Source organism: Gigantopelta aegis, chromosome 7, assembly GCF_016097555.1.
Source record: "Gigantopelta aegis isolate Gae_Host chromosome 7, Gae_host_genome, whole genome shotgun sequence".
NCBI classification, from domain to species: domain Eukaryota; kingdom Metazoa; phylum Mollusca; class Gastropoda; order Neomphalida; family Peltospiridae; genus Gigantopelta; species Gigantopelta aegis.
The window spans coordinates 28,943,246-29,009,276 of NC_054705.1; the positions used below are offsets into that span (position 1 = coordinate 28,943,246).

The 66,031-nt window shown below is 36.9% G+C and overlaps 4 protein-coding genes across 6 annotated transcripts in view; 2 read left to right on the forward strand and 2 right to left on the reverse strand.

The window, feature by feature from the left end:
• The window catches only part of LOC121377521 (coiled-coil domain-containing protein 60-like), a 42,589-nt gene extending 23,552 nt beyond the window's left edge, over positions 1-19,037 (reverse strand). For 2 of the 3 annotated variants that reach the window (XM_041505547.1, XM_041505545.1), the window contains exons 1-11: positions 18,957-19,037; positions 16,608-16,875; positions 16,106-16,186; positions 14,167-14,240; positions 10,726-10,795; positions 8,382-8,512; positions 6,648-6,749; positions 5,684-5,803; positions 5,204-5,308; positions 4,231-4,339; positions 1,440-1,478 (exon numbers count right to left, since the gene is read on the reverse strand). In XM_041505547.1, the coding sequence (XP_041361481.1) occupies positions 1,440-1,478; positions 4,231-4,339; positions 5,204-5,308; positions 5,684-5,803; positions 6,648-6,749; positions 8,382-8,512; positions 10,726-10,795; positions 14,167-14,240; positions 16,106-16,186; positions 16,608-16,841 (1,065 nt within the window). In that variant the 5' untranslated portion in view covers positions 16,842-16,875; positions 18,957-19,037. The remainder of the gene's footprint in view (positions 1-1,439; positions 1,479-4,230; positions 4,340-5,203; positions 5,309-5,683; positions 5,804-6,647; positions 6,750-8,381; positions 8,513-10,725; positions 10,796-14,166; positions 14,241-16,105; positions 16,187-16,607; positions 16,876-18,956) is intronic. The other variant, XM_041505546.1, reaches the window with a different exon arrangement.
• A 229-nt stretch (positions 19,038-19,266) lies between these two features.
• On the forward strand, positions 19,267-30,931 carry LOC121377686 (U11/U12 small nuclear ribonucleoprotein 25 kDa protein-like). The gene is made up of 6 exons (XM_041505766.1): positions 19,267-19,314; positions 24,092-24,318; positions 26,261-26,384; positions 27,183-27,288; positions 27,726-27,800; positions 30,120-30,931. The coding sequence occupies exons 2-6, from the start codon at positions 24,136-24,138 to the stop codon at positions 30,178-30,180; spliced, it is 549 nt and encodes a 182-aa protein (XP_041361700.1). The 5' UTR covers positions 19,267-19,314; positions 24,092-24,135; the 3' UTR covers positions 30,181-30,931.
• Positions 30,932-33,076: 2,145 nt separating this feature from the next.
• LOC121376981 (DDB1- and CUL4-associated factor 13-like) lies at positions 33,077-49,805 on the reverse strand. Its single transcript, XM_041504797.1, has 12 exons — positions 49,658-49,805; positions 47,357-47,556; positions 45,628-45,735; positions 45,087-45,173; positions 43,543-43,698; positions 42,027-42,104; positions 40,578-40,660; positions 39,747-39,814; positions 38,868-38,964; positions 37,760-37,895; positions 36,448-36,611; positions 33,077-34,647 (listed from the first exon to the last, which is right to left on the reverse strand). The coding sequence occupies exons 1-12, from the start codon at positions 49,725-49,727 to the stop codon at positions 34,560-34,562; spliced, it is 1,335 nt and encodes a 444-aa protein (XP_041360731.1). The 5' UTR covers positions 49,728-49,805; the 3' UTR covers positions 33,077-34,559.
• A 1,793-nt stretch (positions 49,806-51,598) lies between these two features.
• On the forward strand, positions 51,599-58,758 carry LOC121377264 (activator of basal transcription 1-like). The gene is made up of 2 exons (XM_041505191.1): positions 51,599-51,804; positions 58,232-58,758. Exons 1-2 carry the CDS (start codon positions 51,651-51,653, stop codon positions 58,738-58,740), a joined length of 663 nt encoding a protein of 220 aa, XP_041361125.1. The 5' UTR covers positions 51,599-51,650; the 3' UTR covers positions 58,741-58,758.
• Positions 58,759-66,031: the final 7,273 nt, after the last annotated feature.

Genomic DNA, 66,031 nt, shown 5'->3' on the forward strand with positions numbered 1-66,031 from the left:
ACACAGGAACTATACAGACAGACTTTATTTATTAACTTCACATCTTGAGCACTTTCCATGTGATTAACTCACTTTATTTATTAACTTCACATCTTGAGCACTTTCCATGTGATTAACTCAGACTTTATTTATTAACTTCACATCTTGAGCACTTTCCATGTGATTAACTCTGACTTTATTTATTAACTTCACATCTTGAGCACTTTCCATGTGATTAAGTCTGACTTTATTTATTAACTTCACATCTTGAGCACTTTCCATGTGATTAACTCAGACTTTATTTATTAACTTCACATCTTGAGCACTTTCCAAGTGATTAAGTCTGACTTTATTTATTAACTTCACATCTTGAGCACTTTCCAAGTGATTAAGTCTGACTTTATTTATTAACTTCACATCTTGAGCACTTTCCATGTGATTAACTCAGACTTTATTTATTAACTTCACATCTTGAGCACTTTCCATGTGATTAAGTCTGACTTTATTTATTAACTTCACATCTTGAGCACTTTCCATGTGATTAAGTCTGACTTTATTTATTAACTTCACATCTTGAGCACTTTCCATGTGATTAACTCAGACTTTATTTATTAACTTCACATCTTGAGCACTTTCCATGTGATTAAGTCTGACTTTATTTATTAACTTCACATCTTGAGCACTTTCCATGTGATTAACTCAGACTTTATTTATTAACTTCACATCTTGAGCACTTTCCATGTGATTAAGTCAGACTTTATTTATTAACTTCACATCTTGAGCACTTTCCATGTGATTAACTCTGACTTTATTTATTAACTTCACATCTTGAGCACTTTCCATATGATTAACTCTGGATTACATTCATGAAGAAGGCTAATGAAAACATTTAAGTGTATGATGGCCAGTTTATTGTTAAACTTAAAATATGCAGGAATTTAATACATTTTGAGAGTATTGCTACAGCAATACATGTCCCCTACCAATCCCAACAAATTTTCGTATCTCCTAAATTCAAGGGCCATAATTTTATGAAAAATGTGTACGTCCTCTTACAAGTTAAACTTTATCTATAACAGTACATAATAAAGTTATATTCAAAATTTCATCTCAGTATCTTTAGGCATTGCAAAAAGAAGTCCAGGAAAACAAATTTAATATCTCCTAAGTCAAGGCCCAAAAATGGGTAAATCAGTATGAAAGTGAAACTTGATCTGTAGCAGACGGACAGACAGAAGGACGGAGATGAAAACTAGTGTCCTCCAGCTGGACCGGCAGGGGACTAACAAGCAGGATGAAACCATGGCCCTGACTTGCTCTGCAATGCTGGCATATATAATATATACTGATGCAAGTTGAAGTCTTCATCATTTATGAACTATGAACCACACCAACGTACATGCAAGTTATTCTGTTAGTAGTAACTTCTTTGATGGAGCGCACTCCTTGAACCTACCTACCACAGATAAAAACTTAGACATGTTCGGCATTGCCTGAAACTGAAAAGTATAAAATCTACAATTTAGTAAGCACAGAAGAAAGCATAAAGATAGAGACAGATGATTCTGAAAGTAACTCATAACACAGCCCTATAGTGTATTGCTGTGACAGATATTTTGGGAGACTGTGGCAATAAACCAAAACTTACCAAGTTAACATAATTCAGGGAATATCCCCTAACAGGTCAAAGTATTATCATGTTTCCTGTTTATACTGATTACTTACCAGTCAAAGTATTGTCATGTTTCCTGTTTATACTGCTTACTTACAAGGTCAAGGTATTATCATGTTTTCTCTTTATACTGTTTACTTAACAAGTTGAGGTATTATCATGTTTCCTGTTTATACTGCTTATTTAACAGGTCAAAGTATACTCTTCAAAAAAAGAAACGCAAAAGGGTACAAATGGGTTATAACTCCGATTTTATGTTTCCTACCGGTTCATGCTTTGTGAATATAAGGTCATTGCATGTCCCAAACACATTCCCACAGTTACATTCGATAAAACGCAGCTACTGTACAATAAAGTTCCAAAATGTGAATATTCGCAAAAATGCAGCCATGTGCAAACCATGTCACCACTGCACGTGCATTGTCTGCACGTGCATTGTCTGCACGTGCAACATGAACACCGACAGTATAAAAGTGCAGGGTGTTCACTTGCCTGGCCTCTGTATCTGGCCGACAGTTGACAATCCAGGACATGCCACGTCTCAGTGAACCGCAGAGAAACAATGCCATCGGCCGACTAGACGCAGGCGAATCCAGAACGGCCGTTGCCAGGGCATTCCATGTGTCCCCAAGCACCATCTCCAAACTGTGGGACCGTTACCAGCAACATGGATCAACACGTGACCTCCCTAGATCCGGTCGACCACGGGTCACTACCCCCGGGCAGGACCGCTACATCCGGGTACGCCACCTTCGGGAACGATTGACTACTGCCACCTCCACAGCTGCAGCAATACCAGGTTTGCGCAGGATATCCGACCAGACCGTACGGAACCGCCTACGTGAGGTAGGAATTCGTGCCAGACGTCCAGTTCGAGGTGTCATCTTAACACCACAACACCGTCGACTCCGACTGCAGTGGTGCCAGATTCATCGACAATGGCCTCAACTGCGATGGAGACAGGTGTGGTTCAGTGACGAGTCCCGATTTCTGCTCCGACGTCATGATGGAAGATGTCGCGTGTATAGGCATCGTGGTGAACGTTATGCGGCAAACTGCGTGCAGGAAGTGGACAGATTCGGCAGGGGTAGTGTCATGGTGTGGGCAGCCATCTCACACACTGGCAGAACTGACCTGGTCCACGTGCAGGGCAACCTGAATGCACAGGGCTACATTGACCAGATCCTCCGGCCACACATCGTTCCAGTTATGGCCAACGCCAATGCAGTGTTCCAACTTGACAACGCCAGGCCTCACACAGCACGTCTCACAACGGCTTTCCTACAGAACAACAACATTAATGTCCTTCCTTGGCCATCGATATCACCGGATTTGAACCCAATTGAGCATCTATGGACGAGTTGGACCGACGCCTCCGACAGCGACAACCACAGCCCCAGACCCTGCCCGAGCTGGCAGCAGCCTTGCAGGCCGAGTGGGCCACCATCCCCCGGGACGTCATCCGTACTCTGGTTGCTTCAATGGGCAGGCGGTGCCAGGCAGTTGTCAACACACGCGGAGGCCACACCCGGTATTGACTCCAGATGACCTTGACCTTGGTGGTGTGTCCTATCACTTACTCACAATGGACTAGAGTGAATTGTGAACAATCCTGCAACATTTGGTAATTATCGGACTCACCATTCAATAATTAAATCAATTCTCCAAATGTTACGACAATGTGGTTTTGCGTTTCTTCTTTTGAAGAGTATATTATCACTGGCAAACTATAATAGCCTATACGATATCATAAAAACAAAGGCATAGTGAGGTTTGCTATCACTTTAGGATGTTGTATTAATTATCGGCAATTAGATGTCCAAGACATAGTAATGGTGATGTAACACACACACTGTGGCCAATACGAAGTTGAATATATATGGTTTTAGACAAGGTGCCATCAACATCTATACAAAAATGATGTAATTAAATGTTATTTTGAAATGGATTATAATCACTGATATTATACAAATATGACGTAAATATTTATTGCATTGGGAAAGTATTGTCTTCAAGTTCAACTGGATTAATAAAAAGAACTACAGAACCCACATAAAACTGTGATGAAAGACAAGGAAAGGAAACCGGTTGTTTTAATGACAGCTTAGCACATTTTCCGCTCAGACTATTGTGTGACTAACATAACGTGTAGGGTTATCTTCACACATGGTCTAGAGAATGAGAGGAAACCCACTCTCAATGGTACTTCTACCAAATTGAAGCAAGTGATCTGTTATATGCACTTTCCCATTGACAGGACAGCACATACCACAACCTTTGGTATACAAGTCAGACATATAATTTCACCTGGAGCCAAAACTTTTTAGCAGTTTGCTTAATTTAATCAGAAAATCTGCAGCCATGTTCAAGTTTTAATTAGCCCAAATAGCCAGAATGACTGTAACATGATTAAAATCAGTTCTATATTTCATGAATAAAACAGCCATCTTTTCACTGGAATAATGAGTGCTGAATGTACTGCTACATATTAGGGATTGGTCGTGACATTATAGTGTGCCACGTCCAGCACATTAGTTAAAAGAACATCAGAAGACCTGTCACTGTGTGCCTTTGTTTACCTTCATCGAGGGGTTACTGGACATCATTTGTTCCCACTTCAGTTTATCTGGTCTGTCAGTTTGCTTGACTTTTGGTGGCAGCTGTCTGTATCCACCAATTTCGATCTCTCTATAAAGTAAACAAAATGAGTAGGAAATACAGTTCCTTCTCAATATTTAATAAATAAAATATGAGTAATATATATGATAAATAATAATTAATTTAACATGCCTCTACAAAAGATAGTGTCGGAGGAATTCAAGGACTTCACTATCTTAGTTTGTACAGTCATATATTTAAAGTAATATACTATTATCTATTTCCAATAATACCTTTATTTAGTGTACAATTATTATGCAATAGTCTAATGTGAAATTCATGTTCTGAAATTGTACTACACAATCCACAATTTTGCAATTTACCAAAATGTTACCTGCAAATCCATGACTCTTTAATGCATACAGAAACTCTACCTGCAAATCAGTAACTGTGTAATGCACAGAAACTCTATCTGCAAATCCATGATTGTGTAATGTATGGAAAATCTATCTGCAAAATCTACAACTGTGTAATGAATGGAAACACTACTGCAAAATTCACAACTGTGTAATGTATAGAAACTCTACTGCAAAATCCACAAATGTGTAATGTATGGAAACTCTACTGCAAAATCCACAACTGTGTAATGTATGGAAACTCTACTGCAAAATCCACAACCGTGTAATGCATGGAAGCTCTACCTGTAAATCCATGTAATGAATGGAAACTCTATTGCAAATCCATCACTGTGTAATGTACAGTATAATGTACCGAAATGCATGCAAAATCCACAACAGCTCTAATTGCAAATACATTACTGAGAAGTGTACAGATACTTTACCTTTGAATCCATGACTGTGTAATCCATGAAAACTCTACTGCAAAATCCAAAACTTTGTATTGTACAGAAACTGTACCTGCAAATCCATACTAGGTAATGTGAGAAAGATTTACCTGCGAATCCACGACTGTGTGATAGGACTCATTTCAGAACTATGTTCTGTGTTCATCGCTTCAAGAATCCAGTTGAGAACACAAAGCTGACGGAAAAGTGCATCCCTGCAACAAAATAATAGATATTAATTTGAATTGGATGTCATTATAAACAAAGTACATAACAAAATAACTGATTTGAATTTGAATTGGATGTCATTACAAAGTGCATCTCTGTAACAAAATAACAGATTTTATTTTGAATTGGATGTCATTACAAACGAAGTGTATCCCTGTAAGAAAATAACTGATTTTAATTTGAATTGGATGTCATTATAAACAAAGTGCATAACAAAATAACCAATTTTAATTTGAATTGGATGTCATTATAAAGTGCATCGCTTTAACAAAATAAATGATTTAACTTAGAATGGAATGAAATAACAATGCAAATATACTGCTTGTTGTCAGTAAAAAGAAAAAAGAAAAAAACATTCTTACTTTTCGACATCGTCAGAGCTTACATCTGACAGGTTGGTGTGTTGGGGGGTGTATGGGCGTGGGGGAGCCACCTTGTTCCGTCTGCTTCCTACGCTGGCCGATCTACTCCTGGCGCTCATCCTAGGAGGTCAGAAAAACAACATCACATAAATAACAAGCATTTATAGTACTGCTACAACAAATTTTCTTATCTCCTAAGTTCAAGGGCCATAACTCTGTCAAAAATGGGTAAATTTCCATGAAAGACAAGCAGACCCTAATTTCAACGCCTTAAAAATGGATACTAAGTTTATTTAATCTATAAAGTTGGATAAAATTACAACAGACTCGACGTCATGTTGTAACTCGAAACTCGACGTCATAACCATTACTTCTCATACTCCCATGCACTTTTAAAAATAGGAAAAAATGCATTTTGTGATATTAAAAAAACCAGGATACCAGAAACACTTCAAATGTAGGAAAATGGATAATCTAAACAATAAAATCTAAGTAATGTCTCATTTTAGTTGTGAAAAATGGCTCTGATAGTGAAAAATATGCCTTAGTGTTTAAAAACTGGGGTCCGTCACTTTAATATATATTGACTTTTCAGTTACCCCGGTAATTAGGGTACATGTGTTTATTCTTATAAAAAATGTCTAAAAAATATTTCTTATAATCCTACTTGGTTAGTATTAATGTACCAGAATACCATTCAGGTAAACAATATAAGCTCGTATTTAAGCAGAATTTTCACATGTCCATTAAAGATATTATAATGTATTGTGTTCAGATAAAGATCTTAAGCCCAAATCAATTTCTGAATCAAACAACATGGGAAGATATTTTATAAATTGCTTACAACACAAAGATGTTTGCATTGCAATTGCATCCATACTGAGCGAAATGTTTTGAAGAAGAATTCTTATAACAGTTACTATGTCATTTTGAGAATGAACACATGTAAGTAAATGACACAAACCCGCTGAATGTGACTCTTCCTTTGACATCAGAGTCGAGAATACTGGAAGGAACGTTTCTCATCTGGTCACAGGTTTCATCTTCACTACTGGATTCCAGGAATCTTTAAAATCAAAAACACTTGGTCATGCATTGCAATGTGGTAAGCACATTCAGGACATGTGCAGGAGATTGTTTTGGGGGTTAAAACCCCTCCTTGTTCAAGCAAACTTCTTCTTTTTTCAATATATTTTCCCAGGGAGCATGTCTCAACCCCCCTATAAACTTTGCTCACCACAGCACACATGTCTGACATTCCACTACTGCCAAATGGAATGACACTAAAATCTTTGACATGGCCCATCTGGTAACCCCTTTGACATGTCTCACCCTATGACCAATTCCACCTCTTTGGCATGTCTCACTCTATGACCAATTCCACCCCTTTGGCATGTCTCACTCTATGACCAATTCCACCCCTTTGGCATGTCTCACCATATGACCAATTCCACCCCTTTGGCATGTCTCACCCTACGACCAATTCCACCCCTTTGGCATGTCTCACCCTATGACCAATTCCACCCCTTTGGCATGTCTCTTCTACCTCCATTAATCTATACTGCCACCCAAATTAACTGTAACTGACATCCATCTTGTATGTATAAAAGTTTAGTTTTTGAAAATGATCTGTGAATGTCAATAATATACAAAGTGTATAAAGTGGTTTACATAATTTGTGACCGGTCTGCGATTGACGATCAATCTTATGACCCAGCACTTGTCAGACGAGTGCTCTACCAATGAGCTACACCCTGGCCCTCCCTCTATTCACTACACACTCCAGGGCCATAGCAGAAAAATTATACAAACTTAGAGAAAATTCTCTTCTTAACCGTTTAAGGAGTTTCAGACTATTAACTACTCAGTTGCCCCCCCCCCCCCCCCCCCTCCCCAACAAAAAATCTTAGCTATGGCCCTGCATTCAGGGTTCATAGCCTTAAAGACCAAACAAATTCAAAGACTTTTACCTGCCATTTTCAAAGACTTTCAAAGACTTTTACATAGCGGTCAATGACAATAGAATGAGATAAAAATACCAAATCAGTTTGTTTACATTGCAGTCCATGGCAAAACATTGAGCTTTTTTACATGAATCATGACAGATTAAACCTTGTAACTAGAAAATATCAAGTGTATGCAGCTGTAAAGATATCATTATTGCTTTGGCTAAAATTTGTGAGAATTTAAAGACTTTTAAAGACTTTCATTACAATTCAAAGACTTTCAAAGAGCTAAAAATAATGTTTTTAATTTCAAAGACTTTCAATGAATTTAATTACCACTACGAACCCTGACACTAATGTTTCTTTCTTTAATTATTTGTCAAGGCGTGTAAGCAGGAGAGGGCTTCAGGGGCTAAAACTACTCTCTACTAAAGCAAATTTCTTCTTTTTTTTAAATATATTTTCCAGGAGAGCATGACTCGACCATCTCTATAAACTTTGGTTGCCACAATAGGAGAATCACATTTTAATGGCAATAACTTTTAAGTAGAAGTGGGCATAAATAAAACGTATTTCATCATTCAAACATTAGCTGTTCTACATATTGTAAAAGATTAAGCAATTCATTTAGTACCACAAAAAGACATTTTATAACAAGAAAAACTTTTTGTATTATCATTTAGGAGCAAGCATCAAATAGCCCAACTGTTCCTTCTTAAACAATAATAATGTAACAGTATATGTGAGCAAACCTGGCAATGTTAACATCTGGATCGAGTTCTTCATCAAAGTCACTCTCGCTGTCACTGTCAGATTTCGGGGGTTGCCACTCTCTCCGGGCAGCTTCCAGCTTCTTCCGCTTTTCTGCTATTGCTGCTGCATTCTGGGTACAATAAAAAGTTTGTTTTGTTTAACGACACCACTGGAGCACACCTATTAATTAATCATCGGCTACAGGATGTCATAGATTTGCTAACTCTGACACGTAGTCATCAGAGGAAACCTGCTACATTTTTCCTAATGCAGCAAGGGATATTTTATATGCACCATCACACAGACAGAATAGCACATACCACGATCTTTGATATAAAACTTGTGCACTGGCTGGAACCAAAAATAGCCCAAGGGGCCCACTGACGGGAATCGATTTCACACCGACCATGTATCACGTGTGCACTTTACCACTGGGCTATATCCTGCCTCCTCTGGGTTCAACAAAACATCATTATATTATGTTTAATTAATATTCATTATTATTATTAGAGCTCTGAAATGGTGGAGTAGTGGTGGAGCTCTATTGTTGTTGTTCAAATAAAAACATTTATTACTATTTATATTATGTTTAATTAATATTCATTATTATTATTAGAGCTCTGAAATGGTGGAGTAGTGGTGGAGCTCTATTGTTTTTGTTCAAATAAAAACATTTATTACTATTTATATTATGTTTAATTAATATTCATTATTATTATTAGAGCTCTGAAATGGTGGAGTAGTGGAGTTTTTGTTCAAATAAAAACATTTATTACTATTCCTCACTTTTTATTCTGAACAATTTCTCAAAATTGGAGATCTAAAACTTTGGAAGGTGGCAGGGCATCAACTGAAGATGTGCAAGAAATAAAGAAAGAAATTGTAGCTCAAAGAAATTGATTTTTTTAAAAACCTATTTCCTCTGAAAGTGCTGAGTCAAATGCAATGAAACTTAATGAACTGGAGGGGCCAATTGTAGATGAAAAACGGCTAGTTATAGGGGCCATCTTGGATTTATGTTGGCTTTTGAATTTCACTTAAACAAGCATATCTGGAAAAAGATGAGTCAATCAAAGTGACACTTGGTGGAAATAATAACAAAAGAGAGCGCATCTGAATGCACTAAAGACTTTTGGGATTGGTGAAACAGGGTGGCCGCCTTCGACCAATCAAAATCAATTACATGGAAAACTGGATTTCTGCTGCAATAGTGTGTACTCATATGTTTTTTGGTATGTCCAGTTCATTAATGCCATTTGTGACTGTATAGAAGCAAGCATGCTGAATTTATATTTGGCAGCCATCTTGGATTTAAAATATTTAAAAAGTTTTTGAAAATCTTTTTTTCTTTCTAAAAATGCTGAATTACTGAAAAGAAACTAGGTATATCTAATGAGCTTGAGATGCAAATCACATTTTTTCAAACAGTAACTTTCATAAGGTCGACTTTTTTTGGGGGGGGGGGGGCATGTTTGATTTCACTTTTGAACAAGCGTATTTCCCACACTAATTAAGCATTCAAAGCAAAACTTGGTGGAAATGATAAGAATGTATAGCACATTTGAATGCACTAAACACTGTTGACATATCTGAAACAAGATGGTTCATTAACGAAGTAACCACTGGACTAGAGTCAGTCCCGAAACAAGATGGATGCCATTGACCAAGCAAAATGGTGTGCATGCAACAATTCGGATTTCTGTGGCAAAAATGTGTGCCTATATGCTTTTATGTATTCCAAGTTCATTTACACCATTTGTAAATGAACAAAATCAAGCGTATGGCCCTGGCCATCTTGAATTTTTAAGTATTTAAAACATTTTTTTGAAATTATTTACTCTAAAAATGCTGAGTTAACTGAAACAAAACTTTGCATGTTTAATGGGTTTGAGGGGTCAATCATATTTCTTCAAAATGTAACTTACTTAATTATAATGGCCATATTTGATTCAACTTGAACAAGCATATCTCCAAAATTATTAAAATGATCAAAGCAAACTTGGTGCAAATTATAAGGTATGAGAGGTCCATTAAATACACAAAAGACTTGTTGGATATCTAAAACAAGATGGCCGCTTTTGGCCACTCAAAATTAATCATATGGAACAAATATTTATTTGTGTAAAAGTCATATCAGACTGAGTCTTCACAATTTAGACAATGCATCATTGTAATGAAACTGTACACAATTATATCTATTCCCCCACAACAAATACACACCTTAAGGTTGATGATCTAGAGTTTAGGTGAAATGAGGCAGTTTCGTTTTTTGTCACAACTGAACTCTGTGGTTACTACTACTACTGTTAGTACTATGTTTATTATTAAACATCTTTTGCTAACCTTTGCCTGCTGCTGTTGTTTAATCAAATCGAAGAAGCCATAACCAAGTCGAACATTCCGAATCAAATTTCTGCAGAAAGAAAAAAACACCATCATTTAAGTAGTGACCTTTAATAAACAGTTGCTATGAAAATGCAGATACAATCTACTTCAAGTTTGTAACATTAAATAATATTATCTTATCTTGCAATAATCAAACTTTCTTATCACTGACACAGACCAACTGAAATTGACTAATAATTAGCATGTCCGTATATCTACTTATGGTTCATCCACGTCTATCCTGGGTACAGATTCTGTCACTGTTATTGATTCTACCCATGACAAAAGAGGTTAGTAATATTTACCGTATTTGACTGGGAATAAGCCCAGGAGTCCAAAACAACATATTATTAACAAGGCATGCGGTGACATATTATTGGGAGATGAAGTGGGAGGGGGCAGACATGAATTTGTCTTTTAATGTGAGTGGGGATAGGGAACACACAGCCACCTAAGTTTTATAGTTAAGGAAGGGGAGGGTGCATTACTATGAAATATAACTGACCATGTTGTAGTGATCACACGGATGTTTTGATGGGTATGTGGTACTGATTACCTGTATAATTTCTGTTTTTAGCTACAGATTCTTTTTGAAACCACTACCAGCATATTACCATTTTAAAAAGATCAAATTAGTTATGCATAAAATATGTATGGGATCGATTAATGTGTAACCTATATACTAGGCGGCAATAAAAACGCAATCTCGGAAATGATCATGGTTTATTTTATTATGCGAGATCCCACAAAAATGAAACTGATACCACCAGTGAGACCAACCACTGGCCCATCTGACTGGCACTGTCAGCCGCCAACAGTGAATCGCGCATAACGTCTCTGGTGATGTCAACGTCATGGGGGTCAGTATTTCGTGTGACCTCCATGTGCTGCGATGCACGCCTGCAGTTTCCTAGGCATGGACATGCACAGGCGCCTCACCACACGTTGTTGGATGGCTGCCCAGTGATGCTGCAATGTCTGCTGCAGCTCAGCGAAGTTCTGTGGTGGATTCGGTTGGTTTTGAACACAACGTCCCAGCTCGTCCCACATGTGCTCTATTGGGTTCATGTCCGGGGAAACTGCTGGCCAGTCCAACACAGTGACATGGTGGGCACGAAGAAACGCCTGTGTACGCCTGGCAGTGTGCGGCCGAGCGTTGTCTTGCTGGAAGACGAGCCTGTTTCCGCCATGCCGTCTCATCAATGGGAGGAGGACCGGCCGCAGGATGTTGTCGACGTAGTGTTGCGCATTAAGGTTTCCCTGTACCACCACGAGTTCGGACCGGAAGTCAGCATTGATGGCGCCCCAAACCATGACTCCGCCGCCCCCGTAGCGGTCCCTCTCCAGAACACAGGCCTGCGCGACACGTTCTCCACGATGGCGGTAAATGCAACGACGTCTGTCCGTGACACTCACGTTAAATCTCGATTCATCCGAGAAGATGACATCTCGCCATCTCCTGGGTCGCAAATGCCCACCATTCCTGGCCCATAAGAGTCTTGCTTGACGATGTCTGTGCAGGAGGATAAGGCCACGGTAGGGTCGGTGGCAATGCAGTCGTGCTGTGGCAAGACATCTCCGGACAGTTCGGGCGCTGATGAGTCGTCCCCTGGTTCCCACTTCAGTCCTGGCAGTGCTTGCGGCTGTCAAAAACCGATTGCACAGGTGCCGCAACCGTATGTTCCGGTCCTGTCTATTGGTCGTTACGTGTGGTGTGCCCGAACGACGGCGGTCATTGACGGTCCCTGTCGTCTGATATCGGTTGAGGAGCCGATTAATGGTTGACGGGTGCACGTGGAACCGTTGTGCTACCCGCAATTGCGAGTTTCTGGCATTCAACAAGCCAATGGCTTGATTCCGATCGGCGTTGTTCAACGGAGGCATCGTGTAGAAGTGAGATACTCATTGCCACCCGCATGTTCTGAGTGTGCCCGGGTATCAGGAAATGCACGTGCAAAGTGTTATTTCGCTAAGTGGTTGCGTGTGCGCGATTTACCGGATAATGCGTTTTTAGCGTTGTTCCCCTTATGTTGGGAACAGGCCGGAAGTCGACCTTTATATGCTGCTGAAATAATGTGTACCACTGTACCATGTACATTGACGAATAGCGTCAACGAAGTCCAACCGGAACGTATATTATTTTGACAAAAGGAAATTGCGTTATTAATGACGGCTAGTATATTTTTCCAATCACTAATAAATGCAAAAATAGAGAAATATGACATTTAATACTTTTAAAATATGCCATTATAAAATTCTTCCATTTTTAACCTCCATACTTGCTGTTAGTTGGGCTATTTCGGTATTATCTTAACCCACGGTTCATGTAACATTAAAGTGAACTATGGGTTGGAATCAGTACTGCAAAGAAAAATGCCCCTTTATCTCAAGTGGAACACGAACCCTGTATCTATTATCACTGAGTCTCATAACAAGTACTCTGCATTATTTTAACAAAGTTTGTTTTGTTTAACAAAACCACTAGAGCACACTGATTAAATAATCATCGGCTATTGGATGTCAAACATTTGGTAATTCTGACCTGTAGTCATCAGAGGAAACCTGCAACATTTTTCCTAATGCAGAAAGGGATCTTTTATATGCACTTTCCTACAGACACAAAAGCACATACCACAGCCTTAGACACTGGTTGGAATGAGAAAAAATCAAATTAGTTGAATGGATCCACTGAGGTGGTTTGATCCTAAGACGCAAGCTCCTTAAGCGAGCACTCAACAGACTGAGCCAAATCACACCTACCACCATCTTAACAAGTTTGTACAAATGTGCCAAGTTTACCTGCTGTTTGCCACATCTTTATGGAGTCTTAACAAGTTTGTACAAATGTGCCAAGTTTACCTGCTGTTTGCCACATCTTTATGGAGTCTTAACAAGTTTGTACAAATGTGCCAAGTTTACCTGCTGTTTGCCACATCTTTATGGAGTCTTAACAAGTTTGTACAAATGTGCCAAGTTTACCTGCTGTTTGCCACATCTTTATGGAGTCTTAACAAGTTTGTACAAATGTGCCAAGTTTACCTGCTGTTTGCCACATCTTTATGGAGTCTTAACAAGTTTGTACAAATGTGCCAAGTTTACCTGCTGTTTGCCACATCTTTATGGAGTCTTAACAAGTTTGTACAAATGTGCCAAGTTTACCTGCTGTTTGCCACATCTTTATGGAGTCTTAACAAGTTTGTACAAATGTGCCAAGTTTACCTGCTGTTTGCCACATCTTTATGGAGTCTTAACAAGTTTGTACAAATGTGCCAAGTTTACCTGCTGTTTGCCACATCTTTATGGAGTCTTAACAAGTTTGTACAAATGTGCCAAGTTTACCTGCTGTTTGCCACATCTTTATGGAGTCTTAACAAGTTTGTACAAATGTGCCAAGTTTACCTGCTGTTTGCCACATCTTTATGGAGAGTGTTGAGATCTGTTCTTGTTCGTCTTAAAACAAATTTAGCAGCTGTCTGCAAAGTAGAAATAAACCACTCAAAAATAGCATAATTGAAATCTACACAAACAGCTGTTAGTTGAACTTGATTTGAAATTTTCATACTGTCTGCAGCTTACCTACAGTAAAACTAATTCACAAATTTTATTCAAATACAGATATCAGTGAGTAATTATTTTTTTAAAAACACCAACCCCCACCCCCACCCCCCAACAAACACAATGGCATGTGTTATTGATGGTTTTTGTGTAACTTATTCTTTATAAAATTTGACAAGTAACTAGAATAATGAAAGATTTTGATAGATCAACTGTGGATCACTGACTTGAATGGGAAATAACTCAGGGGACTGGTTTGAAATCTGCTACAACTAAGATAAAATAAGCAACAAGATACATGCGCTATGAAGAGGACACACAAAACAACCATTCTTATAGTACTGCTAACATAATACAATGTTTTACATGCCTCCAAATTTTCATATCTCCTAAGTTTAAGAGCCATAATTCCGTGAAAAATGGTAAATTGCTATAAAATCACATCTGATCTGTAACGGTACATGATGAAGCCATAAAAAAAAATTCCGTTCTATATCTTTAGGTATTGCAAAAAAAGTCCAGTATTCTATATGTGGGACAGACAGACAGTTAGAAAGACGGAGACAAAACCAGTCCCCTAGTGTTGGAATGGTATAGGGGACTAATAAAATAACTCAACATAGATATCCTTCAGATGCCCTTTCCACAAACAGGACAATACATATCACAGGGTTTTGTTATTCAGTGGGATCAAGGAAACTGTCCGGTTCTGAGGGAATTCCGATGATGTGATGTTAAGTTATGTATTGATTATTAAAAAGGGACTGGGAAAATGTCTGGTTTTGAGGGAATTCCAGTTTACAGACAGTCCGGTTTTGAGGGAATTCCAGTTTACAGACAGTCCGGTTTTGAGGGAATTCCAGTTTACAGACAGCCCAGTTTTGAGGGAATTCCAGTTTACAGACAGTCCAGTTTTGAGGGAATTCCAGTTTACAGACAGCTCAGTTTTGAGGGAATTCCAGTTTACAGACAGTCCGGTTTTGAGGGAATTCCAGTTTCCAGACAGCCCAGTTTTGAGGGAATTCCAGTTTACAGACAGTCCGGTTTTGAGGGAATTCCAGTTTACAGACAGTCCGGTTTTGAGGGAATTCCAGTTTACAGACAGTCCAGTTTTTGAGGGAATTCCAGTTTACAGACAGTCCGGTTTTGAGGGAATTCCAGGGAATTCCAGTTTACAGACAGTCCGGTTTTGAGGGAATTCCAGTTTACAGACAGTCCGGTTTTGAGGGAATTCCAGTTTACAGACGGCCCAGTTTTGAGGGGTTTCACTGTACTAGTCATGAAGCACTTGTTAGAATGAAAACATAGTTCAATGGATCTATAGAGGAATTGACCTTATGACCCATCACAGTGGTGTAGGGAGGGGAGGCCACAGGGATCATCCCCCCCCCCCCCCAATCAAACAATTTTTTTTATCCCACTGCCCTCTCCTTTTACTCCTTTGAATTCCATCTCGTTTCTTCCCGATCTGACAACTCCTTCTATCTTTCAACTTCTTTCCCTGTCCACCGCCACACCCCAGTCCTTGTCTCTCCAACCGTGACAGGTGTTTGTCTCTTGTCTCTTTTTTTTTAAACTGTATTAAATTTTACAAAATCATACATACATAGTGTTGATTTCCCCCCTCTAATATGGATTCCACCTCACCACCACCACCCTATAAAACCGTGGCTATACCAGTGCACTCTACCACTGGTCGTTATCCCAGTACAAGCAAGGAAAACCAAAGAAGGATGTGAAACAGGAATAAAGGCTCAGTGTATTCAGTTAAAAAGAGCTATACCATTGGTCGGGCCTGACTGGTAGTTTTTGATGGTTGCATGTCATCATCTTCTGAACTACTTGACCGATCCACGTCTTCATTCTGAAATCAGGCAATAAATACCTATAAGATATATGAATGTATAAAGATGTTCAAAAATAAGATCCGAAAAAACTAAAGTTTTGGAGTATCTAATGTTTCTTTAACATGATACAAGAAAAAACAAATGACAGAACAAATTATCGGTTTCTGTAACTTGGTAGGTTTACAAAAATATTAAAGATTCAGAAACATGTTCAACCACTACTGTTTCAAATATATCTTGTGAGTAGTTGATTTATTTATATTTATTGGGGAAATTCTGCTGTAATCTATATTGTGCTAATCTCATATTCGAACCCACTGATAAATTTCCAATGCCCTTTTCATGGTGATGGGCATGTATCTAAAAATGTACTTCTTCAAACATACCATTAAGATAAGGGAATGTTTTAAAATATATATTAGAAAATTAAATTCTTACTTCATCCCACTGTCCAAGTGAGTGAAGTATGAGTTTCTTCTCGTCTAGGTAAAAGGGGTCGCCAATTCCGCGATACGGTTTGTGATTGACGGACCAAAATCCCTGTGAACTGATCTGCTCCTGTCGCCGCTGGTAGTTGGTTTTTGAAGATGCATGGCTTGGTGCCTGAAACTTGTCGCTTGGTGCTGGCAGTGGCAACACACGGACATAGCTGCGTGGATCTCTGCTTGGCATCTTGTAACATACATAAGACACCACTTCTAACCAGCTAAAGAAAAACAGAAGAAAAAAACAAACATGTATCACTGGCTTAGGAAGCAGGGGGCACTTTTCTTGATCCAGTAGCAGCAGCAATGGTTTATGTTGAGTTTATACATATATATATATATAAACCACACTTTTTTGGCACCTTTATATACCACTGTGTATGGTTATGCTTATGCTTAATCAGGGTTTCTGACAAAAAATAATTTGATGGTACGTAATAAAAACAAAACAGATTATAAGTGCCCCTATTAGGGGATTATGGGCTTGAAATCTATTGGAACTGGATACAATATTTCATGTACTCTGACAAATTTTAAACAGCAGTTCTCTTACTATAATATTTTTTTAAACTGTGAAAATATATTCATTAATCAAGTAATTTTATTCTCCATACCCTGTCAGAAACCTTGTTAACGTGAATAAAGCTGTGATCTATTATGAAGCCTAGAAAAGTTACAACGGGTTTCATAATGTACATTATACACTGGTACCGTAGTAATTACATTGAATGATAAATATTCTGTAAATAAACACTGGGCTGGTGACAGTCTAATGTTTTAGGGTGCATGCCATGAAATCAGTGGCAGTTTTCTGGCCCTTCTCAAAGCAAAAATTATTTTCTTTTCTTCTTTTAAATATATTTTTTCCAAGGGAGTGGAAATCCCGTAAAAACTTTGATCACCACAATTTGGAACTTCACCCCACCCCCTGCATAATTTCCTGCACATGCGCCTGCCTGGACCTGAAAAGGTATCTGCAACCCCTGGACTCCAGCTTTCAGATAAATCACATACCTGGAAACATTTATGGGTGGACAGGTCCCCTCAATTTTACACATATTGTGCACAGTAATTTTATGAGCTTGACTATTGAATCACAGGGCTCGAACTTAAGAATTTGTCTCCCACAGCACTTTAAAAACAAAATTGACGTGAGTGAAATGGCCAACCAATGGCAATTTAATGCCTGCCCACAGTAATTTTAAAAATAAAAGACTTTTGTAGCAAATAAATAACAATTGAAAGATTATTTTGCTGTATGTAGACATATTTTAAATGTGGTAATGTTATATACTGGCAGGTAATGTGCACAAGGGTCCATGCTTATAAAACTTAGTCTAGACTTTAAGGTTTATAAGCACAGGGCCAGGTGTAAACATTTTGCCATCATTGAGGAGTTTACCAATGGCACTTTTATGCCGTCGGTGATCCTCTCGACCTGCAGCAATTTATATCTCAACAATGGCAATTGTTGTCTGTGCCATTGTTAAGTTTGAGCCCTGGAATCATAGGTACATGTCTCTCAGTTTTGTAAAGGTGACTGGAGGATGGGGGTGGACAGGCCGATTTTTTAATACACAATTTATTCATATTAATATAATTACTGCCAAACAGCTGTGTAGAGTTACAAATGAACCACGGTATAATATCCGCCCGGTCCCCTCCATTATTATTTTGGGTTAGGGGTTAGGGTTAGGGTTAGGGTTGGGGTTGGGGTTGGGGTTGGGGTTGGGGTTGGGGTTGGGGTTGGGGTTAAGGTTAGGGTTAGGGTTAGGGGAGGGAGGCGGGGGGGGACCGGGCGGATATTTTTCCTGAACCACTACACATGTTTACAAGGATTACAACTAATATATATTGTGGGTAGAGTGGTGGAAATACATGCTGAAAAAGATTTCAGGCCAGCTCATTTTGTCTCATACCCTAAGGGCCTAATCGTTTTTCATCGTTTACCTGGATCAGTTCATAACTGACAATGAATAACTGATTGATCCATGTTTGTTATTATTAACATTATAATACCCAGTTTACCAATGACCCATACTACAAATAAATTAATGTTTTAACAATGGCTATTGGTTACATAACTATACTATAGGAAGTAATGTAAACAATGTTGAATGTAACATAGTACATACTACTGTCAGACTCATACGCATGGTATTTGACACTTGTAATTATGTCTTCCGCGATGTCATGGATATAAGTTAATAAGAGAAGGTAAAATTCCCAGTATTTTGTATATTTTCATTTCAATACTAGGTAGCTGCTGACATGTTTGTTCAGCTATACTCATGTAACTTACATTTATGCATGTATCCACGGTAAACTATCGATGTCGCATAGCTACTGTCAACTATGGAAAAGTAGCTCCAACAGGTGCTTGGTCTATTTTGTGTTAAAATGTAAACTATTTCATTTTACGAAAGCAGATTATGATTGTTTTAAATCTGTACTGTAGTAAAATGCAATAACATTATCAATATATGTATAATATGAACACAAACATCTAAAATATGATTTTTTTTCAATAAAAAATATTATATCTAATTTACTAAATTAGTTGTTTGTATTCTCATTCCGCTAAAATTAATAATCTAAAATATAAAAATACCCAACAACATGGCGGGTTTCAAAGAAAAACAAACGTAAAAACTATGAAAGTATGAAACTTTTCACGTACTGGAGTGTATAATATATTGTATATCCTAATTATTAGTCCCCTACCGGTCCAACCAGAGGGGGCTATAGGTTTCGTCTCCGTCCGTCCGTCCGTCCGTCCGTTTGTCTGTCCGTCCGTCCTTCTGTCTATCCGTCCCACATAGTTTTCCGGATTGTTTTTTTGTTCAATTTTTTTTTTTTTTTTAAAGAATGCCTTCAGCCTTGACTCGCCTTATGATATGACCTGAAATTTTTTGTATAGCTTTATCATGTTACTTTGTACTATTACAGATCAAGTTTGACTTCTTTGGTAATTTACCCATTTTTGACGGAGTTATGGCCCATGAACTTCGGAGATATGAAAATTAGTTTTCCTGACTTTTTTTTAGAATGCCTTGTGATATTGAGTTGAAATTTTTTGTATATCTTAATCATGTACTAGGGGCGTCGGAAGCAAATTAATATTGGGGAGGCGGATTTCGACCGAGGGAGTGCTGGAGGGGGGGGGGGGGGGGTGTGCATGCTACCCCGAAAACATTTTGAATTCTAGATGCCATTTCCTGCATTCTGCTGCATTTAAGATATAACTTTAGTAGGTATCTCATACATATTTTTGTAGCAAAAGTAGTGGTAAAAAAGCGTATTTCACCGATAATTTTATGACAATGAAAAAGTTTGTCTGATTTGTATGAGGTCTCACCATCTGTACCCTTTTCTTTGACATATTTGGAAGTGTGCAAAATGCAAATACCATTTTACATGTGTGTAAACTGTTTTAGAATGTATTACAAAATAATAAACAAACAACATAGTACAGTCAGTTGTTGCTATTATATGAAGCCAGGGTATTGAATCACCTTATAATTTATAAAGTGATGAAAACATGGGCCAAGTGACATAACTCGATTGACAATTTAGCTTTTAAATTATAACTGTCCTCCTACACATCAATTCTCGGAACCGGCGTGACGTCACACAGGCTAGTTACCGATCATCTGGGTCTTTGGGGGTGAATCAAAGCCTTAGTGATTACTAGTTTACATAGAATAAAGTTATCATATTAACTTTTCACATGCCTTACATATTGTCATTTATTTTTTGTAGCTAACACATAGTTGGCTAAGTTGCAATACGTCTTATGTGTATTATAACAGCTTGGGTTGCCATATAAGAGAAACGAACAACAGGAATCTGAATTAGTATAATCTTTATTTAGTACCGATGTGTTTCCGTGTACTTTGAATGTCGAGGGGACAGGGCAGGTTGGGCAGAATATAATTTTTGTTGATGCTATTTTCAGGTAATGTTAATTATAAATTTTAACAATTTTGAAATGATAAGATATTATTAATATAATAATTATGATGTGGGCTACAAAATATATAATTTGTATTTATAATAAAATTTGTATGCATGATAAAGTTAATTATTTTTATGATTTAATAATTATTTTATTTCCAAATAATATGTAATAATTAAACAATGGCAAAGTTGTTACTTTACAAGTTCAAAATTACAATAGTATTATTGGTGTCTGTCGTGTTCATTTGGTTTAACGTGAAGCGAACCAGTGAACCAGTGTAGCGAACGTTTTGTTTTCGCTCGGTCTGGCTGAACTCAGCCCTTGGTATAGCCGACATGTCTTTCGGCCCTGAACTGGCATGTGTATTCAAATTGACATGCATTGTCGGTTTGTTTTTATTACTTTGGTTCAAAGACTTTACAAAATTAAAATAGCAAGTTACATATCTTCCAGACATTGAATCACTGTCACACTGCTGTCATACATGTGGAACGCATGCCGTTAAAATTAATAAACTTGATTATTAAAATTAGCAAACATCATAAGGCATACGCTGTATTCTGGATAACACCATTTCTCGTTACCGGTCGCGAGATCGCTATTATGCTAATTGAATATTTTTTATTATTACGTTTGAGGTGTCGAATAGATTATGTAACCGTTTGTTCACATCAGAAGATAGAAAATGGCTCAGCCAAAATTTTAGCCACTTGCAAATTTTATTAGCCATTTTTTTGTAAAAATAATTTTTAATTAGCCGATGGCTAAATTGGTTACCGACAGCGCGAGCCCTGTATGTTTTCAGTATGTGTTTTGGCAAGGGGGTGTTAGGATAGAAATTACTGATTGCCAACTTAACTGTACTATTAAAAAGTGCTTCACCTATTGTTTATTGAGTCAAATAGTACAGTTGATTCTGTCAATGGGCATCTTCTTTGATCGGCCTTGAAGCTTGATTGCTCAGCACGGGAATCCCGTTACGCGTAAGCGCCTTCCTGACGGATTAGCGGTCCCAGTAGAAGTGGTAAAATTACCAAACACCAATTGTGAGCAGATGACTGGTCCATTGTTAAGTAGTTAGGAAGTGTTTTACCTGTCATAGTGATTAGGTGTGCTTGGTATACTGGTACACAAGTTGTTTGCAAGAGGTAGTCAACTGCCACGCTCGTACTTGTGATAATTGTTTTTCTTAAGTACTTCAAATCAAGGCGTAGCGGCAATTGATTTAAGGCACTTCCACGCCGTCAAAGCGCTTACTTTACAGACCAAGGCGTGTCGGGCCGCTACGCCTAACGGTCCTGGGTAAACCCCTGCTTATATGTACCATTCCGCAGGATAGCACAGGCTGGAACGAGAAATAGCCCATTGGTCCACTGACATGGATCGATCCTATTATTCCTAAGCCGACCTATAATCAGGCGAATGGCTTTACAACTGGGCTACGTTCCCACCCCCCCTATTTTTTTAAAAGTAAAGCCTTCTTCAGATACAGCAATAGATTATCATCCCCACATGCAAGACAAATAGTACTGCATCAACATATTGTTTTTCTTCTAAATCCAGACAGAAAAGTTGATCCCTGTGAATTGAATATTGATTTGTGTAAATGCAGTACTAAGAAAAGAAACAGAAGCGACATCGTGTTGTTATTGTAGGAAGATGAAAGTAATGTCATTTAAATACTTCCGTTCATTCAAATAAAAATAGCTATATTATTCACTATGCTTTACTACCTTATTTGAAAGCTTATTTCTCATTCCAACCAGTGCGCCACAACTGGTCAAAGGCAAAGGTATATGCTTTCCTGTCTGTGGGAAAGTGCATATAAAAGATCCCTAGCTACATTAGGAAAATGTAGCGGGTTTCCTTTGATAACTACATGTCACAATGTTTGACATCCAATAGCCATTGATTAATTAATCAATGTGCTCTAGTGGTGTCATTAAACAACCCATGCAATTGCTTGTGGCAATTGGCAATGCTGTGGAGACTGCTGCAGTTTTTCATTCTCTGTGGCTTTTTTTTTTTGCCGTGGACTCTATTGGATTTTGACCGGCGTCATGGTTAGGCCATCGGTCTACAGGCTGGTAGGTACTGGGTTCGGATCCCAGTCGAGGCATGGGATTTTAAATCCAGATACCGACTCCAAACCCTGAGTGAGTGCTCCGCAAGGCTCAATGGGTAGGTGTAAACCACTTGCACCGACCAGTGATCCATAACTGGTTCAACAAAGGCCATGGTTTGTGCTATCCTGCCTGTGGGAAGCGCAAATAAAAGATCCCTTGCTGCCTGTCGTAAAAAAGAGTAGCCTGTGTGGCGACAGCGGGTTTCCTCTAAAACCAGTGTCAGAATGACCATATGTTTGACGTCCAATAGCCGATGATAAGATAAAAAATCAATGTGCTCTAGTGGCATCGTTAAATAAAACAAACTTTACTATTGGATTTTGTTTTTCAAGATGTATTTTTTCTTTATTGTTAAAAATTAAAATATACTTTGTGAACTAAAAACAAATTAAAAGAAAATATTAAAACAGTAACTACACCATTATTACTAAGTATCTGAATCTCAGCGTCATCAGGCATGATCGTAAATACATGTAAATTACCAGCATTAAGCAAGTATCAACTAGGTCATTGAACTGTTGACTGTTCTTAGCATGTGCATTGCAGGGATCACTGCATTGTATGGAGATGACAGTTTATACATCATTGAACCGTGGCAGTTGTAATAAACTGGAAACATGTTTTTTAGTATCACATTACAATTTGTTACACAAATATTAGAGATGAGCACACAATTCTAAAACATTAAATAGCTGCTGCCAGTATTCACAGGGCTTCTAGAATTTTTATAAAATCCACTAGCCATGGGATTAGTGATTTTTAAAAGTTACTAGCCACAATTAAAAATTCACTAGCCTTAAGTTAATATAATTTTATTAAATAATAATCAGATATTTCACCTAAAGAGGGTGATAGAGCTTAAAAACACTAACATTGGGGGTTTGGGGTTGGGGGAATGATACAAAATAAATTTAACTGCAACATTTGACAAATTTTTTCACTAGCCGTCGGGCATGGCAATAGTAGTTATTTACTAGAAGCCCTGGTATTCAGTTTTCTGCTGTTTAAAACAAAATATTCCCTGATAAATACTACATGGAAAAATACCAATTAATCTTACAGGTACATGTGGTCAGATATTGTTTTATTTAATTAAAAAAAAAAACATACTATTTAATACCATGTGAAAGTACACAACATTGTATAAAAGATCCCTTGATGCCTTATCAAAAGGAGTAGGCTATGTGGTAGCAGCAGGTTTCCACTTGATTACTGATAAATGTTGAAATAATGATATGTTAGATACCAAATACATAGTTTAAACAATCAATGTGCTAAGGAGTTTTTAAAAATTTGCATGTCACTCTAAGTATATTTTAGTTACTTACATGTATTTGTTTTGTTTTTTAGTATTAAGGTTTTCAGCACTTTGATACACATTTAGAAGTCTGAAAATGGAGGAGAAAGATCATCAAGCAGAAAGTAATGATGAAGAATCATTGAGCTATCAGCAAAGGAAAATGATGGACGATGAACTGGGTAGCAGGGCAGATGATTTAAAGTGTGTAGACGAAGAGACGCTTTCTCACAAAGAAACGATGGCCATTGTACAGTCCATGCTAAAGGGCACCATTTCAGTGAGAAAACAAAATGATGCGCCAATTATTTGTTTTAGTCATTCGTTTATACGGGATGGATCTAGCTTAGCCAGTAGAGCACTCACAAGAGGTTCTTAAGTCATAGGATTGATCCCCCTAGGTGTACCCATTCTCTGACTGGGTTTTGTTCCAGCCCAACCAGTGCCTCACAACTGGTATATCAAAAGTATGTGCTGCCCTGTCTGTCGGGGAGTGCATATAAAATGTCACTCACTGCTAATTAAAAAATTATTAATAGGTGTCGTTAAACAAAATAAACTTTATTGAACATTTTCATTTATTTTATTTAATTTTTATGCTTATTTCCCATTAAGGTTCAGTTTAATTGTTTTGGACACACATCTTGAGCATATGTTCTGGGCTGTTTGTGGATTAATGTTTAGTCGTTGGTGGTTAGTGAGAAAGAAGCCGGTGTACGCGGTGATCTTACACCTCCGCATTCATGATTGCGTTGTTAAAACTCACTGTGTGCAGGTACTAGGATATGAAATTACATGTACGCCTCAACACTTAACTACGACACCAAGTAGGCTGGCTTGCGTTGTTAAAACTCACTGTGTGCAGGTACTAGGATATGAAATTACATGTACGCCTCAACACTTAACTACGACACCAAGTGGGCTGGCTTGCGTTGTTAAAACTCACTGTGTGCAGGTACTAGGATATGAAATTACATGTACGCCTCAACACTTAACTACGACACCAAGTAGGCTGGCTTGCATTGTTAAAACTCACTGTGTGCAGGTACTAGGATATGAAATTACATGTACGCCTGAACACTTAACTACGACACCAAGTAGGCTGGCTTTCATTTAAAATAGGCATTTCTTTTCATTGTGAAAAAGATAAAATTATGCTAAAAAGTGTTTTGATCAGGATACATGTACATTGTATATAATTATATTAATAATTTATTATTTATATTTATAATTTATTTAGCGGTCAAGTGGTACGTTCTTTCGCAAAATAAACGAGTGCAATAAATAGGAAGTGAAAACAAAGTCTATGAAGTTCTGTATTTATTACATACCTTCTTTTATGTTTTAATTTAATGTCATAACAACACTTTCTTAAATCTATGATCAAAACTCCTTTAATGGATTCATTTAACATTAAGAATCATACTCTGCGGCAGCCTTGTGTAATGTTTCAAATACGATATGACATCATTTGTAAATCATATATGACGTCGGTAAATAAAAGGCGTTGACTGCAATAAAAAGAAAAGGGATATTCCTCATTTAAAAGTTCCGGTCCAGATCACACATATGTGAGATAAAAAATAAATTTATCACACAGTTTCAAAATGCCTTTATCACTATAGTAAGATTGGAATAGGTATGTAATAAGGTGCATATATAAAACATCTCTTGTTGCATTAAAAAAAATATAGCGGGTTTCCTCTGATGACTACGTGTCAGAATTACCAAATGTTTGACATCCAGTAGCCGATAATTAATTAATCTATGTGCTCTAGTGGTGTCATTAAACAAAACAAAACTGTTAACTGTTGAAGGTACTTTGTTAATTTTGCTGCAGTAGGAAACTGCACTGCTTGAATGTAACAAAAAGAGCATATTAGAATGGTATGTCTTCTTCTTTTCGTTCGCTTGTTGACTACATATCGAGCCCAGCAGTGACTGTGAACGATACTGTTCTCTGTAGATCACTTCTTGTACCATACAGCTTCTTCAGGAGAGTTGTTGTAGTTGTCCAGGTAGTCTCTCTTAGCTGCAGTAGGTTTATGCAGTCTTGGATGACATGTTCGGTTGTCTGTTCTGCTTCTCCACAGGAGAATGGTATGTGTGATGTAATAACCTAGTGCACCTAAGTGTTAATCATTGTGCATAGATACTGATTGGTCTAAAAACCAGATTTCTCTTTACTGATATCCTTTTTAAGACTATTTTAATTATTTCAGACTGATCCCCTGCTTGGTGATCTCCCTTTGGAAGTGACGTTGGAAGAAGTGACGTCTTCTATAGCCTTGGAGTATGGTCAAGCCATGACTGTCTACATTGACAGAGATGATGGGAATACCATGCGTATGCTTTCAACTCAGTTCATTTTGTTAAAGCATATGATGAATAACAATGCTGTACCTAAGTCCTGTTCATGTTTCGGGTTCTTTATTCATTTAGATCCGCTTTATTATCAGAGTGAAATAACTTTCTAATGTCTTTAAAAACATGATTTTAATATTATTTATGTATTTTGATGGTACATCTTAACAGAATTATAAGTAGTGCTAAAGTATGGATGGTTTATTGCAGAACTTCACCATCTTTATTAATCCTCTTCCAATCCAACTGGGAGGTACCATAGGTTTCATCTCCATCCGTCTGTTTATCCATCTGTCCCATATATAGGTTTCCAGATGAAATATTGAGCTGAAATTTTGTGTATAGCTTTATCATATACTGTTACAGATAAATTTTGACTTTCATGGTGAGTTTACCAATTTTACACAGAGTTATGGCCCTTGAAGTTAGAAGATATGGAAATTTGTTGGGCCTGGTAGGGAATATGTATTGCTTTAGCAGTACTTTCAGAATGCTTGTTTTAAACAGAATTATTAGTAGTGCTAAAGAATGGATGGTTTACAAATATGGCAGAAATATTCACTGACTGTATGTTTGCTGTTATTTTTGCATATTTGTAAGCGATCAATCTAGTTATTTTCAATGAACTGTGACAAGTCTGAAATGGTAAACAAGATCCTGTGGTTTTTTGTACAAGGCCTCTTATCTGAACCTCATACTAAAAATAAAAGAAACTAGAAAGCTACAAGCAGCAATAAAACTTGCATATTTTAAATCAGCATTGTTTTACTTTTTTTTCAGCTGTAGTTGTTCAGCAAGATGCCAGAGTCCAGGATCTGAAGCACGCTATCAGAAGATATGTGACACTGCAAGAGACACGTCGTAACGGGATCAAAAGTATTAGCTGGTGAGAACTGGTTATTTTAAAGAGCTCTTATAACAGTTATATACACAGATCGAGCAGAAAAACATCTGCCAGACTGGTTTATGTGCTTAACAGTAAACCAAATGGGAACGTCAGGAACCAATCAAATAATTCACGAACATTGGAGAAATGTTCGCTGGCTGAACTTGGGGCTGGCTAAACTTGAGGCAGGTTCATTAATGAGACAACACTCATCGGAGGCGTGATGGATCATATCGAGTTAAATCCTTCTCTGTTGATACACTTGGTTATTTCCCATTCCGACCAGTGCCTTCTGATTGTTATATCAAAATTGTAACATGATCTCTCCTTTATATATCCTGGTACTTGAACAGCATGTCTAGATAAATCTCATCAACATTAATTAGAATGGAAAGGTGTTGGATCAATTAAAATGTGTTTTGTTGTTTATTTTGTAGGAAGTACATTTGGAAAAGACATTGGCTATACTTTGACGGTCAAAAGCTCACAGATGATGGCAAGAAATTGAAAGAGTATGTATTTAAATGATATTTCCATGGCTACACATGCTTTGCTCAACTAAATTAAGGGCCAGTAGAATTGTTGTCTGTTTATGATCGTGTTACTTGTATGTTATCTAAGCAAGTATTTATCACAGACGATTTTTAAACATTGTTTGAGAAATTTTTGACAAAAGATGCACACAAAAGTTGTGCAAACTTTGCTTTGTAAAATGAAACCAAATGTATATTGTACCATATAATGTAGATCCTGAAATTAACGCGTCCTTAAATTTTGCAGGGTTTTTGATCACCCTGTCAAAAGCCGACACGATCTATCGCATGTTTTAGCACGCTAATATTGCGGTTGACCGTTTCTTTGTCTTCACTGTTCTAGTTCGGCCTGCAACTGTGTTGGCATATATTTGTAATGGTACATGTATGCTAATGTTTAGCCAGATTTAGGTAACTAAACACACTACGTAAATGATTGCCGCAAAAATATGCTTTGAGTTGATCTCACCAAAAACAACGGGGACTAAACAGGTTAATTGATGTGTACACCGATATGTTAGTGAGTTGATCTCGTTGAAGACGCCTGTAACTTGGATTTAACCAAAAAGTAATATTTCAAAGGGAAGCCACTTGCATAAATTTCATGTCGCATTTTAGTCTGTCCACCGTCACTCCCATTTTGTCACACGTGGCTGGCATCTTGCTGGACTATTGGACAATTAGTCTGTCTCATTTACGATGAATTGTACTCCAGTTATTTTGTAAATGTATTAGAATTTTAATCTGTGTTTGTTTTAATAGCATGTGACACATAGCTGACTGGACTATTCAACAGTTAGTCTGTCTCGCCTACAATGAATTGTTTTCCAGTTCTGTTAATATATTAGAATTTTAATTTGTTTTTGTTATTATTTTAATAATGTGGGACACATATATGCAAAACATAGAAATAAATGCATAGTATTATTTATGCGAATAACACAAACTTGCATTTTTCGCATTAATGTTATGGTCGCATTAATTTCAGGATCTACAGTACATGTATAAAGAAAAGTACAAAACATATCTACTGGCATTTAGTTGATTTTGTTGAGTATATAGAGGACACTCCCCTCGTATCTTGTGATATCATAATTTATCAGCACGAGTTGATTAAAGTATCAAATCCAAGGCTTAATGAGGATTTTTATACTTTTATCAACGAGTACCGATTAATTATATCACAAAACACGAGGGGGGGTATTCTTTTTATCATCCATTATCATTCTCTTCATTTGCGATAATTTTAAACAATGTCAGTAATGTGGGTTGAATGTCACTATATTTGGAAGTTGTATACTAGTTTAACTATCACAACGACAGTGACGTGACATCACTAATGATAGGTTTAGCGCTGAAACATACACAATAACATAACAAAAGAAGCGATATCTCCTAGGTGAATATCGCAGGAAATATCGCCGATTATAGTGCCAGCGATATCTCCTACAAACGCCTTTAATGGATGATAAATATAGACATTGCTATTGCAAGTTGTTGAAATATATTTCGTAATAGAATAGTAATGAAGTCATTTTGGTTACATGCAGAACTGGTTTTTATGTTCTTCAAGGAAATTAGCTTTTATCCAGATTTTTAGGATATAATTTATCTTTTTTATTATTATTCACCACATGTCTGTACTGTGTTCAATGATTAAATAACAACTTTTTTGCATTTAAATATAAAAATTCATTTTTTTAAATTTATATACATATATGTTTTGACATATACTAGCCAATATTTAATTTGGTAGTTTAGCATTCAATTCATCTAAATATTGTTGAACCTATTTTCATGCCCATAGGAATGACATCTGGAGGGGATTGCAACAATGTGGGGGGGTACAAGTCAGATTTTTATATAGAGTATGAAAAAAACCAGTACATTTTCGAGTGGGGGGGGGGGGGGGGGGCACACAACTCCCCCCTCTCCAATTCCTATAGGCCCGGGGCCCATTTCACTAAACATTATAAATTTACGTCTGCTACTAGCAGTTATACCGGGCATACATTTACAAGTGTTTGACATCTGTTTCACACGGAACATTATATCTTTATGGAAAATGGAGCATTTTAATGGCAAAAGAAAATTAAATATGTGTACTTAAAACTATATTTATTGTACTATGATAGCAATAAGAATTGTGTTTTAGTCGTAGATTTACGTTTACGTGCAAAACTAGGCTTACGATGTTTTGTAAAATTGGACCCTGATTTTGTTTCAACGTAAGCTCACATGATAGATACTGTGAATTTTAAACTGAATTATTGCATCAATAGCATATTTCTGTTTCAGGTATGGAATCTACAATAGGGCTACACTGACATTCATAAACAGGCTAAAACAGAGGAAATAGTCAACCAGAACCGGAAGAAACAAAATGACATTGGAAGTGAAAGTGAACACAAGTCTTTGTTGATGATCTCTGGTCACACTGTGCTCCAGATAGCTGTGAAGTTCAGTGCTGATTGACATCTGCATGTTGGGAGCCCACTGCTTAGTCGAATAAGCTGGTTATTCACCTATGTCAAGTGTTGAAACTGGCCGAAATTTCTGCCAGATATTCAGTCCGGCAAGCTACAAATTTTGGCAGCCCGAATCAAAAACATTACTGAACTAAACACTGTGTGAATATAAAAGTTAAATAATTGCCAGGCAAAAAAAATAAAAAATCTTAGCCTTTGATGTTGACCAGCAAAAACTGGACAGGTCTGCAGTATGTCAGCTGCTGTACGTTATTCATGCACCAGGCCTGTGTTACCAAGCTGTATCTGAAGAACACTTTGGTGAGTACGGTGGTGTGACTCGCTATGCATGTTTAAGAAATTGCTACACAATTCTAAGATGTTAAATAGAAGATACGGACACAAATGTTCCAACGCCAGAAGCTACATGAATGGAGACTGAATAGTAAACAAAATAAAATACATTGAAGTGATGATAAGTGGAATTAAAAAACCCACCAGTGTCGTTACATTTCAGGAATAGTGTAAGTTTAGTATTTAAGCAAAATTGTACTAAGATATTATCAGCTTAGAAACCATATTATATGCAAGAATAAAAAAAACCCTGATTTACTGAAGAAATAAATACTGTATGAATGATCACAAATCTCATGTGTTATTATTTCAATTATTAAGTCTCCAACTGGTCCAACCAGAGGAGACTATAGGTTTCATCTCCGTCCTTCTGTTTGTCAGTCTGTCCATCCGTCTGTCCCACGGTTTTCTGATGTTTTTTTGCAGAAGGCCTTCAGATATTGAGCTGAAATTTTGTGTATACCTTTATTACGTACTGTTGACCTTCATGGCGATTTACCCATTTTTGATGGAGTATGGCCCTTGAACTTAGGTAATGTGAAAATTGTTTTTCCGGACTTCTTGTTAAGAAGGCCTTGAGATATCAAACTGAAATTTTGTATTTAGCTTTATCATGTACTGTTGCATGGCAATTTACCCATTTTTGACACGGTTATGGATTTGAACTTCGAGATATGAAAAAACCATTTCCAGACTTGTTTTGCAATACCTGAAAATATTGAGGTGAAATTTTGTATATAGCTTTATCATGTACTGTAACTGATCAAGTTTAACTTTCATGGTGATTTACCCACTTTTCACAGACGTTTGGCTCTTGCATTTAGGAGAAATGAGACTGTTGGGACGTGTATTGCTTTAACAGTACTCTAAAAATACTCGTTATTTATTAATATTTACACAGTACAAGTTGAAGTTTGTTTAACAACACCACAGTGATTAATTAATCATCAGCTATTGGATGTCAAACAATTGGTAATTGTGACGTAGTCATCAGAAGAAACCTGCTACATTTTTCCTAATGCAGCAGAGGATCTTTTATATGCACTTTCCGACAGACAGGAAAGCACATACCACATCCTTTGACCAGTTGTGGTGCACTGGTTGGAATGGGGGAAAAACCCAATCAGCTGAATGGATCCACCAAGGTGGTTCAATCCTGCGATGCAACCACCTCAAGCGAGTGCTCAAACGACTGAGCTAAATCCCACCCTACACAGTACAAGGGAAATGTTTGTACTTGCTAAGTGCAATTGTCACAAAATTGGAAGAAACCAGTTACATTTACCGACATCCGGTTCACATTATAATGGGGCGATGAATAGGTCTTTCAAAGTTAAACAACACAACATATTTATTCATCAACTAGTTTTTTTCTATTGACCAGTTATGACGACTACCAGGGCTAGCCCCTAGATTATGACTCGACGTCACATGCAGAGATCCATTATAACATTCATTTGATTTTTATGTAATCGTACAATAGCATGTAGGTGAACAGGTGTGGATCCAGGGTTTGTGAAAGGGCGGGGCCTCCAGACAAAGACAAGTGTTTGAATGGGCTTTTTATACATGATCTTATTATATATTTTTTGACGGTGCTTCCCCCTAGATCCTATTTCGGCCGATTGAGAAATTCCACTTGGTAAGCCTCGCAGAATTTTCTATTCTTACCATCACAGGTAGTTCATTGAAATTAACGTTGAATGCAAGTCGAAGTGCAAGCACAAGTTGACTTGGGCTTGAACTTCGACTTGCAGTCAACGTTTATCTTCAAGAACTACTTCACAGAATAAAAAAAGGAAGTCAATGCAGATGGAGCTTAAATGAAGATTGTTTATAAGAGGTGAAGAGATATTTGGAGGAAAATAATATACAGATTTAATTATGCATTTTGCACAGAGAGGTACAAAGTAAAGTTTGTTTTGTTTTTTGACACCATTTGACCACATTGATATATTAATAATCAGCTATTGGATGTCAAACATTTGGTAATTTTGACATAAAGTCTTGAAGAGGAAACATGCTACAATTTTTCATTAGTAGCAAGAGATCTTTTATATCCACCTTCCCACAGACAGGATAGCACATAGCACAGCCTTTGATATATACCAGTCAGGCTGGAACGAGAAATAGCCCAGTGGGTCTACCGACAGTGATCGATCCCACATCAACTGCACATCAAGTGAGCTCTGGGCTATGTTCACAGGATAAAGCCGATATCCTAAGTCATTAACTAGTTATTCTCCATCTTTTCCTCCCAAAAACATAACACTTCCCTTCGTCTGATACACTTTTGTCACTATATTAACAACATTTGAAGTAAATAATGGCTATTATAAAATAATATATTTTTGTTTCAGATACTTTCTTTAAAATTAAAACTACCTGTAATAAAAGGATATAACATTTAAATAATAAATTACAATAAAAATGTTGACAGAATATATTATTTATTGTCAAAATTGTGTAACAAATATGCATGTTTATTTCAATTTTTTTTTTTTTTCCATGTAAACATACAGTCCTCTAATCTGCATCAGTATTATGTAATATCAATGTAAAAGCTTCACATCAGCATTTCCTTTTGCAAATATGACCAGTGAAGACATATACTAGTCACAACAAGTTAAGGGCCAATATTATTTTTTTTACCTTACTCTTTTCAAAAAAAAAAAAAATCAGGGTCGCTGATGGGTAATGAAAAGTAAGCTACATACTTGAAAAAAGCATTTCAGGTTGCATGTATATCAGCCTTTGACTCGCAGCTTGTTTGGTTGCCAGTAAGCATATGACAAATGCATAAAAAGTAGCGAGATGCCTGCAAGTGAGCCATTCTGTCATCCATTAACTGCAAGACTGTTTCCATGCCACTGGCACAGCGAATGGGCCACCCTTCTCCGATGCAGTGTCCATGTGGCCCGTAACTTGTTGTGAGTAGTATATGTAGGTGTATTTTAGTCAAGGCATTTCTTTTTCCTGAGGCACTGTACTGAATTGCAAGGGCTGAGCATGGCAGTCTGAACCAGGGTCAAAAGTTAGAACCAGCTAGATGGCCAATCACACCTTCCCTCCCATCACCACCATCTATATGTAAAAGCGAGAATTAACAAGGGTGCCCAACCACTCCTGGGCCCGGCAACATACAGCACTCATAACACTTACATCAGACATACACCATACATAATGTGTGGCATACATCGGACATAAATGGTACGAGTGCTTTGCGTTACCGGGCCCTGGGGTCCACATATATAACATCCTGGCTGTGCCAATGTGTTGTACTATGTTATGTAAATACAACAAAATATTTTTCATCTTTAGTTTGATTTCACTTTTGCTACGGTCAGTGCTTATTAGTTACAGTAACTTCACTTGTTTTGGCATATTACGTTAGATACAAAAAAACTAAAATGTTCATTTAAAATATCTTCCTTACTTGATATGATAAAAATTATTGGTCAAATAGTTAATAAATAAGTAGATCAAGAACAGCAAAATCCTTCTTGAATCATATTATTTAACAGCAGCAGGGTTAGCTCTGCCTCTCCCAAATTCGCAAATTGCAAATTTTAAACAGCTGGCCAATTTTATTTTAATTTGGCGAAAGAATTTCATGTAACGATGGATATTTTGTTGAAAATAATGGTTGGTTTCTGCAGTTTGTGGCGTTTAACAGATGATTTGGTGAAACGTTCTACAGAGCTAGAGCTAGCCCTATGCAGAATCCTTTCTTGCATTATTTATATGTCAAGAAAGACCAAATGTTTGTATTCGTTTTATCAAGTGACTAGCTTCACTGATTGTCAGCAGACCAAGGCAGGAACTCCATGAAGAGATGTTTTGTCCGTTATCAGTTTGGTATGTTATCAGTAGAGAGATGCCGTCATCCTGTGATATCTGTAAAGAGATGCCTCCATCACGGTACTTCATCCACCACATGTTTCTTCTTGTCAGGAATGTGCGGAACTGTGCCAGCTCGCTGGTGAGCTCTGCGGTTTGCCTCTCTGAAAACAGCAAGACAAAATATTTGAAGAAGGTAGGAAGGAAATGTTTTATTTAACAGTGCACTAACACATTTAATTTAAATACAAGATGTGCATTTAGTGTTGAAAAAAGTAAAACTATTGTTGTGGCTGTAGTAGAAACATGGACATTGTGTTGTGGCTGTAGTGAAAAATTGGGCATTGTGTTGTGGCTGTAGTAGTGACATTATACTGTGGCTGACGTAGAAACGGACATTGTGTTGTGGCTGTAGTAGAAACATGGACATTGTGTTGTGGCTGTAGTAGAAACATGGACATTGTGTTGTGGCTGTAGTACAAGCATGGACATTCTGTTGTGGCTGTATTAGAAACATGGACATTGTGTTGTGGCTGTATTAGAAACATGGCCATTGTGTTGTGGCTGTAGTAGAAACATGGACATTGTGTTGTGGCCGTAGTAGAAACATGGACATTGTGTTGTGGCCGTAGTAGAAACATGGACATTGTGTTGTGGCCGTAGTAGAAACATGGACATTGTGTTGTGGCCGTAGTAGAAACATGGACATTGTGTTGTGGCTGTATCAGAAACATGGACATTGTGGCTGTATTAGAAACATGGACATTGTGTTGTGGCTGTAGTAGAAACATGGACATTGTGTTGTGGCTGTAGTACAAGCATGGATATTGTGTTGTGGCTGTAGTAGAAACATGGACATTGTGTTGTGGCTGTAGTAGAAACATGGACAATGTGTTGTGGCTGTAGTACAAGCATGGACAATGTGTTGTGGCTGTAGCAGAAACATGGACATTGTGTTGTGGCTGTAGCAGAAACATGGACATTGTGTTGTGGCTGTAGCAGAAACATGGACATTGTGTTGTGGCTGTAGTAGAAACATTGACATTGTGTTGTGGCTGTAGTAGAAACAGGGACATTGTGTTGTGGCTTAGTACAAGCATGGACATTGTGTTGTGGCTGTAGTAGAAACAGGGACATTGTGTTGTGGCTGTAGTAGAAACATCGACATTGTGTTGTGGCTGTAGTAGAAACATGGACATTGTGTTGTGGCTTAGTACAAGCATGGACATTGTGTTGTGGCTGTAGTAGAAACAGGGACATTGTGTTGTGGCTGTAGTAGAAACATGGACATTGTGTTGTGGCTGTAGTACAAGCATGGACATTGTGTTGTGGCTGTAGTAGAAACATGGACATTGTGTTGTGGCTGTATCAGAAAGATGGACATGTGTTGTGGCTGTAGTACAAGCATGGACATTGTGTTGTGACTGTAGTAGAAAATTGGACAGTTTTGTGGCTGTAGTAGAAACATGGGCATTGTGTTGTGGCTGTAGTAAAAACATGGACATTGTGTTGTGACTGTAGTAGTAACATGGACATTGTGTTGTGGCTGTATTAGAAACATGGACATTGTGTTGTGGCTGTATTAGAAACATGGACATTGTGTTGTGGTTGTAGTAGAAACATGGACATTGTGTTGTGGCTGTAGTAGAAACATGGACATTGTGTTGTGACTAGTAGAAACATGGACATTGTGTTGTGGTTGTAGTAGAAACATGGACATTGTGTTGTGGCTATAGTAGAAACATACGCATTGTTTTGTGGTTGTAGTAGAAACATGGACATTGTGTTGTGGTTGTAGTAGAAACATGGACATTGTGTTGTGGTTGTAGTAGAAACATGGATGTTGTGGTTGTAGTAGAAACATGGACATTGTGTTGTGGTTGTAGTAGAAACATGCAAATTGTGTTGTGGCTGTAGTAGAAACATGCACATTGTTTTGTGGCTGGCTGTGGTTAGGTACTAACTTTCTTTTCACTGATTCCTTGGCCATCCTGAGTTCCCTGGAAGCGTTGTAGATCATCTTTGGCACGTGGCGATGACGGGAGATTCTCTTCACTTCAGGATGATGCTGGAATTTCTCTTTCAGTTTCTCTGCGTAGTGGAAAGCCGACTTCTCCCTGGGTTTCAGCTGTAATAGTCAAAGTAAAAATCTAAATAAAAACTTTCAAACTGTTTTAATGTTATGAACATTTAAAAAATAATGATAAAAATATATGACATAAAATATATAAAACAAGAATTCTGAGGTACTGCTATGCAACACATTTGCTCAATAATTGTTCATATTTCCTAAATTAAAGGACCAAATTCCCAGGAAAGTCACACTTTATCTGAATATCAAACTTGATATGTAACTCAGCTCAGCTCAGAATCTTGAGACATTGTGAAAAATAAAAGTGTGGAAAACTATGTGTGGGACTGATGGACAGACAGAGGGAGACAAAACATATAGTCACCTTCAGTTGGACCGGTAGGGAACTAATAAAGACAGAATGAAATGTTTCATTTAACGACGCAATCAACTCATTTTATTTACGGTCATATAGCGTCAGACATATGGCTAAGGACCACACAGATATTGAGAGAGGAAACCCGCTGTCACCACTTCATGGGCTACTTTTTTCGATTAGCAGCAAGGGATCTTTTATATGCACCATCCCACAGACAGAGTAGTACATACCACGACCTTTGATAAACCAGTCGTGGTGCACTGGTTGGAACAAGAAATAGCCCAATGGGCCCACTGACGGGGATCGATCCCACACTGACCGCACATTGAGCGAGCACTGTACCACTGGGCTACGTCCCGCCCCGGGGACTAATAAAGACAGAATGAATGAATGTTAAACGACACCCCAGCACAAAAATACACATTGCCTATTGGCTAAGGTAGGTACAGTGAAACATGTCTACACCGGATCATGTCGGGGGACCTAATATTTATCCCATTTAGACAGGATCCCATGGCTAGCTCTGGCAAAAACAATTGGAGAATTTTATTTTGATCTGGCGAAATAATTTTATGAAATAATTGACATTTTGTTGGAAAATATCTGGGTTTCTGCAATTTTTAAAGTTTAGTAGATGATTTGGCAACATTTACTGCTCACCCAGAGTTAGCCCTGGACCCGGTGTTTAGAGGGTCGCCTTTTACAATTTACAACATTTGGGAATCATGAAACGTAGCCGGTTTTGACAGGATTCCGGTTTGTTCATGGTCCAGTTTAGACCGGTTTCACTGTATATGAGAATGTTATAATAACGACAGAGACTCACAGCACCAAGTTTTTCCGAAGCCCTAGCCTTCCATATTCTGATGTTCATCTCGTCTGAGCCTGACAAGATGTATTTGTCATCCAGCGACCAGCGCACAGTCGCCACTCTCTGCATCCTCTTAGTATGGTATACGTCTCTGAAAAACACAGTAATTCATTAATACACCTGTGGAATATTTAACAAGCAATCGGAGAGTATTCCCAAACCACAAGGGCCATAACCCTTTCAAAGCTGTGTAAATTTTCTTAAGTGTGGTGTCGTGGTTAAGCCACTGGACATAAGGCTGGTAGGTACTGGGTTCGCAGCCTGGTATTGGCTCCCACCCAGTGCAAGCGGTAATGGGTAGGTGTAAGACCACTATACCCTCTTCTCTCTCACTAATCACTAACGACTAACAGCTAACACACTGTCCTAGACAGACAGCCCAGATAGCTGTGGTGTGTGTGCAGGACAGTGTGCCTCAATCTTAATTGGATATAAGCACGAAAATAAGTTGAAATGAAATGAACTGAAATAAGTGTGGTAAAAGTCTCTGCAGAACACAGTAATTCGTTAATACACCTGTGGTTAAAACCAATTAGGAAAGCAATAATTAACAAGCATTCTCAGAGCACTGCTAAAGTAATTATTGGTCCAAACCGGGCACAACAAATTTTCATATCTCCGAAATTCAAGGACCATAATTTTCAAAAATGGGTAAATCGCTACAAAAGTCATAACTGATCTGTTACTCCACATGTTGAAGTTTATACCCAAACTTTCAGCTCATCATCTAGAGACACTGTGAAAGGAATGGCCGGAAAATTATGTGGGACAGACAGATGGATGTACGGATGTTTTAATGTATGACAAACCACTGTCCAACTTTGACCCTTGCTTCATTGAATGAGAGAGAGAGGCAGGTAAAGTTTGTTTTGTTTAACGACACCACTAGAGCACATTGATTTATTAATCATCGGCTATTGGATGTCAAACATTTCGTAATTTTGACATGTAGTCTCAGAGAGGAAACTCCCTCCTGTTGAAAAGTTCTACCTCTGAAAGTTAGAGGAAATGATTGTGCCTTACAAATTGGACCTAGCTTCAACCCTGATGACATGAAATTTACCTGCTATGGCCTTTGTCAAATGGATAAATGCGGATAGTTTTGTCGAAACTGGCTGTCACAAACTCTCTACCTGTAGGGGAGTAGTCGACATCAAGAACTGAAAAACAATAAACCAGTGTAAGAGTTTTATTCATGCAAAATATGTTATAGAACAACAATATGTACGTATATATGCTATCAGCGCGCTTTAAAACTCCCAACAAAACACAATATCATAAACCTAATTTACTGATGGAAATCCACACAAATTATAGATGGTCTTGTACACTTGTGTTCAGAGGTGAAGGAAATTTAAATACTGGTCGTCAGGTACTGAGATTGGCCCTAGGGTTAGGGTTGCATAATGGATAAAATAAAAAGTTTAATTTTGTTTTGTTTATCAACATCACTAGAGCACATTGATTAATTAACCATTGGCTATTGGATGTCAAATATTTGGTAATTCTGACATGTAGTCATTGGAGAAAACCCGCTATATTTTTCCCAATGTAGCAAGGGATATTTTATATGCATCATCCCACAGACAGGATAGCACATACCACAGCCTTTGATATACCAGTTGTGGTGCACTGGTTGGAACAAGAACTAGCCCAATGGTCCCTACCGACGGGGATCGATCCCAGACCGACCACGCATCAAGTGAGAGCTTTACCACTGGGCTATGTCCCGCCCCTTATGGTCTAAAATGGTGGCTCTTATTCAGAAAGGATGGAAAGCGTCGGCTGAAACATCATCGTAAGTTTTAGACAAACAATATGAAAAGTTTTGATAAATGGCAGAAAAAAATAGAAACGCTGTACAGACAATTAAAAATCTGGAATACTGGAAAATTACCAAAACCTTTATCTCTGATCATAGTAAATGAATGTTTCATCTTACCGGCAGATATATGATCCACATGCATATTCAGGGGTACTTTCAAGTTCCGCATATCAAAAGTGTATAAACTGCAAAACACAAAAAATGCAATGGTATTAAAGGGCTTACAAAATGTTTGCATAAAGATTATAGCATTTGTCACAAAAAAGCTAAATATCAATACCTGAAGCATAATTAAAGATGTATCTCTGTACAAGACAGTGGTCATAGATAATAAATTAAAATAAAACTTTTACAGTTTAGAGAAACTTTTATGTATTTTGCCAGTCAGGATAGTACATAATATAGCTTAATTGAAAAAGGCCACATATGTTTGAATATACATGTATACATTTAAAATTAATGTTAGATAAGCTAAAAGTAGTCAAATAACCATAATTATTATCCATATGGTTCAACATAACCGAGTTAATAATACTCATACAAAGCACACGTGTAATAACAAGTGTAATGACGTAATTTTGGGAAGTGACGTCATAACATGATGTTGCTTCCCCAGTTCTAGCTCAGACTGTGCATTTGAAATATGACGTCATTTCGTCGTCTCCTAGTTTTGGCTGAAACATTTTGAGTTGGGTCTTGTTATTCATAAAGAAAACAACAATAATAATATGGATAATAAAGAAATTATTACACTCGCGTGTGAGTTGTACTGATTTTACGATACTCGTGTCAGGATTCATGTATTATCTTCGCTCTCACTCAGGCAATACAAAAATCCTGACTCATTTCGTAAAATCAGTACCACACACAAGCTTGTATAATAATCTCTATTTCTGTTATAAAATACTTGACGATGAGACGTGAAAATAAAAAACAATTCTATCTTACTTGTAATCTTCATTGGCGACAGTAAATATAAATGCCTCCATTGGATTCCAGGCAATAGCGTTGGATCTAAGTTTGAGAATAACCTGTAAGAGAATTGTGACAGACTAAGTTTCACATCAACCTTATGTTAGACACCAAATAGTCAGAGTTTAACATGCAACTAGGAAGACCTTGAACTTAACATTTTTCAGTGGTAGCCTGCCAGGATACCTGTTAATAAAATGGGTTTTTTTTATCTGGTTTTAACTTACTTTATCATAAAGTTAACCTTTAATTACAGTTAATTTTTGTATTTTCATCCAATTAATGTTAAAGTACATTTCAGGGGTCAAAATACTCCCGCCTCGACTGTTTTATCCGGTCAACATATCCATGGGCCAGGAGATTTTGTTTTGCCTGTCATCCCGACGAACCAGCAATTATTTTACATTTGTATCATTAGCTTAAGTCAATCACGTCTGACCGGCCTCGGTGGCATCGTGATTAGGCCATCAGTCTACAGGCTGGTAGGTACTGGGTTCGGATCCTAGTCGAAGCATGGGATTTTTAATCCAGATACCGACTCCAAACCCTGAGTGAGTGCTCCGCAAGGCTCAATAGGTAGGTGTAAACCACTGGCACCGACCAGTGATCCATAACTGGTTCAACAAAGGCCATGGTTTGTGCTATCCTGTCTGTGGGAAATGCAAATAAAAGATCCTTTGCTGCCTGTCGTAAAAGAGTAGCCTATGTGGCAACAGCGGGTTTCCTCTAAAACAAACAGTGTCAGAATGACAACATGTTTGACGTCCATAGCCAATGATAAGATAAAAAAATCAATGTGCTCTAGTGGTGTCGTTAAATAAAACAAACTTTACTTTCAATCACGTCTGGTCTTGCAGGTTTTGATTTGGACAGGCAAACTTTGTTGCTTGGTAGACCGAAAAATACGACAGGAATTTCGACCAATTTCGACCCTTGAATTGACCTGGGAACACAACTTGACCGTACCGATCTGTGTTCTCAGTATGGGATGGACCTGTTCTGGGATAAGAAACCAGCACCTACTGGCTATAACACTGATGGCTTAACCACTGGGCCACAGAAGAAGAAGGAAATGTTTTATTTAACGACGCACTCAACACATTTCATTTACAGTTATATGGCATCAGACATATGGTTACGGTCCACCTAGATATTGAGAGGAAACCCGCTGTCGCCACTTCATGGACTACTCTTTTTGATTAGCAGCAAGGGATCTTTTATATGCACCATCCCACAGACAGGGTAGTACATACCATGGCCTTTGATATACTAGTCGTGATGCACTGGCTGGAACAAGAAATAGCCCAATGGGCCCACCGACGGGGATTGATCCCAAACCGATTGCGCATCAAGCGAGCGCTTTACTACTGGGCCACGTCTCGCCCCACCTGTAATAAAGAAGAATGTCTTTTCTTCGACACGTACCTTACGGAGAGGAACCGGTCCTCTCATATCATAAAGCAGTATGCTTCTGTCAGCTGCAGTGGCACCAAGAATGTGTGTCTAAAACAAAACACATCAGTATGCAAATGAAATACACAAATAAAACATTTGGCGTAATTTAAAAAATATGTGCCTTGGTAAGTATGATAAAAACAAATTATACTTTGGTTTATTATTGTTGTAAAATCTACTTCAGCTCCATTAAAATAAAATAAATTTTAAATATATATATATATATATTAGCATCAACATAAAGAATAATGCTAGATTAGTTAAAGGCTATAATAGGGTTAATTGTCTAATACACTAATCCAGTGGTTACAAACTCCAATAGGGTTAAACGTATCATATAATAATGGCCACAAACCTCAATAGGGTTAAACTTCTGGTATAACAATGGCCACAAACCTCAATAGGGTTAAACTTCTGGTGTAACAATGGCTATAAACCTCAATAGGGTTAAACTTCTTGTATAACAATGGCTAAAAACCTCAACAGGGTTAAACTTCTTGTATAACAATGGCCACAAACCTCAATAGGGTTAAACTTCTGGTATAACAATGGCCACAAACCTCCATAGGGTTAAACTTTTCATATAACAATGGCTAAAAAGCTCAATAGGGTTAAACTTCTTGTATAACAATGGCTACAAACCTCGATAGGGTTAAACTTCTTGTATAACAACGGCCACAAACCTCAATAGGGTTAAAGGTCTTCTATAACAATGGCCACAAACCTCAATAGGGTTAAACTTCTTGTGTAACAATAGCCACAAACCTCAATAGGGTTAAACTTCTTGTATAACAATGGCTACAAACCTCGATAGGGCTAAACTTCTTGTATAACAATGACCACAAACCTCAATAGGGTTAAACGTCTTCTATAACAATAGCCACAAACCTCAATAGGGTTAAACTTCTGGTATCACAATGGCCACAAACCTCAATAGGGTTAAACTTCTTGCATAACAATGGCCACAAACCTCAATAGGGTTAAACATCTTCTATAACAATGGCCACAAACCTCAGTAGGGTTAAACTTCTTGTATAACAATGGCCACAAACCTCAATATGGTTAAACTTCTTGTATAACAATGGCCACAACCTCAATAGGGTTAAACTTCTGGTATAACAATGGCCACAAACCTCAATAGGGTTAAACGTATTCTATAAGAATGGCCACAAACCTCAATAGGATTAAATTTCTTGTTTAATAACATCTGCAACTGCCCATGGCAATAGGCAATCCCATGGACTTTAAGTCTCTACTGCACTTTTTTTGCTGTGGGGTATTTTGGATGGTTTTTTTCACGGCATGGTTTTTGCTGTAGACATTTTTCTTAATTGCAGAGGTTGTATAACAATGACTACAAACTTCAAAAGGGTTAAATTTACAGTATGACCATGGCTACAAACCTCAATAGGGCTACAATTTACAGTATAACAATGACTACAAACCTCAAAAGGGTTAAATTTACAGTATGACCATGACTACAAACCTCAATAGGGTTAAACTTGACGTGGTGAGTGCTGTCGACGCCCCACGTAAAACTTCTTATTGGCTCAGTTCTCTCCTCATCCCAAATATTAACACATTCGCCACTTGTCGCAAACAGGTTTTCGGACCAGTGGTGATCCATTGATTGAAAAACTGTCTGAATAAGAAGAAACAAAAGTGTTGCATAAAAAGCAAACAACAACTGTCATTTAAAGATAGAGAAATAAAAATGAATCAGTGATTCATGAATTGTAAAACACAATGAAAAATAAAAAAGATAGAGTTGAAACAAACAGCTGTTATTCAAGAAGTTTGTTTGTTTGTTTGTTTTGTTTAACGAACCTACTAGTGCATATTGATTTATTAATCATTGCTATTGTAAATCAAACATTTGGTAATTTTGACATATAGTCTTAGAGGAAACCTGCTACATTTTTCCATTAGTAGCAAGGGATCTTTTATATGCACCATCCCACAGACAGGATAGCACATACCACAGCCGTTGATATATCAGTTGTGATGTACTGGCTGGAACAAGAAATAGACCAATGGGCTCACAGATGGGGATCGATCCCAAACCGACTGCGCATCAAGTAAGCGTTTTACCACTGGGCTACCCGCCCCTCTGTTATTCAAAGACATAAATAAAAACAAATTAGTGATTTATGGATTGTAAAAAAATGAAAAATAAAGACTATCTGATGTGATCAATAGACGAAAACACTACTTATAAAAAAATTAAACAGGTGTGATCAGCAGACTGTACAGCAAATTGCAAATTCATAACCAAATAGCTGTAATGCATCAAACTGTAAAACAAAGACTATCTGCTGTGATCAGTGGACTAAAACACTGCGAAACAAAAAGGAAACAAGGAAACAACCATGATCGAGGAACTGTATAACAAATTCAAAATTACAGACAACACAGCTGTAATGTATGGATTGAAAATCAGACAGCTAAACAAACAAAAAATAGACAAGTTTTGTGGACTAAAAAAACTGAATGCAAAAAAAAAACCCAGCAGTGATCGATGAACTGAAATGTTTGTTAAATAAAGAGCAAACAACACAGGAAATAAACTAACATCAAGTTTGTTTCTTTTGTTTAACAACACCACTAGAGCACATTCATTAATTAATCATCGGCTATTGGATGTCAAACATTTGGTAATTCTGTCAAATAGTCAACAAAGGAAACCTGCTACATTTTTCCTAATGCAGAAAGGGATCTTTTATATGCACTTTTCCACAGACAGGATAGCACATACCACAGCCTTTGATATACCAGTCATGGTGCACTGGCTGGAATGAGAAATACTCCAATTGGCCCACCGACGGGGATTGATCCCAGACCAACCACACATCAAGCAAACACCTTACCACTGGGCTATGTCCCTCCCTCAGACCAACATCAAACATCTCTGATTAAACAGGGCTGAGGTGTTGTTAGACAAACGTTCCTTCACTTCCTGTTAGGTTATAAGAAACAATATTTTAAAAATAAATCACTCCTGTTTTACAAGTTGGTTTACATACTACAAACCTTGCCAAGTATAGTGTTCACTGGTTCATCCATCACAGATCCATCTACATCCATACTCCACTGTTTTATTGTCTTGTCCGTGCCACACTAACAACGAAGCCAAACAGATGCATTAATACAAACACTAAAAATCAGGTTAGGGATTTTTTAATCTATCTTAGTGATACGAAATCATAAAACCATCGTAGGCTATGACATCACTACAGCACACGCCATAGTGATGTCACAGCCTACAGTGTTTTTATGATTTCGTAACGTTAAGATTGCTTCAAAGATATAGGCCCAGCTTCTTAAAAACCAGTTCTAATTGTAAAAATAAATTTGTTTATTATTAAAAAAATCAGGGTCAACTTTTAATCGTGACAAATTTTATAAAAATATAGACTACAGTATATATAGTTGAAAATACTTTAAAATACAATGTAACAAACCGTGTACACTTGTAGGTAATAACTAATAATTTACATACTAACATGTGCACATAATATGAACATAAAATTACAGGTATTATTTGTTTCACCAAAAAAGTCAAAAAACAAACCGAGAAAAAATATTTGCCACTTGGGTGTGTACAAAGTCCTTGAACAAAACCATCATGACCTTGGATTGATTTCAAACAGGTATGTTTTGTCAAATTCCAAACACGAATCTAAAATGAACAAAATAAACATGTGCAGATAAAACAACTAATTAATGTAACAATAAAGTACTGATTACGAAATGAAATTAAACACTTTTTTAAAATTGACCTTTTCAATGAGACTTTGTTGGATGAGTAAAAAGACAATAAACTATGTTTGCACTGCACTTTTTAATCAAACACATAACATCTAATGAACATCTAATTTTAAAACAACAACTGTTTTTTAACTATCTTAATAAGATAAGTTATGTTACAATTTTAACAATATCTATAAAAGTACAATACACTTTCATGAATGAATGTATTATTTGAGGTGGATCTATTGAAAATATAAATATAACAATCAATTTTCATGAATGAATGTATTATTTGAGGTGGATCTATTGAAAATATAAATATAACAATCAATTTTCATGAATGAATGTATTATTTGAGGTGGATCTATTGAAAATATAAATATAACAATCAATTTTCATGAATGAATGTATTATTTAAGGTGGATCTATTGAAAATATAAATATAACAATCAATTTTCATGAATGAATGTATTATTTAAGGTGGATCTATTGAAAATATAAATATAACAATCAATTTTGTGTGTTGTGATTAACCCAAATATCTTCTTCCAAATTTTATACATTTAGTCATTTGCTAATGAAATATTTCTTAAATTAATCACATTTTAAAATTTCATGGAAATACTCTATAAATCTGAAAATTGGCTAAACCAAAAAACATTGCGGCAATTTGTGCATGGCCAGCGTTGATGAATGTATAATAACTGATTTGTTCATATACCTCGCCATCACAGGCACCAGACAGTAACAGTGACAGACTTGTTGGATGTATAATAACTGATCTGTTCATATACCTCGCCATCACAGGCACCAGACAGTAACAGTGACAGACTTGTTGGATGTATAATAACTGATTTGTTCATATACCTCGCCGACAGTACAGTGACAGACATAACTGATTTGTTCATATACCCGCCATCACAGGCACCAGACAGTAACAGTGACAGACTTGTTGGATGTATAATAACTGATTTGTTCATATACCTCGTCATCACAGGCACCAGACAGTAACAGTGACAGACTTGTTGGATGTATAATAACTGATTTGTTCATATACCTTGTCATCACAGGCACCAGACAGTAACAGTGACAGACTTGTTGGATGTATAATAACTGATTTGTTCATATACCTCGCCATCACAGGCACCAGAAAGTAACAGTGACAGACTTGTTGGATGTATAATAACTGATTTGTTCATATACCTTGCCATCACCAGACAGTAACAGTGACAGACTTGTTGGATGTATAATAACTGATTTGTTCATATACCTTGCCATCACAGGCACCAGAAAGTAACAGTGACAGACTTGTTGGATGTATAATAACTGATTTGTTCATATACCTTGCCATCACCAGACAGTAACAGTGACAGACTTGTTGGATGTATAATAACTGATCTGTTCATATACCTCGCCATCACAGGCACCAGAAAGTAACAGTGACAGACTTGTTGGATGTATAATAACTGATTTGTTCATATACCTTGCCATCACCAGACAGTAACAGTGACAGACTTGTTGGATGTATAATAACTGATTTGTTCATATACCTCGCCATCACAAGCACCAGACAGTAACAGTGACAGACTTGTTGGATGTTTGCACAGCCTGTGTACTCCATCTCGGTGTCCGTCCAATGAACCTAGGAATGGCTTGGCGAACACCCGCTCCAACTTGGTCATATTCAGGGCACGGACATATTCTCTCGGTGCCTCAAATGGATGGAGGCCGGGATCATAGTTTCTTGGAACTGAGAAGAGAAAAGAAACATTTCAATGAGGTGTTTAAGCTGCAATTCTGCAAACTTTGTTCCACAAACTAATCATCAGAGCTGGGCAGTATACGGTATATACCATTCGGTATCGGTATCATGTCATTATCGATTTACTGTACTGAGCAAATTTCAAAATAAAGATATTTTGGTATTGAAAAATGTTATCCGCCATTTAGTAAAGCACATATAATATATTTGACGCACGCAAAAATAGCTCAAAAGGAGAGAGATATGAGGGCCTTGTGGATGGAATTTAATTTTATTTAGATGAAATTAGCGTGTGAGACTTAACTTGGGCATGCATGAATGAATCTATGTAATGGATCTATGAAAATGGGACAACCAAATGGTTGCTAGCTACTGTCTCTAAAATATTATTTTATTCCTAAATCTAAAAAAAAACAAGTTGTACTTGTAAACAAACACAATGCCCCTATGGCATGCGAATTGAAGCCAAACAAATTGTTTGTAGTAACACACTTCATGAAGAAACCCAACAGCACCCCCTTTCAATAATGTACAGGTTAAATATGTAGGTGCTGGCAGCTTTCTTACTGTAGTATGTGTATTAGTGGTGAATAAACAAAATATTTGTTATCAGCAAACTCGAAAATGATCAATATAAAGGTATTTAGCATCAAACTTAGAATTTGTTTTGTATAAGAGCGGGAATCTTTGTCTACCATGTGGTAGCCAGCCATTCTCTGTTTACACTATAGAGTAATCTCTGACTAAGAAATTAATCATAACTGTCCAAATGTCCGTCTAGCTCTTGAACGGCAGAGTACTCAGGCTAACGTCACTGCCGGTTTCACTGAGAAAGCAACTGTCATATCTGTATGGCCAAAAAAGAAAATCCTTTAAATTGTGAGGATTTTTTGTTTGGTTATCATACTATTCACAGGTTTAATTAATGTACATTGAATAAACACATTGATCAGTGAGATGTTCAGAGATGAGAAGTTTCTGGTGGGAATATTTTAATGTTAAATCATGAGTTCCTGTAAACGGCATATGGGGAAATTGGAATGCTAGTCATCTCACCCCAAAACCAGCTCGGCCTCTACCAACTTACCCCAATTGTTGGTCAACTTGCCCAAAAAGGTTTAGTCAAGTCGGCCTCAAAAAGTTCTCAACTCACCCCAGTGTTTGGTCAATTCACCTCAATTTCAACTTTACTGTCCACAAATAATTTTATTTTGATGATCAATATCATTAAAAATGGTCTTATATTGGGGGAAGTCCTAATATTTGATAAACAATAATCTTATTTAATGACAATGTAGGGCCTACAGTTTGATGGTGCATATTCTATACTTATTCTCGGTTTGTCTTGAGTATTGAAATTTACAAACTTAAGTCTTAAGGTATTACCATGAACTGTGAAACCTACTTGAAAGTTGTCTCAGTATGTCTGTCATTCTGTACCTGTAATTATTTCCGTAATTAGTGTACAAAAGAGATTGAAAGCAGTCTTAACTGATTACACTTTCCTGAGAATTGCAGGTGTTTTTTATAGGAATGTGTGACTTGTTGGTCATGTGGCTGACAGAAGCAGGACAGTTGTGAACAAGTTGTGCATTTTTTTTTCTTCTTTTTTATAACATTCTGTCACAGGCAAAAACACCAATTGATGCAATTCTGTCAAATCTAATATATTAATTTAAGTTTACTTTGAACATAATAAAAGTGCAATTGGGGCGAACTAACCAACCACTGGGGCGAGTTAACCGAGAATTGGGGCAAGTTGTCCAATCACTGGGGTGAGTTGGTAAATTTTTTGGGAGAGTTCACCAGTGTCTGAGTGTGGGGCAAGTTGGTAGGGGTGAGTTGTTTTGGGACCAGTTGACCTGCTCCCCATATGGGTACATAAATGAATAACTCTCATTTATTAACAAAATAAAAACTATGGTGAACTACTTAACAGCTTAAAGGCAAAACGAGTTGGACGAACTTGTAATAAGAACGAATCCATAAGCCATGATAAGGGCGACACTCAAGCTACATCCACGGTAACAGGACATCTGGCATTATTAATGTCCTCATCATGTTATTATTATGACTACTTAGTACTTACGTTTGTGAATGTCCCTTTTTGTTTCTCTTAAATAGTCGTCTGGATTCCGAGATAAAACTTTGACCCTCATTGTTCAATATCCCGACTTTTTCGTATTACTTTATAAAGTTTATAATTAAGCAACGCATGTCATGGAGGCGGCCATCGTTTTGTTTCTTTGTATTAGTTTGCTCCCATTTACTTCAGGCACTATCAAGCTGCGTACATCTTACCAGTCTCACCGGCCTCGGTGGCGTCGTGGCAGGCCATCGGTCTACAGGCTGGTAGGTACTGGGTTCGGATCCCAGTCGAGGCATGGGATTTTTAATCCAGATATCGACTCCAAACCCTGAGTGAGTGCTCCGCAAGGCTCAATGGGTAGGTGTAAACTACTTGCACCGACCAGTGATCCATAACTGGTTCAACAAAGGCATGGTTTGTGCTATCCTGCCTGTGGGAAGCGCAAATAAAAGATCCCTTGCTGCCTGTCGTAAAAGAGTAGCCTATGTGGCGACAGCGGGTTTCCTCTAAAAAAATCTGTGTGGTCCTTAACCATATGTCTGACGCCATATAACCGTAAATAAAATGTGTTGAGTGCGTCGTTAAATAAAACACTTCTTTCTTTCTTTCTTACCAGTCATATCGTCCCCGGATCATAACGTCCCAGGATCAATCCGCCCCCGGGTGAAATGTTAATAATAAAGTATGTAAAATAATTATGTTATTATATGTGTAAACAGACATTGTAGTCGTTTATTGCCGTTACCATACACCAAAAGTGTGTGTGCTTTTTTCTGTTCAATTTTGTCAAAATAAAAGATAAGCAAAACAGCATTTTTAACATGATCAACAAAATCATTTATTCATGTAACATATCACGGGGTTACTTAAAATCATCCAACAATGACGTTTGAAAACCTGGTTGTTTGTAGCTATAAGTGATAGATATATCAAACATAATTATGGATAAAAGGATATTTCTTAAAGTGTGCCATCTCTAATATCACATGGATAGACAATATTATTTTGGGGATTTTGGGCTTGCTTTTCGCTTTCACTTTTACTTCCACTGTACATCAAAACTGATCTCAAACCTTTGCTCTAAAAGCCACAAGTAGGTCTTTGTACATGGGCGGATCCAGGATTTTTACAAAAAAGAAACTGACTCGAACCTTACTACAAGTTTTGATATTTACAATTAATATGAATTCCTACAGTTCTACGTCATAATATACTAGCAATAATGAAGTAAATTGGCGTCACTGGCGTTAGAACCTCAATGGGGCCCCATTGAGACTCAATAACACAGACACATATCTGCAAGCTTGCGCATGTACACGAAAATCTTGATTTCATTTATCTACAATATAATTATTGTTTACTTAAAAAAATAAAAATTCTACTTGGACATTTTGAGGGCACTTGAACAATTTATGGGGGGACGCGTCCCCCTGGTCCCCCCCCCCCCTTGGATCCGCCCATGTGTAAAGGATACAAACTAGAATACATCCATTTGTGGGTGTGTTTTTTTTTATAAATAATAATAAACTTGTAGTATATATATATATATATATATATATATATATATATATATATATGTTTTATAAACAAGGCTATACCCATCTTAAAACCCGAAGTCTTCGTGTAATATCTGTGGAGTAGATACCTGTAGATTTAATTCAATTCATTCCATATGTGTTTGTTGCATCAGTATAATAAGGCAGCATTATGTGATGTGAACATGTGGCACACATATGTATATGTATTTGCATTGATTAAGATATGTATATTGCGATAGATAAATAGCGTATTATACAGTGTTCGCCTGACATGTGGTGGGTCGCAAGATCGTTATTTGATTAATGGTGGTTTTGGTACGGGTACGTAGTAAATTACTTTCGACCAATATGTGGGTCCGTTTCGGTTGGGTCCCTTTCGGCTTGGGTACGTTTTGACAATCCGGAGAATCCGTAATTGGCCGATTTAGTCCGAATGTCCATTACTGCATGGTACGATGGAGTCCACAGAAATATCTGTCAGAAAGAAGAGAAAGACAACTCCAGGAATTATTTATCTCAGTAGAATACCTACTTTAATGAATGTTAAGAAGGTTCGACAAGTGTTTGGAGAGTTTGGTGAAGTTGATAAATTATTTTTACAACCCGATGGTAAGTAGAGCCTAGATGATGGCCAACTGCAAAGGGGAGTAATCCATTAATAGTAAACATTTAACACGCGTTAGACTTTAAATTTCGTTACGTTTGCTAACTGAATATTTGGTAACATATGTTGTTTGAGTTGTCGGGGCAAAATAACCACCCGGTCCCCCCTTCATTCATGCCATACATATAAGCCGCATCTAAAAGTCACTCTTTACATTCATATGGTAGGGACCGCGGACACTTTTTAAATATGACAAGAATGATATTGATTGTTTGCTATACTGAAGAAATACCTTTAAAAGAATTTTAAAAAATTCAATTAGCCCTGACCCCCGCCCCCCAAAAAAAAAATTGTAATCAGGGTAGGTAACTCCGTTTTGCAAAAAAAATTAAAAACCCAAAAAGTTTGGCACACTCAAAATTGTAGGAATGTATTCATTATTTTTAAATAAAACACCTTCAGTACCATTAATATAATCAGTATAATCGACTAATTGGTCATTATAATGCCCATCCACCCCCCAAAAAGGGTTCAACATAAGAAAATGGCCATTTTTGTTGCATAAGCATATATCATACAACATGTGGAATGTAAGAAAATTCAGGTATTTGTGCATCCCCATTAATTTTTATTACGGTTCATCGTCAGGGTTACATGTAACTCCTCATTCATTATGGCTGGGGTTAGGGCTAGGGTTGGGGTTAGGGTTGGAGAGTAAGGTTAGGGTTAGGGGTCGGGGGGGGGAAAAGGGATATACAGGTCAATGGTCAATATGTAAGAGGACAAAATGTGTACCATTAATGTTGTATCTCTGTCAAAATGTCAACTTGTGTGTGTGTGTTATATATGAGAGATAGAGAGAAGAGAGACAGTGAGACAGTGAAAGAGGAAAAGAAAGGACCGAGCAAGAGAGATAACAGATGTATTTGTTAGGTTTTGGGAAATTGAGTTTCTTCATAATTACAAAATTTGGAATAATTGGAGAATTCTTCATTGTTGTTTGTATGGCTTATTAGCCAGCCTGTCTTTGATTTTTAAAAAATAAGTTAGTGGCATTAAAAAACTAAATTACATCATCCATGCTGTGTTATTGAGACAATTATATACACATTTAGTGCTGTCAAAGGTGTGCAAACTGGTTTAATTGGTGAAACAAAAAGTCGTAGAATACATGGTTAGGATTTTAAAGGGTTTTTTTTACACATTAAGTATAATGTCAAAGTTGACATTTTTACCTGGGTACCACTTTAATTGATTACAGTCAGTGCTCCACAACTGGTGTAACAAAGGCTGTGGTGTGTACTATCATGTCGGTGGGATGGTGCATATAAAAGATCCCTTGATGCTAATCAAAAAAGAATAGCCCATGAAGTGGCGACAGCGGGTTTCCTCTCACAATATCTGTGTGGTTCTTAACCATATGTCTGACGCCATATAACCGTAAATAAAGTGTGTTGAGTACGTCGTTAAATAAAACATTTCCTTCCTTCCTTGCACTTTAATAGTTGATATTTTGACTTTACATTTTTTCCAGTGACATTTTGTCCTACATCCGTTAATTATAAAGATGTGGTTATAGGGATTATTTTTATGTGTCAGGGCCACAATAAATGTATTCATAATAACAAATCATTGAAAATATCTGCCATCTTGGATTGTAGTAAACAGACAAACAGGAAGATGTTGTTAACGAGCGATCACAGTTATACAATAAATCAAAACATCTAAATTTTGTCATGTACTGCAAGAGTAATAAATTAAATATAATTACCTCACAAAAATAAATACTTGCAATAACGACAACACCACTATTTTTCAATAATTAAATGCGATATCGCTACTTTTTCACTTTGCCACTGAATAAAACGTAAAGTGGCAAGTAACACGAGTTCTATATTTGTTATAAAGTTTTATTAATGTATTTTATACCTGTTACAAGTACTGGAAAACTTCCAATATTAAACAATAAATGTTTTATAGACGTTAACTAACATGCGTTTTTCAAACCTTGCATTCGGCAATGGTGTAACGGATGTGAGTGGCGCTACCAGTCTTCCGGTGCGGTCTCTACATATGGGGGGGATAGTTCACCAAGGTAAACATCTACGGTCCGTTTTTTAACATTTTGACATTTATTGGACCCGATGTTTAAAACTTTAATAGCAAAAACAAGTGTGCGTTTTCCGCCCAGATTTCAGGCGGAATCGATACAACCATGGAATTAATTATTTCGTGGCGAAATATGAGATGTACTAACAAATATAAACACTTACTGTATAAAGAAAACCTCCCGACTTACGTTTTACGTATAAATAGACAGTTCGTCCAAATAGTAATCCTGCATTAATCCACTTGTCAGTTACGAACAAAATCTCGAATATTCCCGACGGCCATTATGAGCATATTTAAAATGCGATTGAAAACTGTTGGCGGAATCGGATTATTTTTATTATTCGTCTCTGGTTCACGAGTTTCTTCCACGATACTTAATGGAATATCACGTTTAATAATAATAATAATAATAATAAATAAACTAATTAATGAATATATATATTTTTTAATCAGTTAATAAATAATAAATTAATTAATAATAACAACTAAATAATATAATAAATAATTAATTAATACTTAATAAATAATAATATAATAGTAAATTACTGAATAATGTTAGTAATTATAATAAATAACATAATAAATAAATTATTGATTTAATAATAATAATAAATTAATTAATTAATTTAATTATTAACTAAATGAAAACGTGTTTTTTCATTTATAAATGTTTCATTCACACACACGCACACACTTATATAAACACAAGACAGAGGGGGGTTGGGGGAGACAGACATAGAGAGATGAAACGGGGTAGCAAGAGATCACACATTTGCTTGTTTCTTGTTGTTTTCTTGTTAATGTGCATTATTCGTAATTAATGTGCATTATTCGTAATTTAGTGTGCTTACTCATGTTTAACACACATTGGTATGAGGCAGTTGTCTCAAGCAGCAATTGTCACCAAGTCACACTTAAGAATTAATTACATTCAACAACACAGTTAATATTCAAATGGTTACGTAGGAATCAAAATACACATCGGTTTAGCCAATGTGCAGACAGGCACAAGGCAGTTATCACAAGCAGTCACAGTTATACATTAATAAATGTTCATCTGGTTACTAGGCAATCCTCAACAACAGTTCATGTTAAATTAGTCAAGTAGGAATAAATTATCACGAACAGCAGTTGTCATCAACAGTATGAATGAAACACATCAGTGCAATACAACTGTGTTGTTGAGGATAACCTCGCAACCATATGACAATATTTTGTAATTAATGCATAAGTGTGACTTGCTGACAATTGCTGCTTGTGATAACTGCCTTGTACCTGTCTGCACATTGCCTAAACCGATGTGTACTTTGATTCCTACTTAACAGTTTGAAACTGTGTTGTTGATGATTGCCTCACAACCATATGAACATGTTTTGTAATTACAAGCTGTGCAGATTTGTTATGTAACTACATATGACTTATAGTACAATTTTTGAAAGTAGTTAAATGAATGTTTCAAGGAATAAATTAGATGGAGCTGACAATCATTATAACATGTTAGATTTACATGTATAAAATGTTTTCAACGTCCAGTTTAACTTTCAAATTGCCTGTTTCCCCATTTCTTTGTGTGTCTATTTACCTTTCCCCAGCACTTGCTATAAAAGATTAATATAATTATTATGAAAGATTAATGAAACTATTATAATCAATGATTTTTTAGGTTGTGGGGTTGCATGTTAATTACAAGAAATTTATATTAAATTTTTTTTTTTAATTAAATAAAAACCCTAAAATAACTAATAACCAGTAATTATAGCTTAAAAAAAAAGAAGAAAAAAGGAGTAAAAATTAATAATAAATAAATAAATAAAACCCTTAAAATAACTAATGACCTGCAATGATAATTAAACTAAGATTTTTTTAAAAGAACAAAAAGAAGAGAAAAACCTTTGAAACATATGTAAGCAATGGCCTGTAATAATAATATTTAAAAAAAATACTAATAATTTTTTAAAAAGTAAATAAATGAAGGCCTTAAAATAAGTAATGTACTAACAATCATTATTTTTTTAATAATAATAAAAAATAATAATACACCCCAAAACTTGAATGTGATATTATTATTAATAATGCATATAATGCAACCCACACAAAGCACATATATAGAAACAAAAATAACAAAATAAATAATCAATTCCATTCAGTTCAACAATATTTCTTTTTATTGCTTGATACGAATAATTCTCGTTCCGCAATATTTTCATTCCGCATTTTCGATGTGCCAGGATAAAAATAGCTTTCAAATGTTTAAATGTGTCATCTTCAAACATCTAATCCTGGAAAGGTTACCAAAGGTATTGTACTTAATATTTTTGTCTGAAATTTATTAAAATATGTTGTTGTACATGTTGAGGCTCTTAAATAAAGCACATATGTCTGATTTTATTAAATCGTGATTGCAAATGGAAAATTCGATCCAATGGTTACGGCACAGCAATAAACATCACAATAATAAATATAGTGCCGGAGACGTTTATCTTGATGAACTAATGGGGGGATAGACCAGGCAGATATCATGTTTCCAGAATTTTTCCAGCATTCTTAATTTGACTTAAAACAGAAACGTCATGTTATGGTTATTGTATTTGTAAGGCGATGCAAAGTGACGTCATTGGTGTGACCAGTCATAACGTCCCCGTGTCAAATCGTCCCTGCATATGAAGGACCATAACATCCCCGCACAATATCGTCCTCACGTCATATCATCCCCGCATATGAAGGAGGCTATGTGTTAAATAAACAAGTAAACGGGGTGGAAACATTAAAGAATTAGCCTTATTGGGCATTAAATCCTCAAAACTGACAACAATCAAATTTTAAATGTCTTGTCTCTGATGTTTCGTGTTAGTGAGTGGATTTCTTAACTAGTTGTTATAAGCAAGATTTAGTGACCTCTTTGATTTAACTTGAATGTCGTTATTGGGCATTAAATCCTCAAAAAAGACAACGATCAAATGGCATAATAGCGAAAAAGTTGTCGGTGTCAGGCACGAAAAAAAGTTTTTGGAAGAAAAATATTGATGTATAGGCCTAATGGCATTCAGGAATTGAATAGGGTTGAAATGACATTGAATTTGATTCCACTTCTATCAAATAATTATTGTGTATGCGTTGTGTAGTTGGTGTTAAGTGTGACCGGGGATGTTTTGGTAAGAACCGGGGACGTTTTGGTAGGAACTCAGGGACGATATGACTGGTAACCATCATTGGAATACTGACGTCATTCAAATTCAAAATTAGCTATATTATTACAATGCTTCGCCACATTAAAATAAATTAACCTTGACACCTGTCAAATTTTTATATGAAGCAGACAACGCTGTTTACAGGTCGGTATGTTTTTTTTTTTCCATAATTTTGGACAAAATATTAAGTTTAAGTCTTAAAAGATGAAAGAAATAAAAAGTGTTGAGTTTTGTGGAATGATGAAACAAGGATGTGTTGCAGTGTTCTGTAATAATATGCATTCCAGTAAGCAAGCAATAACATAAGTATATATTATTTTCCTACACAAAATAAGCCACCATTGTCAAATTGGCTACAAAAACAAATCGAAATAACTGTCCAAAGATGTAACATGTTTTGTCCATTAAGCGGCTGTCTATTTCAGAAACCTACAGACTGAAATAACTGGCCTCGGTGGCATCGTGGTTAAGCCATCGGACATAAGGCTGGTAGGTACTGTATTACAGGGTTCGCAGCCTGGTACCGGCTCTCGCCCAGAGTGAATTTTAATGACTCAATGGGTAGGTGTAAAACCACTACACCCTCTTCTCTGTCATAAACCCCTGACCACTAACAACTAACCCACTGTCCTGGACAGACAGTCCAGATAGCTGAGGTATGTGCCCAGGACAGTGTGCTTGAACATTAATTGGATATAAGCACAACAATAAGTTGAAATGAAATGTAAAAATCTGGGCTCTGTACATTGTCTCAGTCTGTGATCGACTGCCAGTTACAGAAAAGTCTTAGGTCCTTGCGAGGGGTAGCCCAGTGGTAAAGCGCTCACCTGATGCACGGTCAGTCTAGGATCAATCCCCATCGGTGGGCCCATTGGGCTATTTCTCGTTCCAGCCAGTGCACCACGACTGGTATATCAAAAGCTATGGTATGTGCTATCCTGTCTGTGGGATGGTGCATATATAAAAGATCCCTTGCTACTAATGGAAAAAATGTAGTGGCTTTCCTCTCCAAGACTATAATGTCAGAAATACCAAATGTTTGACATCCAATAGCTGATCATTAATAACTCAGTGTGTTCTTGTGGTGTCCGTAAGCAAAATAAAAAAACATTCTTGGTGTTTATTATTGCAGATAAAACTTCCAGTGGCAAACGAGGTCGGACATTTTCAGAAGGATGGGTGGAATTCAAGGACAAAAGGATTGCAAAAAGGGTTGCTTTGATGCTGAACAATAACCAAATAGGGGGCAAGAAACGGAATCGGTGGTATGATGAAATATGGAACATAAAGTATCTGCCCCAGTTCCGATGGGCTCATCTAAACGAAAGGCTTGCCTATGAGAGAGCGGTGCACGAACAGAGGATGAGAACTGAGATAGCACAGGCTAAACGTGAGGCCAGCTTCCACATTGAGAATGTCGGAAAGGGTACAAAGCTGAGTGAAATAGAAAAACGAAAGCGGAAGAAAGGTGAAAGTATTGAAGTGAGGACAATTCGTGTTAAGTTGCTGGAGACAGAGGATGAAATTCTTGCCAAGAAACGAAAGAAAACGACAGTGGATGAAACATCAAGAAAGCCTGCAGCACAGAGTGCGGGTTCAAATCAATCGTTCTTGTCAAAACTTTTTACTGCAGGACATTAATAAATCTTTCAACACTAAGTTAAATACCTTATTTTTTTTATGTGTCTGTTTTACTTCTTGGCTGACATAACCCAGTGGTAAAGTGCTCACCTGGTGTGCGGTCAGTCTAGGAATGATCCCCGTCGGTGGCTCTTTGGGCTAGTTCTCGTTCCAGCCAGTGCACCACAATTGGTTTATTAAAGGTTGTGGTATGTGCTATCCTGTCTGTGGAATATTCCATATAAAAGATAAAAGAAATTTAGTGGGTACATACCACGGCCTTTATGCACTGGTTGTAAGACTATATGTCAAAATTACCAAATGACATCCAATAGCCAATGTTTAATAAATCATTATGCTCTAGTGGTTTCATTAAACAAAACAAACTTTAACTTTAGTACAGCTGTAGTTTTATTTTAGGTAGAAATACACCAAATAGTATGTGAGTGGGTCAAAGTTCTAGGTACACCCAACCTTTGATTCCAAAGTTAACGCTACCAGTCCTGTCATTGATGACCCGATTTGTTATAAACGGTTGTTTAATTTGGCCAGTAAATTCCTGTCGTTTAATTTGTAAATGTTCCAGCTATTATTAATGTACTTGAAACATACCTGGGCCTTATAAAAAAAAAAAAAGTGCAGAACTAGGGACTAAGGGTAGCTTGACCCTAAATTGTTTTCGGATTTATTTAAATGTGAGGGTTAGTAGTATTTAAGTGCTGCTTTATTAAAATATTACATGCAGCCTTCATAACACTCGATCATCTTTAGAATGTGATTTGATGGTACACACCTTATAAAGTATAAAATGGGTGTCTGGGATTGGGCCCACTTTGCATTAATACTATTTATATTATGTGCTTTTCTGCATTTTTGCAAGCAGATTACTATACAAAAGTTGATGTTGAAGTGTACGTTTAAGCTGAAAGTAAATACTTTGTGTTATGAAGTTATGTGCTGAAAAACTAGCTCATCTATCAGCTTTTATTTTAGCGCTGAATGCCAGCACAAGGAATCACATATACAGAAACAGTATTGTGTACACATATTCACTGTATTGATAAACATGTGCAAAATTACCTTAATGAAAAATGGGCCTTAGATGAAAATAATTTACATGTGACCCATGCACACACCAGGTATGATACATAATTGGACATAAGTACAAAATAAGTTCCGTTTTGTTTTGCACTGGTTGGAACGAGTAATGGCCCACACTTACTGCACATCAGGTGAATGCTTTACCACTGGCCTATGTCCCACCCAACGTAAAAGTAAGACTGAATCATGTGAGTGATTAGACCATGTTTCAGGATTTTTAAGAAGTTAAAGTTTGTTTTGTTTAATGACACCACTAGAGCACATTGATTAATTAATCATCGGCTATTGGATGTGAAACATTTGGTAATTCTGACTCATAGTCATCAGAGGAAACCTGCTACATTTTCCCTAATGCAGCAAGGGGTCTTTTATATGATAGTTTGATCCTACGACGCAAGCACCTCAAGCGAGCAGTTAACCGACTGAGCTAAATCCCTCCACAGGATTTGTAATATGCATGGAAGCATCTCAAAGCTGGAAGATCCTAGACTTCGGTAGATGAATATTTTTATAACCACATCAGTATTTTATATGTAAGCAGTTTGATAACATTTTGTCAAAGCATATCGAAACTCATTAACAACCAAGATGAAGTGTAAATAGAGAATACATGAGTGGCCGTTAGAAACCATTTATCTCAAAATGGAGTTGTTTTAAAATGTATCTTAACAAGCGAAAGCAAGTTTGATATGTTTTTAAACGAGTTTGTAAGATAAATGGTAACTAATGGACACAAATTTATTATTGTATTTCTTACATATCCTCAAAAACCAGGTTTAAAGCAAATTTTAACATCTTTGACTAAAAGTTATTTATAGCCTTTGCACTTGTACCTAACACGCATCACAGACAAATGATTGTCAGGATAACTATACGTCACAGTGTAATCTATTTTGATTGTGCTGGCTTTTCATTGGATGTATGGCGCTGGTGACCCGGTCATTGCCTAGGAGCAGCCAGTCATATGTCTTGACATTGTTAAGACATGTACATGTGTAAACAAGTATGTGTTACCAAAAATAACGCATGATGTTCTCACCAACGGGTGTGTAAGAAACATTTATCATATAATAAATCTGTAATTATAACAAATTAAAATACACATAATCAGTTTTGAACATTTTATTTTAAAATTCTTCAGACTTGATACAACAATTTGTTTTTCCTGATTGGCACCATACATTTACATGTACCAGTAGTTACAAAACATGTAATGTAACAATATAACAATATGTAGGGTCTATACCATGTGTTACATGCATCTGTTGGAGAACTGTCCAAGCACACCTGTTGTGGACACAACCTCTGAACTTTCCTGAGAGTTCTGTCAAGAGATAAGCCTGATTTATGATCAAATACACACTGAGTAAGGCCCAAAACACACCGGGTCTGGGTCTGACGAGTATGGTACCAGTCCAAAATGAAACTCCTTGAATGTAATGTGACAAAACAGACCGTGTCTGCTGGTACGAAATACAGATCTGGCAACAGACGTCATAGAACATGCACTATATTTTCACACTGCCACACTGGCAGCTGCGCAATGTCTGAGCCTTATTTTTTTCATTTTTCTTAATAAACAACAGGAAAGATATATATTAAGCAATGTGGACTAATTGTAAAATTTTATTGTTTATAGAAGAAAATATATCCAAAGATATGAATGCAGTGAATTATATTGATAACACAGATCCAGACTTCAAAATACACCAGATGTTTGGTTTGATCTAAGAAGAAAAGTAAAAGTGTTTTGGAAATAACAAAGAAATATAAATCAATCGGCTTTGAGTAAATTACATGGTATGAAAAATATGCGATCCCTGTGGAACTGACTAGAGGTTTGGTGTGTTTTTGGCCTTAATTGTGAAAGTGTTTAACACTGCTCACTTGACAAATAGGCACCATGGACATAAAGTACTGTAGGACACATGATTGATATTCGATTCTATTATGCTAGAAATTTGTGAAATCACTACTCACTTGACAACTTAATCAAGTAAGTGTTGTGATTGAATAAATTATTATACATACCACACAATACAGAGTTACTTCCTTTTTTAGGTACATTTACAGTAATAAGTTTACAGATGTATTCAATTTAGGTCCACCATTTTTTCCACAGGTGGATATGATGTATTTATTTAATACACAATATTAATATCAATCTTCACACATGTATGATTGTTTGCATGAAAAAATTTAAAACTTAGAAATAAAAAAAACAATTGTATAATGATAAAATGATACCTTAGTAAACATCTGGCAGAAAGTATGTAGCAAATAGATCTAGGTTCCATGAAGAACGGTGTACATACAGTAACAATTGTTAATCACCGATTTAACATGTATCACAAAATTTGACTTCTCAAGACTAGTTAGTACCGGTACTTAGTAAATAATGACACCAGTAGGCTGTACTAAAGCAGGAGAAGATCTTTGTAAATGTGTACACAGAACAACAAATTTATACAGCTGAATCCCGTTTTCTTGAACCCCGTCGGTGCTCGAGAAAGTGTTCGACCTAACCATTCAGTCAACAACGTGTAAGCTAGTGTAACTCAGAACTTTGTTCTTGGTTCGAGCATTGCAGTGTATTTGACTTTTCCAAGTTTGACCCAATGACATTCTACTGTATAAATTAGTATTTTTAATGGTGAGTATAGGCAGCTAATTGTAACAATGTAAAATGTTTGTATGGGGGAAGTTTATAAAACACTACGCTTACTCACTTAGTGTATTTCGCCATATCTGAAAAGTTGAAAATGGAAAGATACACGGTGATGAATCAAGACTCCCCCAACCCTGACATCATCTATGTTTCTGGGTGGTAATAAACAATTGGGAGGAAAAACAAACAAACAAAACAAACAAAACAAACAAAACAATGAAAGGCCCAAACTACTTGAAGAAATCTTAAGGGCATTCTCCGCTGAAAGATTTAAGAATATAAATGTTCTCAGAAATATTCTGGAATATTTTAAATTTACTTTTCTATTTTAAAATGGATTGGGGTATTACTTCAACTCTCAGCTCTTAGCAGCCCAGAAATAAAATAGAATTACTTGTGACTACAAAAATAACTGATTTTTGACCTGCAATGGTCTCATGCTATTTGAAATGATGCATCCAATGTAGTTTACTTGAGCATGATAAAAGTATAATGTAAGGTAATTTTATTTGTTCCATGATTTCAATTACTAGTACCGGCCTCGGTGGCGTCGTGGCAGACCATCGGTCTACAGGCTGGTAGGTACTGGGTTCGGATCCCAGTCGAGGCATGGGATTTTTAATCGAGATACCGACTCCAAACCCTGAGTGAGTGGTCCGCAAGGCTCAATGGGTAGGTGTAAACCACTTGCACCGATAAGTGATCCATAACTGGTTCAACAAAGGCCATGGTTTGTGGGAAGCGCAAATAAAAGATCCCTTGCTGCCTGTCGTAAAAAGAGTAGCCATATGTGGCGACAGCGGGTTTCCTCTAAAAACAGTGTCAGAATGACCATATGTTTGACATCCAATAGCCGATGATAAGATAAAAAATCAATGTGCTCTAGCGGCGGCGTTAAATAAAACAAACTTTACTTTACAATTACTAGTAACTATAAGTATAAAACAATGTGACATATTGGTATAAATTACCCATAACCACTAAACAATTTTAAAATAAGTTGAGGTTTCAGTGGTTGTTATATTTTAGAAGCAAACATGAATGTAACGAGCACAAACAACCTTTTATAATGCTTGTAAAACAAAAACAATCGGCAAAACCGTGTCAGGGCTTCTAGATTATGGTAGCCCCACTCCCACGGCTAGTGATATTCAATGATGGGCTAGTAAATAACTACTATTGCCATGCCAGACAGGGCTTCTAGATTAATGGTAGCCCCACTCCCACGGCTAGTGATATTCAATGATGGGCTAGTAAATAACTACTACTGCCATTCCCGACGGCTATTGGAATTTGTTTTGGTCAAATGTTGCAGTTAATAAGTCTATTTTGTAAATATGAATATCCTGCCCCCCCCCCCCCCCCCCCCACCCCAACCCCTTAATGTTAGTGTTTTTAAGCTCCATCTCACTCTTTAAGTTACATATCCAATTATTACTATTATTTAATAAAATTGTATTAACTTAAAGTAATGTCGGGCTGATGAATTTTTAATCATGGCTATAGTAAACATTTTAAATCGCTCATCCCATGGCTAGTGGATTTTATAAAAATTCTAGAAGCCCTGAGTGCGTAAATGAGAGAGTAGTAATCAAGGACCTATTTGGTACTCTTCAACAGTAACACTGCAACTCCATGGGATGTAGCCCTATGGGATGGTGCATATAAACGATCCCTTGCTACTAATGGAAAAATGTTACGGGTTTCCTCTCTAAGCCTATATGTCCAAATTACCAAAGCTTTGACATCCAATAGCGAATGATTAATAAATCGATGTACTCTAGTGGTGTCATAAAAGAAAACAAACTTTAACCATCCACCCCTCACAGGTTGTGGTAATGTTACATGACAACACTATAATAATAGTAATAATAATATATATCATCAACATATATTTTGGTATCTACAACACAACTTAACTTGACATAACCTGCACCAAGGATCCAGTGTTCCTATAGTCTATTTGCATCAAAAGGGAACTAACTATAAATATAACTATTTATCATTCACATGGTTCAGCATAACCAAGTTAATAAAAATCATACGAAGCACACATGTAATAACAAGTGTGATAACGTAAGCCTGATGTGAGCTCAGACTTTGCACGTGAAATATGATGTAATTTCCTCGTCTCCTAGTTGTGACTGAAACATTTTGAGATGGCTCTTGTTATTCATAAAAAAATTACAATAATATCGCTCAGGCAGTACAAAAATCCTGACACTTGTTTCGTAAAATCAGTACGACACAGAAGTTTTGTAATAATCTCTAAAAAATTTTTATAAAAACATATTAAGTTATACCAACCCTCCTCATATTAAAATAAAATTCAATTAAAAAATTGTCTACATGTGTGAGGGATTCAACTATAGCAACCAACATAATGTTTCATTGTACTAATCATGCATAAACATCACTAAGTCGTCTGAATTTCTCTTTATTTAGACTTGAAGTACTTGGGGGAAATTCCTCAAAGACACTTGAGACGTTAATATATGGTAAACACTGTAACTGGAGCTATCTTGGTAATGGTATGCCAGTATTGGTCAGATTTTATCAGTGTTACTGGGGTGAAAGATAGTTCACTCTGAGAGAGAGAGAGAGAGAGAGAGAGAGAGAGAGAGAGAGAGAGAGAGAGAGAGAGAGAGAGAGAGAGAGAGAGAGAGAGAGAGAGAGAGAGAGAGAGAGAGTGTGAGAGAGAGAGTGAGTGAGTGAGTGAGTGAGTGAGTGAGTGAGTGAGTGAGTGAGTGAGTGAGTGAGAGAGTGAGTGAGTGAGTGAGTGAGTGAGTGAGTGAGTGAGTGAGTGAGTGAGTGAGTGAGTGAGTGAGTGAGTGAGTGAGTGAGTGAGTGAGTGAGTGAGTGAGTGAGTGAGTGAGTGAGTGAGTGAGTGAGTGAGTGAGTGAGTGAGTGAGTGAGTGAGTGAGTGAGTGAGTGTGTGTGTGTGTGTGTGTGTGTGTGTGTGGCAAGAGAGAAAGACGTTTGGGGCCAACTCTTAATGGACTGAGATAAATTCCACCTCCGAGAGGTACAAAGACAAAATAAACAACGATGGGACAAAATAAGGCAAAAGTATGCATAGTTTGATGCATACTAACAAAGTTAAAATAAGGCAGTTATGTTAGACGTGCAGATGTGTATGTGTGTGAGCAGTACATACATCAGTAGATGGAAGAAAGCAACGAAATTCCCTGTTGCATGATTAGTACATACACTGGAACAAAACAATTCTGGAGTCAAATGTTCTCCAATCTTTCTAATGAGAAGAAACATTAATGAACATAATGATGATGGAATCATTACAAAACTGACCTATACAGCCAGTACTTCCAGAGGTGTGAAATTTTTCAAGACTTGTGATGTTGGTTTTTTTTGGACATTACAAACATGGATAAGCTATCTCGGTATCAACCGAGCCCAGGGTACACAGAATCTGCAGTGCATGCCAGGTAATCATCTCCCATGTGGGGTCATACACACCCATAATTAGTATGTGTAGTCTTTACACATATCCACTGAGCCTAGCGGTGCACTCAATCTGGGTTG

What these genes read in the sequence shown, in the direction of transcription:
- LOC121376981 (XM_041504797.1), bottom strand. Translation starts at nt 49,727, where the DNA reads ATGAGGGTCAAAGTTTTATCTCGGAATCCAGACGACTATTTAAGAGAA. An exon ending in GACCGGTTCCTCTCCGTAAG is followed by an intron (nt 40,661 to 42,026) that starts GTACGTGTCGAA and finishes ATTCTCTTACAG; the next exon opens with GTTATTCTCAAACTTAGATC. An exon ending in AAGGAATCAGTGAAAAGAAA is followed by an intron (nt 34,648 to 36,447) that starts GTTAGTACCTAA and finishes TGCTGTTTTCAG; the next exon opens with AGAGGCAAACCGCAGAGCTC.
- LOC121377686 (XM_041505766.1), top strand. Translation starts at nt 24,136, where the DNA reads ATGGAGGAGAAAGATCATCAAGCAGAAAGTAATGATGAAGAATCATTG. An exon ending in GGGATCAAAAGTATTAGCTG is followed by an intron (nt 27,289 to 27,725) that starts GTGAGAACTGGT and finishes TTTATTTTGTAG; the next exon opens with GAAGTACATTTGGAAAAGAC. An exon ending in GATGGCAAGAAATTGAAAGA is followed by an intron (nt 27,801 to 30,119) that starts GTATGTATTTAA and finishes TTTCTGTTTCAG; the next exon opens with GTATGGAATCTACAATAGGG.
- LOC121377264 (XM_041505191.1), top strand. Translation starts at nt 51,651, where the DNA reads ATGGAGTCCACAGAAATATCTGTCAGAAAGAAGAGAAAGACAACTCCA. An exon ending in ATTATTTTTACAACCCGATG is followed by an intron (nt 51,805 to 58,231) that starts GTAAGTAGAGCC and finishes TTATTATTGCAG; the next exon opens with ATAAAACTTCCAGTGGCAAA.